This window comes from Anopheles marshallii, chromosome 3 (assembly GCF_943734725.1).
Source record: "Anopheles marshallii chromosome 3, idAnoMarsDA_429_01, whole genome shotgun sequence".
NCBI classification, from domain to species: Eukaryota; Metazoa; Arthropoda; class Insecta; order Diptera; family Culicidae; genus Anopheles; species Anopheles marshallii.
In genome coordinates this window covers 29,542,680-29,614,768 of record NC_071327.1, presented here as the reverse complement: position 1 = coordinate 29,614,768, position 72,089 = coordinate 29,542,680, and the positions used below count along the sequence as shown (strand labels likewise).

Sequence of the window (72,089 nt, the reverse complement as noted above, 5' to 3'; positions counted from 1 at the left end):
AAACGAAATTAAAATATTTTTGTGGCTGTTGCCACTGCGCGTACCATTATTTATTGCTTTTGTATAAAGGTTACATTATTGAAATGCGCATTGGAATAGACGATCCCACTCTTCGCGGCCATTCAAACTGTCTAAAAGCTTCTTTGCTTTGGAACGAAATTAGAATCCATATGTGCGTCGCATGAGAACGGTTTCGAGGTGGATTTGGGAAGCGTATCAAACCATTCATGCAGGCACATAAAAACAACAATGAATGTGTGCTGTATTTTTCTACCTTATCACAGAGATGCGTACAATAGAGTGGCAAGGCTAGCTGTACAATAATTTAGTCACTGTATCTGTAAGAACAGACACATTGCGTTCCGACACACAGCGCCGTGCGTATATCCTTGAACTGGGAGGTTTGGGTGGAAAATAGGGGTGTAAGAAAACCGGAACAGGAAATAGGAGAATGATTTATATTTAGGCGTCGTGGGAGACTCCGAGCTCAGCACTAACGATCAGTGTGAATGCGAGACATAATAGCTGCTGGTTCCAAAATGGAGTGCTACGGTGTCCAATATTGTATCGTCTAAGATGGCATACGACCTCCGGGGTTGTTACAATCGCTAGTGTACGAGACAGTCGGATGGGTATAACCCTCTCTCCAGTTACCGGCAGACAAACAGGTTTCTTTTAGATAATGATTTGTGACAGATCATGGCGCACGTCTTGTGCGGTTTACTCGCAAGTGGGCGCAGATGATGAATTGCACGAGGAAATTAGTTGAGCAATGGTTTCACCGGCAAAACGGGAGATATGGCAGATACGTAAGAACGATTCAGAAGATTACGCACATAAATAATGAAATAAATCTTACCACAGACTGAAAATAAAATAAGGTGTAAAAGGCGGAACGGTAGGTGTTTGACATTTGGGGCAAGATGGTAAAGAAGGAAATCATGAGCTCACACCATCAAAAAGTACCTAGATTTTAGAGCAGTGTAGTAAAATGGAGGATATAACATTTAGGGAACCCATCGTTACAAAAAACTGTGCTAGCTAAACATTCACAGTTGCTCATAAAAGTTGTTTACTATCTTAGGAAAGTTCTATGAACATTTCTTACCGCTTTCCAGAGACGTTGAGATGCCTTTTTTTAAATGCCTTTTCTCCACCCAAAAACTGGAAATGGTCTACCAAACCTGGGGTGAAAAAACAACTTTTCAAACTCCCAAAATAACTGTTCTAAATCATTAATGTCCTCGGTCAATTTTGTATGCCACCGGTGTGGGGCAGAATAGAAAACAAAACCGATCCATTAAGCCATTTCGGCGTGCAATGCATCATTCGTTGACTCCTGCTGGAGTGTTGGTTTGGTTTTGTTTCGAGGGGACACTCTTCGCAATTTATCGTTTACGATGTTTTTAGCACCCAAAAACCGTAGCCGGACTCTAAACCACTTTGTGTGCATGAGTGTGTGTTTCACCTCCCGTAAGCAAACCCTCAATAGCATCTAAAGCCAACATTTCAGCTCCAGCTGCATCATTACGGGTGATCAGTTTTCATCTCAATTTCTAACAAAAAAAACGAACCCAAAACACGAAATGACAAAAGTTTACTGTTCGCTTCCATACGGGTGCCTATTTGGGTTTGATAGAACAGCAGGCGAACCTAATCCATTTTTGTCAAGAAGCTTTATTGGACCTGCAAGTGGACAAGCGATGCTCGTTTCGATTTGCGGTTGTGTTCCCTCTTTTACGCTTCATTTGGCCATCAAATTGCATCCTTCGGTGGGAATGGCATCTTTGCTGTTACCCATCCCCGGTTTCTGCTGACGAAGCGATGAAGTTGTGAAATCGATCGTTAAATTTGCCATGAGCATCCGTTCCGTTTGCGATGCATCAGTTTGTTTTCGTTCGTAACGCTCTGGGTGGGCTGGTTTAGATTATCGGGTTCGGTTGAATTCTTGAAAGAATAGCTTACCGTTTAGATAGAAAACCAATTTGGCATACAATCGACAATCGGAAGCACTGCCGCTGGAGATGTTTGCGACTCGCCGGTGGACATTATCGAGATGATTGTGTTAGATTCGCTTTTACGATAATGTTGGTAGACGGTTCTTATTTTATTGGTGGAGTAACAATTCTTTTCAATTTCTCATCTTGATCAATGCTTTATCGTACGATCGTAATAGGAGTCGATCAAATAGTAGATTAAGAGTTAGAGAGACAGTAGAGTCAAGCTAGAAGATAGAAGATTTCAGATATACTTTTTATCCATAGAGTTCATCTTATTATCCAGATACTTTGAGAATATGCATTAGTTTTTCTATTTCCATTCGAGTTTTTTGTGTATACACGGTGTTCTTTCTCTATTTCCCTACCGAACATAAACGTTAAATTATTTATGGCTAAACCCAGAAAAATTAGCAGATGCAAAACGTGTACCTAGCACGCTTCCTTCATCGCGAAACCCAAACAACAAACCATTCTCCCGGTAGACCACCGGGGCAATAAACTTCCAAATCTAAAGTGCAGTAGACAGGTTAACGCGCGCTAAAGGATGCACGGCCGATAGTCCTCCACGGGCGTTGGTTCGGAGTGTTTAACCGTAAACATTCGACGGCCGTACGGTGTTCAAAGTGGGACCCTAAAATGATCTGTTTACTGTATCTCACGATCGCAAATAAAAATCCGAGGCTAAATTTTCCCATTCGATGAATGAAATGCACTGGCGTGGGACGTAAGGCGATATTTTTTATGGATGCAATTATTCGTCCACAGCGTGCCGCTGTTTGTTTGTTTGCGTCTGGTAATCGTTGCGGGAAACTGTGGCTTTTATTGTTGCGTTGGAAGCATCACAGAAGCACACCTAACCGTTCTAAAACCCAACGGTCCGTTGTCTTTATTTACGTAGTGGAAAGCAAAGGGCCAGCTAGAGAGCATCTTTGCTGAAATCTTAAAGAGTTCAAGCTGCCGTTGGGGTTCGCACTGTCAGCTGTTGCGGTTCCGTTCCATCCGTTTTGCGCCACTCACTCGAGGTGTCCGATCTAATTGATAGATGGTTTAGCGCAGTTTCGCTACAGGCAGTGCAATGTGGTGTGGTTTTCAAGCAAAATCCTCCATCATACCGTCACATAAATCATTGAGAAGAATAAAACATTGGTTTGGCGATGAAAAAAAACACACGTTCACGTGGTTAGGGGTTTTTGAGGAATTTAATTGATGGTTTATTCAATTTACTCTACGGGATGCTAAATTAGATTAAGGGTGTAATATACTCTGCAATTTTTCTTTCAAAAAGTGTATCGCTTTTCAGGGTGTCAAAAGAATCAGAAAGACCTACGTATAATGACATAAAATTTACTTGAATTATAAGAAAAGATAACCATATTGCTTTAATTTTGACAATGCTATCTCCATAATGTCCACCAATGAGATAGTTACAGTCAGAAGTGTCACGCTGCATTTGATGTAGCAACTGAAAGATGTCCTATCTAAGCAACCATTTGTTAGCACTGGAAAAAAATGATTTTTTTTTTCAATTCATTCATAGTTATCTTTAAAAAAACATACCAAAAATCATCTTTTTTCTGACTGCCACAGTACACTACCCCCTTAAAATGCACCGAAGATGCTCATCGAACGATCACATACGGCCTTCCCAGATGTGGAAAGTTAAACACGTTTAACAAGTGCGTTGAATCTGTTGGCAGTTGGCCAAATAAAATCATTTCCCAGCTTGTAATACACTTGTCAAGCTAGTTGGTGTTTGCTTCAATGGACCGTCCGCTGTTATTCATCCAATAATTGAAGCATTACAAAACAAGATGTGAAATGCAACATGTTAAATTTAACAAGATACATGACAGAAAATGAAAATAGACATAGAAATACATTGTGTCCAAATGTAAAGCATGTTAGAAGAACTCGAAATTAAAATAAATAGAGTAGGAAATTTTAATACAACTGAAGATTAACCATTAAATCTTTAATAAATCTTAATCTCCATTGAACAGATACGAAATCATGTCTACTCTACACGAGGAACTAGAAACCTTGAAAGTATCAAATGCATCGGCACTGAGCCAATCTATTGCAAACCACTAATGCAACCGAATTCAAGAATGCACTCGAAATATAATGCACTGGCGCTTGGTCCACCCCCACCCCCAAAAACGATTACCATCCGTCCGTGATAAGCTTCCCGATGCTATCTCCGTTCGGAATACCCGAAACCCCGCGGTAATTGAGCGGATGAAAATAGATCCGACTTCACTGCTAGCGCACTTGAAAGTCGCGTACGCAAATCGCTCAAGAAAACCTTCAAACCCTAACCATTAGAAGGCCGCTGCAAGTACGCAAACACGATACAAATTAATCCTCCGCCGAGGGAGATGGGACGGAGCACAATTTCATCCCCGTCGAGAAAGTGATCCCCGGGACAGCAATGGATTCGAGGGGATGGTATAATCGCGTTTAGCCTTTTTTGTGCATCTCTCCCGGGTGGAGTCTGCATTAAAATTGAGAACGAAATGTTAGAAGGCATTAAATTGCATCCTTCTTTGACGTAATTTATGTCCGTCCCGGTTGCATACTGTGAGCGAATTACGACCGATTGTAAATTGCATTATAAACAAGCTGAAGCTCCTCGAGACCATGCATCTAACCACTGTCCGGAAGAAGGAAAAACCACAAAAATAGAGTAAGAGTCCCGCTCACGTCAACTTTATTTATCCACTGAAATGGTTTCATACATTACGTATCCCTTTTTAGCTTTTCGAACTACTTCCAACGACAGACGTGGAGAGAAAAGATATGCCGCCTGTCGTATAGCCGAACACATCGCAGCATCTTTTTGAACTGGGTGTAAAATAGTGATTGATAAGCATCTTTTTTGCTGTCCCATGAGCAATGAGAACAGTCGAAAAGAAATGCCAGTCAGTGCGGCGAATGATTCCAGCTGGATGTGTTTATGCTTTTCGGGCATTTCACTACTTCGCTCCCAGCGAATGTGTGACTGTGATTGGGGTGCAAAAAAAAACGGGCACAAATAAAATGTTCCCCTTCAACTTGAATGGTGCTGATTGACAGATTGTATGACGGTTGCAGACAGGCCGGCCTAAGGGGTTTGAGATTTAGATATTCATTTGGTATTCAGCCGGAACCGTACGGCGCACGGCTTGGGACGGTCAAAGATGAAGAAATCGATGACGGGTCGGCTCCACTATGCCTGTGATGTTACGGAAGCGTGACAGTTTTTTTTTGCATAAAGTGAAATGCTTCCGAAACATTTTCTCTTTTTCCCTCCCGAAGCTCGTGCGTACCACGATCAATAGTCGACATTTGCATGGGAATGAATTTAGGGTTCTTGGAGAACTTGTTGGCATTTGATTAGATAGGGAATATGGAAGACGTTGTGAGAGTTTTTCGTTCGGTTTATGTTAATTTGTTGTTATGACAAGTTATGGCATGTTGAAGCGTTTCCAACGCATGGGTTTAATAAAGATTTTTCGTCTATTGCAAACGGCTATCACGATTGTAGTTCCACCTGCTAGCGGTGCTTTGAATTTAATTAAATTTTAATAACTCCCACAGCCCTGACCTGCCTATCGACTAAGTCATTAGGACACCGTAGGCAACGCCCATAAACACCTAAGATTGTGGTCTGTTCGAACAAATTGCCGGGAATTTATGATGATACTTGCGCCGTGAGGATGTTATGCATTGTATTCTTCACACCATGAACGACACGTTTACGACACCCAACGGGAAGACACCGTTTGCTTGAATAATCCACAATGTGTTCGAACGCTCAAGGCAATTGATTCAGTCCAAGGCTCGTACTGTCGTCAATTTGTGACCGTATTTTAGGAAGGATAAAATTACAGGTTACGGCATGTTAAGAGATATTGCGATACATTTCTACTAACACAAAGGTAGTATTGAATCTCCCACGAAGAAATTTCAAGGCGGAAGATGCCACCCATCGATCGTTCTTGAACGCCATTCGTTCACACGTACTGTCGATCGTGTATGCGCGGTTTTACGATCGGAAACGAGAGCAACTCGTAAATATTGTGTAAATATATTTTATGACCCAGTTTCTGAGCGAGTGAAACATCGTCTGGATGCAATGATAGATGAGTTTCCGACCTTCGGAACGGTTCACCTCATGCTGGGAAAAGTGAATCATAACATGTAGTGTCTATGATCTTTTGCAATCAGTTGTATTTATTCTGAAGCAATATCCGTAAATCACTCGTTAAAATGTAATCTTTCATACAAGTGTACAATGCAAAAGTAAATAAATAAATCATTATTTGCTAGTCATACAGTGAAAACTAAATATCTACAGCGTTTTACGATCAGAGAAGTTTGCTTGTAGTTTGATGTGTGTATTCCCAACACCTTGGACGTTTATATTTTTCTGTTTCAACAATTTTTCAACGCCATAATAAAAAAAACCGAAAGGATAATATCGTAATGGAAAATTCTTACGTCATGAAACACATCAAACGCTTAGACTCATTGCCATCCCCTCGACTACCACGTATGGTTGCTCGTTATATTAAGACTTCCCAAAAAAACGAGCCTCACATGAGAAATAGTACATGTCAAGGACACATCTATTACCTTCTTTCATGAAGGCACTACAAAACTCGAGGGAAATCTGAAGATTATCTTTCAGTCTAGTCTTTTCTTGGTACGAAAACGGTGCACGGATGCCATGGGTATGATGAAGTTAACGTGAAACACAATCACTTAAGATGTTGCCCACGTAAAGGTGAATTATTTGCATAATTTCTTACATGTTCATTGGAAATCACAATGTTATAAATTTGCATAATGTAGGGAGAGGTAAATTGGTCTAAATAAATGGAAAAGAAAGTTAATTATCATAAGATGAAGAAAAAAAATTCTGCATAATTATATTGTTCTACAGATGATTATTACAGAATTCTAGACGAAAACAAGAGCGTAACTCACGAGTACCCTGTAAAATATAATATTCTCCCAAAAACCCACTTATTTCTTACTTTACAACGTAAAATGACAAACATGAAAGTTGTTATAAAATTATAAATTAAGTCTAAATTATGATAAACCAATATTTATTAGCAATAAAGCAATTTATGTTCCCGTAAAATATTTGTAAACAAGCGAGTTAAGTCATTAATTAGAATACGGTTGGTGGATCATTCTTAAAAGCAATAAAGTGCTATTGAAGTCTAGCTATTAGATTAACCCAAATCACCCTTAATTAGAGCTTTCCAATGCTAATCCGATCAATCAAATGCACTGAAGTAATGCTTTTGCAGTACCAAGAAAAAAAACTTTGCATCGATTTGCAAGCCACACACATACAAAACTCCGGTAACTGGATCAACCTCGTCCCGGCCGCCCTTGTGGGTAAATTATTGATGTAAGATTGAATTAATTCATGCTAATGGCTATCATTTGCCACCAGTGTCGATCACTTCATGCAGCTGTAACGAGCATCAATCCCGCACGTTTAGATTGACGCTGAGATGAGATAATTAGATTGCCAACCCAAAACACCAGCCTCCCTAGCGAGGACGGTTCCGGTGAACACCCGTTCGCCCGAGTATGTGTAACTAATCATTCTTGGTGAGCCGGAGCGGTTCTTAGCGGTTCCGGGAACATCGTCACACGTGAGGGACACATCGGTACCGAGCGGCACATCATTACCGGTCTGTGAAATTACACTCATTCGCAAGACCCATCACCAAAGACGGGAGAACAGCCACTAACGATCTATCGGGCCGCGTTAATCGATGATCTTTACTTGCCCTGGTCTGCCCTGTCCCCGCGAAGTACCGCACCGTTGTGGCTTGCTGATAGTGATACGTTGTCATTTGCTACACGCGATGCATCGTATGATGCGAGGTAAGATTACGGTGCTGTGTAGAGTGTGCATATGTTTAAATGACGGTTGAACCACGACGTGGCGAATGAATTTCTCAGCCAGTTCATGGATGGATTCGGTTAATTTACGTCAATCATATGTTTGTGGCGGCCTGGTAGTGGGTCATTCTGTAGGTCTCACGGGAAAGATTTCCGTACATTTCCAATCAGTTCGGAGAAAATGTTCTGCAATGCGTTGAAAGCACGCCACATCGAGAAAATGTAATCGAAAATGCAACCATCCACCATACGATTGCAGTTGTCAGCGATTGGAATTGAATTTCATTCCGATCAAAACACATTTCCAATTGTAAAACGGAACGGTTTGGTTAATTGTTGCTCATGGAAAACTACGCATTGCCCTCGGTTGCACTGATGTTGATTTATTCAATAACGATCGCTTCCGGAAAACTCTCGACCTGGCTACCCGAATGGAGTGAAGACAGTGAGGTTGACAACGTATGATGAATTATTCATTTGTCTGGTGCCCGGACTCGACACTCGGGGGCCGCACAAGAGCAATCTCATCCGCACTTAAACGATCGGCAAACGGAATCAATTGCACGCTCGGCTTGCAGCGCGTCTCGCATCGGATGCAAAGCAAAACACTTTAATTAAAGTTTGCTTGACAGGGCAAATGGAAGATGTATTGCAAAATAATACCGCTCAGTGGAAAGAGCGTCCGATGGTTGATTTAATTACATGAAAAATACGGCCATGAATGCGTTCGTTGGAGGTGCTTTATGGAAAATCTGGAGCAATCAGAAGATTGCGATTTGTACTTGTTTTCAATTGAAAATTTGAACAAATTTTGTCCAATTTTTAATGACTAATATCTTTATTGTTAAAGGGTATTTTCCAGAAATAATTGAAAAATCAATTAGTTTTGCATATATTTTATACGCTACTCATTTATTATTGTACTATTGTAATTAGTCCCCACACAAGTGTTACTTTCTTTGTAGTCATAGAAAGTAATTCTACCACCGAAATGATGGAACAAAACATTCGTTTAAATTTATCTTTGGATTATTTGCTTATGTCATAGCAAATGTAAACCCCATGAATTTGATTCGCTTTGAATGGAAACAGGAAACAGGTAACAACACTCATATTATTCTACAATTTGTCTTCTCAAACCGTATTTTTCCACCAAACTTTGCATAAAATAACCGTTAAAGCAATAATCATCACATACCGGGTTCTGCTGACCTGGGCGTAACTTGTGCTTGCCTTTTGGGTAGAATGTGGTGTGCGCCATTTTGCAACAACCGAAAAGTCTGTTTGTGAGCATAGTACATTAATTTTCACGACCACTTTCTACCAACACCACCACCACCATAACCATTCAACAGCTCTACCGTTGGGAAACCTGTTCAACGACGCGTCACCATGCATGTTGTGTGTTGTGGAAAGGTTTTTATATTTTCTCCACTGTATCCGGAAAGGAAAAAGTTTTTTCCTAGCCCTTTGCCAAACGTGCACCGGTATCGTTTTGGCACCGGTTGCCAGCGCGATGGTCAGCCAACGCGGCTGCAGGCAACTCCGGAGAATCCGGTAGCAAAACTTTCCACCACCAAGCACAGCGAGATAGGAAAATATTTATCGTTATAGTTTACCTTTCATCCGGGAAGCTGTCGGTTTGCAACCCGCACCGAGCCATATGGTGAAACGCTGTCGCCATTCTATTTTATGCCATTTTCTAGTCACGTGTCGCGGGAAAAACGTTTCAAGGGAAATGGCACTGCATCGTTTTGGGTGCAGGATTCAGAGTTTCATGTAAAGTAGCTGAAGCTAAGTAGATAGTTTTTTTTGCAGAGTGAAATAGTCGGTGTAGGTAAGTGGAAGGTTTACAGCACGGTAGCAAAGTAGAGGAGGCTTGAAGTTTGAATAAACAATTGGGTTATTTACATACATATGAAAGCGGGGGGATGATTATTGGGTACAATAGAATGAGAATATTATTGTTCCCAATAAACAGTTCCATAACTAAGATCGTTATATTGCGTTGAAAGTATTCCAGAAATGGAAAGAAAGGTCTTTTACAGTAGCTAATACCAGTTAACCAAAACCGAAATGATCAGAGCAATATCATGCTCGACCTTAATTCAAACTATCACAATTCGACTGACTATTCAGACTATTCAGACTAAGCCAGTAGCAAAGGGAAAGTAACGTTAACAAATAATATTAAAAACGGAAAAAGTTTCGATCAAATTCGGTCTTTAATTAAAAGCCCATATGTTAATATACAGATGACGAAATGGTGGTGTGATTGACGAAGTTGATAAACAAACGTAGTGGATTTAAATTCACTTACATTTACGCATAATCCTTAGCACAGACAAGTGAAAAATAAGAACGTAAGTGAGTAGCTAGTGACAACGAGGTAGAATGGCTTGCATGGCAGTATTCTGATGAATCTCTGGGACACACCACGTACGAGGTGGGCTACAGAGTGTTTTTCAGGGAGATATTCATCCGCAACGAAGTAATGCTATCCATCTTTTGAAGTAACTTTCCGTGAGATATTTGCTAGAGATACTTGACAGCGATGTTGCCAGGAAAAACAAAATAATCATTGTTTCATTGATGGATTACCATCATACCAAAATCTTCGTTAGTTTCGATCCACCTTTAGAGAATGAAGAGCCATATTACTGACTCCGGTTGCCTTCCGCCTGAAAATCATGTGTGATGTTTTGAACATGGATTTGGATTGATGAATTACCTCTCTAAAGAATTAAGCTTTTCTGTTCGGAACGTAGATCAGATGGGGACTGGAAAAAGGAATACGTCAATATTTTTAGTATACATTTACCACAAACGATTATAGGTGTAGGTCCTCTTCGACACTCTAGATATTCCAGAAAGATTTCTGGTGGAGAACGAATAATGGAGAGAACGCTACAACTATCAACTGTACTAAGATCTTATTAATGTATAGCACCCAACCCTTTGCGTCGAGGTCTGCTCACATCGGAGGTCACGTGTGATACCTCCAATTTTTTATAGCTTCTTGTAATCTTGTACACTTTTGGCCCCGTATGTGCGAAAGGACAATGGAGAAGCGGCTATAATGACGAGCTCTATGAGCTGTACGACGAACTTACTGCCGTGCAGTGGATTAGACTCGCCCAGGTAGCGGTGGACTGGTCACGTCATGAGAAAGGCATTGAAAGATCTAATCCATGAAGTCCTTTTAGATTGGTCATTTGAACAGAAGAGGTGTGGTAGGCCCAAATTTAGATGAAGTGATGGAGTTGATGCATCCGCCAAAAAGGCCGTTATAATGTATTTTCAGACGAAGGCGCTCGACCGTGAGCGTTTTAGAGGACTGCTGCGACAGGCTAATACTGCGAAGCGGGTTTAGCGCCAGAGTAAGTTCTTGTAATCTCCTGCTCCATTACAGTTTGTAGGTCTAACAGTTTTGTAGGTTCCTACTATACGCCACCTAAACAATAACATCTAGATGACCCATAAACAATTTGTTTGGTCGAAAGTTAAAGCTAGAACCGTGACAAAACATTCGGAAGCTAATGTACAAAAAAATATACATTTTAAACGTGTGCGAGTATGTTTTCCGCATGATCGAATGCAAAACAAATTATGTTTCCATCGAACGAATAGTAATCACGAGTGGTCTATTATTTCGAACCATTCGAACCGCAAAAGCAAACAAACGGACGAATTTTAAATAGTTTTAATAAAAACAGTGTAAACATCGGTTAACGTTAACCTTTCCCAACGTTTCGTTGGGTCTAAACAACCACGCCACTCCCAGAAACCAATCATAACTGAAAGTGCTCCGAACACCCCATCATTCTTCGTAATCAGCAGCAAATCAATGCTCTCGAGTGCTTATCAGCTTGGTACATATTTTGCAACAGTTTCCAACATTTCTCTTTTCGCCTGCGCAAGCTCTTTCTCTCTTAAAACAACATTACACTTTTACTTCCCGCCCTTCGGTCAATAGCTGGCTCTACCGCTTTCATGTTTTTCCAAAAACGAAAACAGTGTTCATAATACTACCCCACCCGGGTGGTTTGTATCTGTATCGGACGGTAAGAAAAACACACGGCCAAACGTACTACCAAAGCGTTGCAAGAGTAACGCGCACGACGGGACGATGTTTTATCGATAAGGAAGAAAACCGAGGATTTGCAGTGGATGAACGGAATTCAATAAGATCCGTTATCGAAACGAGAGGTGGTAGAGGTGCAAAAATAAGGAAAAGTTGTTGATATTTATGGGCGAAAAGTTTCGGGGGGTTTGCGAGTGAGATTGAAGGCTTTCCGACTGTTTTTGTTTATTGTACCGTAGCTAACCTTCTCCATCCAGGCGGTTGATGTGAATTTTCGAACATTTCAAGCGTGTACTCACCGTAGCTCCCCTAATGGGGTGAGTTATCACTGATGAAATTTATGGTTCTTCTAATTTCGGGACGAAAAACATCGGTTTTGGGTTATCGATAAGCTGTGTCAAATGTTGCCAGCCATCACGCGTAGCATCAGGTGGATGAAATATATTGATCGTTTGCAGCAAATTCGAGGAGTTCATAATGGCACAAAAGTGGCAGCTAGCAGGTTGGAGTGTTTGAAGTTAATTTCTAAGCACGATAAAGAAGCTTTTGATGAACCGAAATTCGTTCCACAACAAATAAACTAACTTGAGTGCTGACGACGACATGTGGCACAAGCTAATATATAGTCGAGAAACTTATAAAAGTTTATGTTTATGCTGTTGGGAAATATTACACATAAGCTCACGCTAGCAATGAAAAATGATGGTTCTGAAGATTTAAGAGTACTCCATCTTGTCATTTTAAGTAACCAGTAATACGGGACGTCAGTCAATGTTAATGTGTAATTACCACGAAAAGAAATCATAAACACTCAACTTTTTATGAAATAGCCTAGATAAACATAAAAACACATAAAACACTCCAAAAGCGTCACCGAAACCATCATAATCTCTTCCGCGGTAAGGACATTTCTGCGTATCAAAATAAAAGCCCGTAATTATACACCCTTTTCAACCGATCATAATCTAAGCGGAATAAAAAGAAAAATTATCTTCACGTCCTATCAATCCCTACACTTCACTTCCTACCCCCGCCGGATGGCAAGTTCATCTTTAGTACATTCGTGCACGGGAAAACTGTCAAGTGAGATTTATTTGAAGCTTAAGTGTTTTTGCCACGCAAGATTGTTTTTTGTTTATGGTTTCATAGGACAAAGCTACCTTCTTAGCTTACACGGGATGTAACTTCAATATTTGGCTTAAAAGCAACCTTTTCTACGGCTGCCCTTGGCTCTGCAAGCCAATGAAAAATTGCCATGCATGAAAGCTTTGATGGTGCTGCTCACGTTAACCGTGCCGTATGTAATGTATGCTCACGTGTGGGGTTGTATGTTTTCCGCACAGATTTTATTTATCTTGTACATTTGATATATTTGGAATCTGATTTTGATCCAATCAAATTAAGACTTTGGAAAGACGCGTACGTTGATGCGTGAGGTGTGATAAAAAGTTTCCAGACGACTGGTAAACCACGAAATGTAATTAAACTTCAGCATAAGACTTCTTATCAGCAACTTTTCGATTATATCAAGCCGAAAAAATAAACGCCAGCAGTGTATTTAATAGATATAACTTTCTTCTATTTACGTTTGAATTTTTGCACCCTTCACGGAAAACTGTCGAAACTCGAATCGAATGTCGAACTGTCCTTCTTTAATGACTTGTGCCTAAAATAAAATTCAATAATTTGGAAAATGTTCAAACATATTTTACACAATACCATTCAAATTCAGTATTTGAATTATACAAATACATGAAGTATCTTTTTGTTTGAAAAATGAATTACAATTCTATTTTTTTCACTCATATGAAAATCATGCGTCATCATACCTTATACCGAGTTATTTCACACACAGCTCGTTTACGATCAATTTGACAGCTCGTACTCCAGATGGAGGATATAAAATCAAATCATCCTCAAAAAAAGTCCAATTCTTTGCAGCAAACATTTCTTCGGTTGCCAGTGACATAGTTCATAAATATACTAAAAAATCAAAGATCCTTCTGGAAACCGCCATTGTTTCTTCTTGCTCTTAGCATCATCCGCTTATAAGACCATGGAAAATCCGTTCTAAAAATAACAAATAATAAGGAAAAAAAATCCATCACCGATTCCGTGTCCTTTCACCCAACCATCAATCGACCGTTCGTTTACAGTAATCAATGAAACGAGGATATCCTGTAAGAAAAACAGATGGAAACAACACAAATGTAAAGCGAGGACAATGCAAGCCAGTGGCGATGGGAAGAAAAAAAATTTAAAAATCTGTCCCTTCCAGCGAGTACCCTTATCAAAGCCGCTTTGAAGCAACATCCTTTTCAAGCTGTTCCCAACTTCCCAAATACGTGCGTTCCAGAATATATTCATTCGACTCCTCGTCGAGAAAACTGAAGAAACAAACCTTTTGGTATATATTAAATATTTAAAAAAAATGTTCCAAGACACACTGATGACGACAAAGACGCGAACGATGACGGAGATGGCGAAGAGTTAAAGCGTAGTGAAGAAAAAAAAATACTGCTTGTCACCGTCAGTACCAGCTTAATCCATCAATCCCGTTGGCTTAAGTGCCGAGTTTCGTCAATGGTCAAATTGATGCGTTTCTTCGGACCGTTTTGAATTGGTTGCTCGAAACAAAATCAAATTTACCCTGTGTGACTTGGTGGTTAGGAGTAAAATACCTCCATGCAGTAGAATAATCCGTTCAATTGGGTCCTACTTCGCAGCCAATTTGACACACCGCAAGTCACAACGACGATGGCACCTAGGGGTGTCGCGAGTGAGATTCGAAATTTGTTGATTTATGAAGTGCTGCTGACTCACTTTTCCGTAACGGTAACGTCTTCTGTTGCAGTTGTACATCCAGTGATGATGTTCAAATATATTGAATCCACGATTGCAGTGATGTCGATCGTCGTATGTGGTCAATATTTGCAGCCTCGTTTCGGTTTTTATTCACAGCGGCACCACTCTCTTCCAAAAATACAATTTCTTCTCACTTATTTAAAACACTCATCTTTCACACTGCGCTTCACATTTGGATGAGATTCGGACCATCACTTAAGAAGAGCTCCACCAAGCCTTTCCAAATGCATGTAGGATGTAACTTCTGACCACTTTCGTCGCTTTCGACGGCACTTTCAAGTAGAATTTAATGTCAATGGCACACTTCACCGTACGTAATACACTGAACCTTTTCCAAAGAACTTCCCAACCAACAATCTTTGTAACTCACTTTATCACTTTAATTTTAACCATCACTCAACGAACGCTCAATGCGGTGCCCTTTGGGCAGATATTTTTTACACCCACACGCCAAGCGAAAGCACGTAAATAAAGATCACTAAAAATTCAAACCACTCAGATGCATTCGATGCATTTTTGATGCAATTGCCACACATACACAACACTTGCTGATTCCTAGCAGCATCAATGCTAGCAATGCCGATCACGGTATGGGTTTGCGCGCAGAGTCGTAAATAAACCGTTTCCTCTTATCGAACACCGAACGCCGAGCCCGGTTCGCTGCGATGGGAAATACGCCGCGCACTAGGTCCGATGTTGGCCCGTTCACGTTTGGCGGTCGAATTAAACGCCACTGTGCTGCTGCCGGCAATGGAGGCGCCAGTCACAATCATGACGCGATGAACCGATTTCCGCGTTCTGTCGCGATTGGATGTTGCGTGCGGTTGAATGTTGCGCATGAACAGTACAGTGACGTTGGTAGTTATGAGTGAGGCCAATGAAATCGGAGTGATTTTGTCATATTTTACATACAGTTTATGTTGGGGCGTTCAATCATTTTGCTGAATTCAGATAGTTTGAGGTGCACAATATGCGTAAATATTAATATAATTATATTTTGGATTTAAAGCAAAACGAGTGTTTTGTATATAACAATAAATGAGAAATGTGATTTAGGCTCTAATGTCTGAATGTAATGCAACCACAATGCTGTGTCTTTAAAAAATGCTTGAAGCCAGTTGAAGCGAAAACAAATATATTTTCCGAATAAAGCTGAGATTTATTTATCTTTTCATCAACACAAATAAATTATCTGAGAGATTTCTTTTTTTTTAATAATATTTTTTTTTAATTTTGATTGTTAATGCCTTGTGTCTTCAGTTTAGCCACTATATTCGTCTAGTGTAGCAGTTCTTTAAATTGAATTCTTAATCATTAAATATTCAATTTTCTTACAACCCATGCTGCGATAGATCGTGTCTGCCATCCCTAAGCATGGCCATCGACCATGAACGAACGTAAAACCGACCTTGCTTGGTTCATTCACTAACAAAAGTTTAGTTGCGCAACAACTTTCAATTGTATCGTCTGATTCATGCAACACCGAGCACAGATTGCCGCCTAAAGTGCTGGTATTAACAAATGATGAAGCATTATGATAAGAGTTTTTCTCTGGAGAAATATACGTTTGATCAGCGGTTGTAAAATATGCTGGCTAAGAAAACCTGCGTTATCTGTATTAAAATGTATTAAATTTTGTCATGTAAATGCTAAATGAATATGAAACAGTTTTTCAATTGAAAGATCACTACAAAGAAGATCACATCTGTGTCTAAGATATAAATGCAAAGCAGCATCAACGGAACAACTTGAATAAAGAACTTACCAATGCAACCATAATGCAGCTGACAGGAAGGTGTGTGAAGGCGAGTGGTTTTAATTATCTCCGACACCTTTGGCATCGGTTTGGCGATGGAAACGTGCCCAAAAGGCCAACGACCATGTGAAAATGTGACTGTGCCATAGATGAATCTGTCTTCGACTGAATGTACGGGTTGACATCATTATATCGGAAAATAGGGACGGGTTTTTTGGTCTGTGGCTGGCCGTCTGTACAGCAACCTTCAAATGATCCCGGGAACCGACCAAGGAAAGGTTCATCCGACTGTCGTACCCACCCGAGCTTGCGGTTGGACGAAGAACGTACAAAGCAAACGTTATAAACATAGAACACCCAACGAGTCGACGCCTTCGGTTTGCGCCACGAAAATTTTCATGAATGAGAACACGACAGCGTCAGTTGCCCCAGTGACAAACGAATACAATGAATGGGCGACTGAATTGTATGGTCACGGTCAGCACCTTACGACTTACCAACCGCCATTGATGTGGGTTCCGTTTTCGAGGAAAATACGGTAAAATTTTATTGATCGTTGGAAAATATTTCGCTGTAAAAGGTTTTAGCTACCACTATAATAAAATGTACACAAGCGGTTTGTTGCCGGAACAAAATCACAATAAAACCATCACCGGTGAAAAGACAGCAACAAATAAATGAAGTTAATTTTGGTTGATCGATAATTGGAATATAATACTTGCATTGCTCAGCATTATGTTGGATGTCCAGCATGTGACGTTCAATGTGTTTGTATGCGGGGATTTTTATAGTGTTTGCTTTACTTCGTCCTGGATGGCATTGCCGTCATTCATAATTTGTAACGATTTGTGCCTTCCTGATAAAGCTTGTTGTTTCATTTATACCATTAATAACCAGGCGTCACGAATTACATTCACAATGGCGACTGTTGCATGTCAAACATGAGCTGTAAGAGAAGGGATGTGGTTTAGAAGGGCTTTTGTTGATTTTATGTTATGTGTAGGAAAAGGCTGCTGAAATACAAAAAGAACAAAAAAATCATCAATAATTCACACCACGCTACATGACCAACATGGGTAAGAAAAATAGAGTGAAGCTCATAGAAGTACATTAGCCACTCCTAATACTAATAAATCTTGATTGATTGATTGCGATAAGCTCCTTCACATGTTCACATGCTTAAAACTAGTTTTACAAACAACCCTGTGCTTATTGGATCGAAAGAACCAACAAAAGTTGATGCGAAAAATCAGCCACAAAATTCATTCGGCACACATCATGATGAGGGTTGACCACTGCCGAACACGCCCTCGGTAAGGGTTATTTATTAGCAAATTAAGTTCCTGTCAGCTCCTTACACCGTACGGAACGAGGCTATTTGCATAAAATACCATGCAACAAAGGCAAGAAACCCATCCAGAGCTGCCAACGGGGGCGAACTTCGTTCTTCACGAGATTCCATAAGCAACGCTATCGACACTACAGCAAGGCAGACAGACAAGCGAGGCAAAAGACTATCGTTATTGATTATGATAGCCGGTTGTGAGTGAAAGCTTTCCTGCCCTGCGATGAACGTGCAGGCTTCTTGGTGATGGGGTTTTATCCCCTCAAACTAATGGTAACATCACCGTCATATTTACATTCCCAAACACACCTCCGGTACGTACTTTTACACCTCCATTAGCACGCGTGTGTTTGCATTGTCAGCATTCGCTAATAGATTCAAATCCCAGTGCAACAGGAGTCCTTTTGGTGCGATTATGTTTGCTTCTCAGCGCCATGGAAAATATTATACCTCGCCCGTCTATCAACGGAGATTGGCTCGGGCCGGAATGGGAGTTATCGATTTTATGTAAACGATCGCACCAGGATGCCCTGCTTGAGGGAGGAAATTAAATACAAATAAAGCTTGGTCGAAGGTTACCGTAGCACTATGAATTAAAATGTGCTGCTTCTTATTAAAGCCGAACGGTTCGTGATTGCTTAATTCTACTCTTCACGTTTACGGCGTGGCACTGAAACAAACGGCGAGAGAAATGTTGTTATGGGATGGAATATAATTTGGCAAAACGTACCGCTGTTGATGCCAGCAATTTACATGACTAAAGTAGGTTCATGCCGAGCAGGTTGCAAACTTTCTCCATTCGGTTTGTTGGTGATGAGTTGCTTAATGCATGCATGCCTGAAGTGCAGCACCGTCGTTTACTGGGCCCGATTTGTAACAGGCTGCTTGTTATGCTAATGATAACATTGCACGGAACGCTGCCTTACAACTTTTTGTATTAAAGGCTAAGGTTCAGGAAATTTAAACTCTAAGAATGTGCGAGAAACCTTTCAATTTTTAATTGCATTTTCTTGAGGTTCTGTGGAATCAAATCCTTAAATCGATATACCAAAATAAACTAACATCGCATTGAATAAAGTAGTTCACGTGCAATATGCTTATTTTAATTGTTTAAATGAAGGGATTTCTTGAAAAAAAAATTATGAAAACCTATATTCAGAATCTTTCCAGAAGATGAGATCTAAAAGGCCCTGTCTTAAGAGGTTCTTGATGGCTAGGTCCTTTCTTGTCTTTCAAGTGAAGGTTATTAATTTCATAAGTTCAATTAATGTGAAGGATTTTAATGGTTGTTGACAAAACTCTGTTGGAAAGATATTCTGAAATGTCAATTTTGATTTTTTAAAAAAATTTTTTACATATTTTTGAAATTATACCCTTTTAATTCTGCATTGCAATATCTGCTATACAATAACTATCATGATAGTTGTCAAATCAGGACGCCAGGATGCATGATGTTATCTTCTACTGCAAGAGCTATCGAAAGACATAAAAGCATAAAACTAATTAAGCAATCTATGATAAAAAATTTAAATAAATGCCTCACAGGGGAAAAACTGTATGGAGCAGTCTAACCACAACCATGTTTTTTTTTTTAAATCAGCATAATTCACCTTTCGGCATAACTTCGATGATGACGTTGATGGAGTCGAGTTTTTATATCAATCACTGCCCCGTTTAACCCGTGTCAGATTTCCTTCGGTAAGCGGCATCAGGGGATAGCCATTTTTCTGTTACGTTTAAATTGAATTTGTTTCGAGTGGATCCTAGAAAAACATGCTAAAAAAGTGGGCCAAAATTTTACTAGCCCAAAATGATCACGCTAAAAATAAGCTCCTCAACCCAAACGGTTGAGCACCAGCCATTGCCCGCTCGGTGGGTAAAGCATATTACAATATGTACAATATTTCTTGCCCTTTCTGACGCGTCCAAAACTCACCGAAACTGGTGGAATAGAGACGGATCCTTAACCTTGAATTGCTGGCCGCAAAGGTCGGAAAACCCCGGAATGCAGGTGCTGGAGGGAAAATTATCATATAAATTGTTGTACGGTATGGTACGTACTTTTTCATTTCATTTTCGACGGTTACCTTTTGGATGTGAAGGAAAGCTTCGCTTGTTTCCATTTTTATCCACCCGCACCGGATTTTTTTATGTTCATTGCCATCCGTGGCTTTACGGCTCGATTGGATCACCGCCATGGGGCAGAAAACACTCCACTCGATGGCGATGCCTTACATCAATTTGGTAGAAGGATGAAATTTTGGGAGGGAAAAAGAAATCAAGACGAAAGAAAGACACGCCAAAATTATGAACTTCCACAACTATTCGGTCGTTTTGTGTATGTACATGCATAAGAGTGAGGGTGCTTTGAAGCTCCAGTGCCGGATGCGAAGCATACAAGCACTTCGTTGAACAATCGCGAACTTGACATTCATATAACGAGCATTCATACCACATACGATGTGTGGAGAAGGATGCTCTAAGTTGTGTGAAGTAGTGAAACTTTATCTTACCACCAAGAAGGAGAGCTATTTTTCCATGCCACCTTATCGATTCTGGGAGCTTTTCCAAAGACTTTGCTGACACGCATGCAAATGCTACACTCTTACATTGGCTTTATTGAAATGTGAACTTGAATGTGAAGTATTTGATCTTGCCCTGTGCAATAGTTGGCACACATCCTCGGCTCGGCGGTATAGTGAACGGTGCGAAACTTGCCACGAGAAAAATGGAAGAAATCGAACAGTCAAGCATCATCTTAGATAGTGTAAGTGGATTGCAGTTCCACCAAAAGTTGAAACCATTTGCATTGATACGATCGGCAAAATGTGCTCCATGCAGTCAGGCGGATTCTTTTGCCACATTGGCTTCCGTTCCGTTTAGTCGATTGTGCATTGGAACGCGTTGCCACGTGTTCGAAGGCATCGGTAGAGAACACATTTCGAGAATGTTACCGGCAAGAACGGGCTTAACAAGCTCATCCGAGAGCATTACAACACCACGGATGGTTGTAATTTTGAAGCTAAGAATAAATTCACACCGTACATGCCCAACGCCGATCGGAGTGTGCTCCCGTTACACGACATGGAACGCCAACCGGCAAAATGCCTCGGGTAGCGTTGGATCACGTTACGCGAAAAATGCGTCATTCTTGTGCAGCAGACGTGCTGTACGTAAAGATGTCTAGGACCATGGGTGTTAAATTATGAACATGCGTTTAGCTAGAAAGATTATTCGAACGGTGTTATGAAGCGTTAATAAGGCGGAGTAGATTATAATTTTGCGAATGCATAAAAACATTATACCCATTGTTCGAGTAAGCGTTACAGATAACTTTGTCAAATGAATTTCGTTTCTTCCTAAGTCTGTGTATCAAGCCCAATTACCAACCCAATTATAGCTTAGATAAATGAGACGACTTCAAAGCTAATATAAACAAAAGTACAAATTCAAATTCGGAAGTTTCCATTATCAAGATCATGATTACTTAGCTTTTTAACTTTTTTTAAGCTTTTTTCCTGTTATCTTTGTATTTTTACCTTTTTTCCTATTTTTATCTTACGCTTTTATTGTTTTTATTAAATTTCTTATAATTTCGTTCTGTATTGCTCTATCTTTTAACTTTTATTAGTTGTTTAGTATACTTTTGATTATATTTTTAGTTCAATTGCAATATATTTATTTGTTAAAACTAATTTTGAATAAAATAAATGTAAAGGAGGAGTTTTCGGATCTGGATGATGAAATAACGACAACTGGACAACGAACGTCTTGCTGCCGCTACGTGATCGCAACTTCTCCTTTTATTACCCAAATTCCACGTTTTATAATCCATCGTCACATCGTTGCTTCTCTTTCTCCTACTCTCGCTCACTTTTGTACAGCGGTTCCAATGCAGCGGTACACCTGTCAAAAATTTCGCCTTACATTCGGCCTTTCCTGACGCCTTGTGTATAGTCCCCTACAAGGCCATATTTTCCGCAAAGAGTAATGAAGTGAAAGCTGTCCCTCTATCACTAACTATTCGCTCTGGATTTCCGAATATGGTGGACCAACATTCTAATTTCTTAACTGTTTCCTCAGCACTTGTTGTTTTTGTGGGATACAACCACACAAATTTCGAAAATGCGTCGACTATGGTTAGAACATATTTGTATCTTTTGTTAGACGGATCCATTGGCCCTACATGATCTACGTGCAACGTCTGCAACGGTCTATCTCCCTTTTCGATAGGGTGTAAATATCCTTCTTTGAGCCCTACTTTTTTGTTGTAAATAATGCATCTCACGTAGTTATCAATAATTCGTCTGGTTTTCTGTTCTACATGAGGTATCCAGTATTTTTGTTTTAGGCTGTGTATAGTTTTCTGTACACCAAAATGCCCATTGTTATGCTCATTCACAATTAGTTCTCTTTCCATTCCTTTTGGAATTACTATCAAATCAATTCCTTCAGCTGTATGATACAATAGACCTCCTTTGAGCTTATATGATCCATATGGTTGCTTAGCAAGTATTTCGCATACCGCTTTTATCATCTCATCTTTTCTTTGCCCATCTCGTATTTGCGCTGTTACTTCGCTCCCTACGATCATTACACGCAGCGGATAACGACTTAAACTGTCAACATGTTTGAGCCTGGTCCCAGATCTGTGTTCTGTCTCAAAAGAAAAATCTTGCAAGTAAACTACCCACGGTAACACTTCTCGTGGAACTTCCAGTTTCTGAAGCGTTTGCTTAAACGCACTACAATCCGTTACCAGCTTAAACTGAACACCTAGTAAGTAATGATGAAACTTCTTGATCGCAAGATACACCGCCTTAGCTTCCAAAACATAACTGTGTTTTCGTGCCTCTGCATCCGTTGTCTTGCATCCGTTGCTCCAGAAGAATACAGGGTGAAACTTACCATCGTAGCGTTGAAGCAAAACCGCACCATATCCTTCTTTCGATGCGTCAGTGTGGAGCTCTGTTTCCGCTTCTCTCTGGTACAGCCGCAACACCGGTTCACTTGCCAGTACCTGCTTTAGTTGCTCGAACGCATCCAACTCTTGTTTCTCCAATTTAAACTCCACGCCGTTACGCAACAGATTGGTGAGTGCTTGGGACGCGCAATCTGTGCGTAGTTATTCACAAACTTCCGAAAAATAAAGTTCACAAAACGCATAAACACTTGAAGTTTTTGCAAAACATCGTCGATTATTGGAATCGGGAATCCATCCTTTAGAATCATACTGTTCAGTTTCCCAAAATCTACACACACACAATTGCTACCATCCTTTTTCTTCACTACGACCACACGACTAGCAAAGTCCGAGGATGAATTTCGTACAATTCCTTTCACTCTCCATTCTTCCTCCTGTTCGTCCACCGCTTTTTCTTCTGGGTATGTCAATCGGCTTGGTGAGTGTCGAAAAGGAATCATACGCTCGTTGGGCACTATTGTTAATTTCACCGGACTCTCTGGACAATTGTCTTCACACCGAGTTTCCTCGTATTGGTTCACCACACTAGCGATTTCTTCACGACATTTAGGTGGAACCGTTATTTGGTCCGTTTCACACACAAACACGTCACTATCACGCTCCTCTTCCTTATTCTTTTTGGGGCGTATTTCTATCCCGTGTTGTGTTACGGTAGCGTCCATCACTTTCAACGCCTCTCTCCCAAGCACTGCATTATAGCTCATGCTGCAAGTGGGAACAATGTAAAATTCAATTTCCGGATAATCGCCGTTATTGATTGTCACTTTCGATTTCACTGTGCCCAAAGCTGCGGTTCGGTTCCCTCCGAATCCGTTAAACCACATTTCGGTGGGTGTGACGCTCAAACAACCGATAGCCTTTTGAGCACCTTCTGACAAGAGGTTATACTGGCTTCCGGTATCAAAAAGAGTGATCAACTCTTTTTCTACGATCTTCATGGTGACCGTTCCTCCTTTATCACCACTGATTAGGTTCGCGTTCCCCGAAGCACTAGATTTTTCACTGCACTCCCTAGCACGGTGGCCTGGCTTGCCGCACCCAAAACACACAGGTCCATCTGCTTTGTTCGGACAATCTTTTGCGAAATGCCCCGTTTTCCCGCATTTACGGCATTTCACACTAACAGTTGGCGTCTGTTGTTTGTTTCCTTCTGGGTTCTTAGCAGTACCCGGTCGTTTCGATTGCTGTTCTCGGATCAGCGCGGTCAATTTTTCATACGTTTTTATTTGACTTTTCAGCTCTTTTACAGTTTTCGTACCAATCAAACACGCTTTGTTTGAAGGTTTATCGTCAATTCCCTGCACTACATACTCACATAGGGATTCTTCGTCAACATGTCCCTTTTTGCCTAATTCACACATAGCGTAAATATACTCGGCGTATGTTTCTTCCGCATTTTTCTTTCGTTTACGCAACGATTCGTGAACACTTGCGCTGGACACCTTTTCTTCAAATTCGTCTACGAGCGCACACTTCAGTTCATCCCACGAACAAACTTCTGGGATGCTTTTCACAAAAGCCTTGGCTGCGCCTACCAGGACGCGCTTGGCGTAGACCAGCTTGTGCAGGTCGCGCCATTTGAACAGTTTGCTACTCGTTTCAAACTCAACAACCCACGCGCTCACGTCTTCCGTTCCGGAAAAAGTAGGCAAATAGTCCTGCACATCTTTGAAGGAGATGGACACGCCCCGGGCCTCACGATCTACGTTCTCATGCGCCGTCATGCTGGACCCTGCTATCGCATCCAAATAATCACACATCCCAGTGGTGTCTTGACCTGCCCCTTCACTATGCTCTATTATCCTGCCTGCTAGCTCTTCCTTCGTGCCGCTTGTGCCTAGTCCCAAGGACTCACACCTTTTTACCAAGCCGGTACGAGTAAACTGCTCCACTAATTCTTCTACACTTGATGGGATATCCATCGTATCCAATACGCACTATTGTCTGATAACCACCGATACGCACCACTGTTCGATAACTCCCGATATGCACCACTATCTGATAAGCACCGCTACGCGCAACTATCCGATAGGCACTACTATCCTATTGTTATCCACAAGGCACCGCTATTCTTCTGCTATCCAATAGGAATCGATACGATCTTCTGTCCTATAGGACTCTTATCCCACTTCTGACACCAAATGTAAAGGAGGAGTTTTCGGATCTGGATGATGAAATAACGACAACTGGACAACGAACGTCTTGCTGCCGCTACGTGATCGCAACTTCTCCTTTTATTACCCAAATTCCACGTTTTATAATCCATCGTCACATCGTTGCTTCTCTTTCTCCTACTCTCGCTCACTTTTGTACAGCGGTTCCAATGCAGCGGTACACCTGTCAAAAATTTCGCCTTACATAAATTTTTATATTATTTTCCATTATTACGTAAAAACTAGATCGTAAATATAAAAAGTTTTTGAAATTATTAAATCACAGTAAAATACCAAACAAAACATTGAACCATATAGCACAATAAATTATCAAAAAACATTAATAGTTATTAATAGTTGCTGATTTATAGAAATACGTTCTAAGAAAAACGTTTTGCAAGTGTGTGTGTATGCTAGTGATGTGTCTAACTAATATCGATGCGGTTTGCCGGGTAGAGCCGAAGATACGCAGTTCATCTATGTCACACTGAATAATGGTCTCATCGATCAAGCAACGGCTCACCAATATGGTGGTTCCTTACCCGAGAACGAGAATCCTTAACCGATTAATCGAGACGCTCGGGTAGGCAATTGAAGACGGTAGGCCTTTGGCCGCGATCTGGACCGTCGGTAATAAATGATGAGTTCATTCGGGCGAGAAATTAAGATCACATTTTGCCAGCGGTGTGCAGTAGTTACGCTGAGCCGGTCCCTGTGGTGCGGCTAGACGGTCGCTTAACCCTCGGTTTGATTGAAATTATGGAAGTTATTTTGTTTCCCGTCGGAGTTAGCTCTGCTCCGCACGGTTGATGTTTTGGCATAAAAACGTCGTTACAAAAAAAAATCTCTTTGATGTTAATTTAATTAGAAATTAGCAACATTCAAATATTAATTAACACTATTCAAATACTGTTTGTTACTTAGCTAGGCAACAAAGGCAATGAAATAGAGTGCATTCATCTGATTAAAATATTTGAAATGTGTAATTAAATTATCCTTCTATTATATGTTGCTCTAACAATATACAATTTATTACACTTTAATTTATACTTGGAAATGATCCGTTATGCAACAACAACAAAGGAAATGTTAAAGTCGAGCCTAACTTTGATTAAAGCAAAGCAACGGCTAATTGGCATTCCTACTACGCGGTTTACTGTACACCACCAAATCCATCCTATCCGCTTCTTATCTCTGCAAATCAAGCATAAGAAAAACGATGAGCCAAGCCCAAAATTACACACCCCAAAACTTCAGCAAAACAACCCAACCGAACTGTACTCGATTACGCCTCGGTGTGTTCGCCATTTTCACGAACTTACCGCGCGTTGCAATTTATCAAATTTTCCTTCATTTTTTTTTCCGCTACCACACCACTTCGCTATTGATGAATATGAGGTGCTTTTCTACTTCTGTTTAGGCATTTCGCAGGACAAACGTAAGTGGGAAAGAAAATCTCGACAGCGCTCAGTTATTTCTGTATCTCGAGTTCCCGATTGTGGGAAACGGAACTTGATCAAAGTTAAAAGATGCTTTTTCCCGCCACAAAGTTCTGCTGTACTCGGAGGTTTTCTTTTCTAATTTTCTTCAAGCGAATGTGCGTGCAAAAAAGCACCAAAAACACCTGCCGCCGGAAAGATACCGAAAAAGGATGAAAAAGTATGTTTTCCTTTCCACGTCGCTCCAAGCTCTAGCACTAACCAATTTATGCCGGTGCTGCCGGTGTGCTAAAAATAATCAAACTTCTACTCAATTTAGCGAGCGAACAGATGAATCAGTGACGCTTGATTGCGTGTGGTACCGGTTAATGTGGCACGTACCGGTGCCCGTGTGTACCGTTTCGGCTGCGGTTTTTGCGTGTCGCGAACGGCACGGGCATAGGATGAAGTGATTTGCAGGTTGTCACTTTGTCTGTGTAATTTTGTCAAACTGTTTTCTTTGGGCGCGTTTGAGCGAGTGTGACAGTTTTGATGGGTATTGGGCGGTTATGTGGTGGGCAGAAAGCATCTTTCTTTGTGAGTGGAGTTACGCCCGTACTCGATTCGTACCTGTGCGGAAGTTGATGATGGAATGTGCAGATAGGGTGCTGTATGATAGATATGTTTTCCGAAAGCACTGAACTTTAATGTAATAACATGGCAGCGTATTCCAGGAAGATAAATTAGGTATTATTTATAGAAAAGATAGCAATACTGTGCATTTTATCGCTTTTGCTTGCGTAGACAATCCTTTTCCCTTATAGAGCGCTTGTAATGAAGCTTGAACTTCATAAACGCCTCAAAGTATGCAAATCGCATTACACAATGAAAAGCTCTATCGTTCGTCTCCGAGCAAGACATTTTCCATGCATTGCGTTTTTTTCCGCTGAACTGATTAATTAGAGAATTCTAATCATTGTCCTGTAGTCCATCCATGTGGTCGTGATTTACATATCAAATACGTTGGGAAAACATTGCTTCAGATGATTGAACATTGATGAAGTGAAGCTTTATTTGATGAAATTAAGAAAACGTTTCTTTAAGAAAAGTTCCCTTTTTGACGAAGTGTTTTTGATTTTACAAAGCCACTTGTTGAAATGAAGTTGTGGCACGATGTTTTCCTTGTTGATTGATGATTACAGCCAACGAATGACTGATTGGTTTGAAACAGTCAACGGCAGGATGGTCAAAACATTAATTCGACCAAACACCTTTCTCGATGTGCATAATCTTCACAGCAGCAGAAAACGATTGACCAAGATTTCCCAAACGGTTCATGCATGAGCAAATATATAATTCATGCAATCACTTCAACCATCAACCCTCATCAATGTGTTACCGACAAGCTTTTTTTTTAATGCAGGAATGGGCAATACAATCTAGCCTTGCTTTAAAGGTTTTTATACCGAAGAAAAGGAACAGATTGAAAATTCATGCTATGATGGACTTTTTACTACCCTTCATACCCTTTAAAGCATATTCAACACATAGGCTGGAGGAGATTTTTTTTGTACAGAAGGGTATTTTTCGGGTTTTGTGGCTTCAGGGTGGAATGTTCGCTACTGTATAATAATCTAACTCGTGTGTCCGTTTTCCACAACACTTGACAGGAAGCGATTGCTGATGGGTCTATTTCTAATCCAAGTTCCCGAATTTCTTTGCTCGGATGACTTTGTTTTGGATTGACCACCATTAGTCCTCAAGGAAACCCAACACTTACCTTACTGGAAGATGTTGGATGACAATGCTGGCAGTGATATTATAAACAAAGAAATGTACTGCCCATGATCTCCGACGACGCCGTTTCCTGACAGCACAGAACGCTTTAAAGCGGCTTCTAAAGCAGATCAAACTATCATGTGCTGTAGGGGTTCATTCTTTTTTTTTTATTATTGTGAATTAAAAAAACACATTTTTTCCTTCGCAACAGAGCCGAAGAAGATCAAAAAAGTGACTAGAAAAGCGGAGTTTTGTTCCGAAAAGCATAAAACACATGACAGCGTAGCAGCACACAGGAAGTGAACCTTAAACGACAGTACCGCTCGTACCACACTGACATCTGAGCACGTGCTCCGAACGAAGAATGGTGCGGGAGGGACCAAGGAACTTGGGAAAGGAGAAAAAAAAAGGATTGAAGAATAATACGCATGCAGTGGATAGAGGATGAACAAAACAACTCATCTCACGCACTGAACTGCATCGCATTACGGAATCTGTTCCCGGAATCCGTTCAAGTGAGTAGGGATAACCTTGTTTTTGTACGCTTTCCCTCCTTCAAAGGCACAAGGTGAAAGAAAACCCGGCCCGAGCCACGGCACTTAATCGACGATTATGGAAACTATGAAGCCGGTCAGGAACGACAGTGAACGCAAACACAACCATCTCGACTTAATCTGCATATTTGTGCTGTTGCATCCTTTTTTTCGAATGAATCCTCCTGCTCAAGGGATGGGTGGAAAATGTGAATGAAAAGGCGGACAGCACGGGAAGCAACAAGAAAATACTCTTACAAAAACATGACACGCCTCATGGCACCACGGACAACGAAACGGCGAGGAGAAGGGCATGGATTTAGAAAAAAGAAGTAAAACATTGTCTGAATGAAAACGGTAAAAGTAAAACGTGTTGGAAGGAAAGGCAATACGACGCAAACGAAGCTACCGGGAAGCTCATTCTTCATGCGGAACAACAAATCACTGCACAGTGTCTGCCAAGAGGTTGTTTTGTCTGCAAAGTAGTTCATTTACTTCTTAGCAAACACTTTTTCCAAGCGATCTGCTGTAACTGGGGTGTTAGTTACACGCAATATACTAACGCTGCTCATGCAGAAGAAGTTTTTGCAGCAAACTTTCTAGAAATTGGCAACGATCCCTTTAACGTGTGGCACCGAGTTGCTGCTTAATCGTTCGTGAAGTTCGTTTGCCACCAAACTCTTCTTACTGCTTGAGACACACTTGGATATCGGATATCGGGTTGAGGCATCTCATCTTTTTTAAAGCGTTTAAAGCCTTTGTACTCTTGCGTCGGCTATGCTAATGGAATGCTATCCAGCAGAGATAGTTTCTCTTTAAGGATATCGAGTTGGCCGGGGTGAGCTATTCCGAGTTCATAAAGTGTAGGATTTCTAATTAAAGATATTATCAGTTGGAATGTTCGTTATTTGAATTTATTTGAAGATTGCTCAGAAATTCTTGGCAAAGTTCGTAGTCACTCTGGTTTAATTTATGCGTTTTGGCAGTTGTTCTAAGATATGGATTAAAATCGTCTAAATGCGTCATATATTTTTTCTAATTTAAAGAACTACAACCAGGTGGGAGAAGATCTTGAATGGACCATCTCATGGTCGCAATCCTCGGAGTTCAAACTAATGGATCGGAGGTTGTTAATCAAATCTTAGCCTATTATATCAAATAGTCAGCCTATTTATGTTATAGATCATTGAATAAAATAAAAAAATATCTCGTCTATTGACTTCATTTACTTGCACCTCTCTTATGTTATGTCTATTACGGCACATTTCTAATAGTTGGTCGTCTTCATTGTATGTGATATTGTACACAGATGGTAGGTGCATATGTTACGTCCCAATCGTCATGCGTTGTTATGGTCGACATATTCATATCAGTCATGTTTGAATTCCACTACGTGCTGCCGAATATCGCCAAAGATACCATCCAGCGAACGTTCTTTCCAGTCACCATGAGACTACCACACACAACACCGATCATTCAAACGAGAGGTATCTTATCTGACTTTATATTTACGAACGTACAATCAAACGGACCCCTCACTTCAGGTATGTCTAAACGTACGTGTCTTTCGTGCAGGACTTGTTCATTGACCCTCTGAGCAACGATTTCACGTCACCTTGCACATTTTGGTGCCTAACGATGGTCCCGCGCATCACATCGGATCGGTAACCACAGCTCCGACCACAGCGCTCCCGATGCGTTCCATTACATCGGAATATGGCTAACGAACTCGCAACGCGATCGCGGGATATGCAGGCAACTAGCTCCCGAGTAAATCGCGGTACGGCTTCATAAGCCTCAGCAGTGTGGTCAGCGGGAACTGACGCGACGCATCCCCACCGAGTTTGGTGAGAAAGTCTGCCAACGAGGCGTGGTAATGATGCAGCAAACTATCCATATGGTCCCGCCGGAACTGTTCACCTGCTGAGATGAAGAAGAAGTAGCACAGATCCAGGATGGGTGAAGCGTACCGGGATGATTGCCAGTCAGTCAATATAACCCCCGTTGCCACGTTGTTCTGTAAACGATACGCGTTATCATACGTTTTTGGGTGAAACGATGCAAGTGCTCAAACGGCTTATCGTTTGCTTACCTCATTATGCGAGTAGATTAGATTATTGATCCAGCAATCTCCGTGCGTGACAACACAGTACGGTTCAGCAGTGGCCGGATCGCAACACTTCTTGAGACTTTCGAACACAGCATCCTTCACAGCGGTGATACGCTCCTGTTCCGACTCGAACCGGGTTTTCATGGTGGTGAGTGCGCGATCGAACGACTCCTTCATAAGGGTGGTCAAACCACTATCCTGCTCTCCGGCGACCACACCGGCCTGCTTGTACTGATCAAACGCTTCCGGGCGCTGTTCCTTCATCGCGAACGATAGCGCATGCAATCGACCGAGCTGCTGCATCACCAGACGCGTATGTTCCAGATTGATCGGTTCCAGCTTGTCCCAGCCCCACGTCTCGAACGCTTCATTGTACTCCAGCATGATCAACGCCTCCGGTTCCGGTTTGTCCGTGTTGCAGTGTGCCAGATAACATTTCGGTGTCGCGTAAAATCCTTCACCAGACTCCTCCGGCACACCTTTCTCCGCCTGGAACTCGTAGAACCCGTGCAACGTTTCGCGGTAGAAGAAACACTCACGCTTGAACAGCTCCAGCGAACGTTTGTCATCGTTCGGGGGCACCTTGCACCACAACGTAAACTCCCGGTCGTCGCCATTAATGATGGCCTTGAACACGAAGCTCACGTACCCGTCACACTCGAGCCGTGTCTCCTCGTCAAAGTCCACCGAAAACAGATCCGGCGTAAAGCCCTGCTCGACCGCGATCCGTCGGATCGCTTCGTACACGTAATCGTTAAACATGGGTGTTATCTTCCGGCTGGCCATGATTAGGGGCGCTTGGTTGGAGTATCACTGTAGCTGAACCTATCACTGTTCACTATCACTGTCTACGGTGAAGAGATGGCGTTGCCCTTACCGAGCAATCGTTGTTGATTGAATTGACACTACCAGTGGCCCCTGGAGTGGTTTAAATAGGGCCGGCGCGTCATTTTCAAAGTGTTTGTTCCAGTGCGCAGAGTTACACTGCATGGTAGTTGTGCGATGGAATTCGCGCAGAAAGAGAGAGAGAGAGCGAGAGCTCCAACTCCAAGTCTCTGCGTGATGCGTGTGCGTTCGCCGGTTTATCTTATCTCTCGGCTGTGAGTTGTAGTTCGCTCATCAATTGATCGAGCGTTCTTGGGTTGATGCGAAAGTCACAGAGCAATACAAACCATGGCTATTAATGTGTGAAGATGGGACAAAGTATTACTCATTAAAAAAAATTGTATTACAGACACTAAAGACTCTACAATGCAGGTGTCTTATTGGAATCTAAATAAATTAATTGTAAAACTAGACAAGAATTGCACAGTCAAAATGTATGACCATTTCTAAATACCCCAACAACTGCACCTGTAATTGTGACACGCAATGAAATACAATTCAACCAATTCAATTTTTGGGAGAGATGTGTAGAGTAACATTGTGCAATAGAGAGCCGACCTTTTCTAACAAGCTGCAATCGATATTGGGCAAATTGGCGAAATTGACCAAAAAAGGCAACGACTCTCGATCGCTAAATTTAGCTACATCATATCTTATGCTTGCCAATCACAACTCCCTCCGAAAAGAGCAATCTCCTCCACCCACCGCAGTATGTCCCAAAGCAGCTGACTCATCTGCACGCCACGATAAACGTTTCCCTTTAACGGATCTAAAGGGGAAATCGTAAAGGATCGTGAGAATACTAACAGTGCCCGGGGAAAATTAATTGCCAAACAAAGCACCGACTCTTGCCGGTTGTAAATGTGTTTTCCGTCCTATCCGGACAAGCGGACCGAACTCCAATCCAGCACAGACCCGGCGGATTATATTTGTTTTTATGGTACCGATTTACATAATTCTCCATTCCAATGCTTACAAACATGGCGTGAAATGCTGCACTGCTCAGTCAGTGTAACATGCATACCCGGCTGGTACACAATGAAGGTGATACATTTTTAATCCTTATTTCTCATTTCCGGTTCTTACCCGGCATCCATGGCCATGGCACAACTCTGATACCGACGGGTGAGGTTCGCGTCATTTTACTGTCCACCTTCCACTCCGACCACACCTCCCCCCATCGATGAGCAGTCCGATTGTTGGGAGGATTTCCATTTAAATGTTTTGTTATTAAATTATCGTGTTTATAAAGTCCCTGCAGTCAGTGAGGATCAGCCCACGAATGCATCCTTCCACCGTACAAGCACGGTGGTCTACAACAGGACCACGCTGCATGTGTTTATTATTTACACAATGCTGAAGAACGCGGAGGGACCAACGCATTTGTTTGTTTGAAACTAACAACACGTTATGCTTTTGTGCTGCTGCAGTTACAACCGCGCATGTGACGTGAGTGTTAAGCATGATGTGGAATTGAATGTTACACTGGTTATGTTGTATTGTGACTTGCATTTTGCTGTTCACACCAACCAATCGTGGAATTCACATTCTACAGGAAACAATCCGAGATGATTGAAAAGATAATAGGATTATTGTAGCTAGCAAAGGAAAACATGAAATTGAGATTTCTGATAACTAGAACTAAATAATTTATGGAAATAGGAGTATTGCAGAGCTACATTATTGTAAAACTGACTAAGCTCTAATATTATTACAGTGATTGCACTTGCTGACCGTTTGCTCTTGATGTAGGATAATTGTTTGATGAATCCGTCATGTTTTATCTTCTTTCAAACATAGCCCTTTATACCCCTTCAAGACTCTCCATCGCTCCTTTGTTTATATTAATGGAGAAGGGATTATTTATGCGCCCTTGTTATTTCCAAAATCGGAAAATTTAGGAATTTGGTACATGCTTCAGAAATCAATCCTTATCAAAGAATATACGACTACTTCAAGAGTCTTACAGTTGAAAATCCAATTTCTGTATCATTTGCTTGAAATTTATGATTACCAACTCTTTATTACAAATGTCAAAGGCATCATCGTATATCCTGCTATAATTAATTAATTAATATATAATTAATTAAATAAATTTATTTAGATACATAAATTCATTCAACAAACAATTCGATTAAAGTGTAATACCGTGTGTCATATGATTTATGCAATGGCAAATAAAAAATCGAATAAAGTAAAATATGTCGAAATAGACAAGATTTTGATGTTACTGATTCAATACAAGCATAAAAGAGCTATTTAGATGAACAATGAAAAATAAAACAGCAATACAAACTGATAAAACACAATTTATTGCTATATTGACGGTACTAAAATTATCCAAAAGGTCTATGCACTATCAAAACTGCAAAACCAATTCTTGAAAAACATACTCCAATACAACCACGTCAAAAACCTTGTTTGGATTTCGCTCACAACCGAAACACACATAAAATTGTTCCAAAGCCATCACTAAAACTCCCGCCAAGTTTCTTGAGACATTCCGAGCCGAATGTGTCGGAAAATGCATATTATACCAACCTTGTTACATTATTTACCTTAAAACGAGCACCAGTGCTCGATACACTCGAGAAGTTCTTGTGCCGTCGGTGAAAGTTCCATGCAGAGCAATCTGTACCCAAACATCCGGGGCTGTGCTCAAGCACACAGACGACAACAACTTCTGCATTAAACAGCATCCTTCAGCGGGCATAAACCATCGCCGCCACTTTAGTCTGTGGACCGGATGGGAAAAGTTTCGAATGCCTTATTGCACGGCTTTACCGCGGTGGCGGAGGATCTCTCGAAGCAAGCATACAGATCCGCAAGCTGTTGCGAACACAAATGTAAATTCAATGTCCGACCCCGTTTTCGTTGCAAATGATTACTACTTGGCTCGTTTGCTACCTTCCTTAAGATCGTAAGTCGCTGCCGTAAGTTTCGACAATCGGGTCGAGTTTCACAAATTCCTTAGGCAAGAAATTGCATCGGATCGGAAGTGTAAGAGTTCGTGGACGAAATTCTGTTGATAACTTTGGATTCTTCCGATCATCAATCGCGGTAATAGCCCGTGGTGCAGCATGGTGTACCCTTATATGTTTGCAGCAAGTGCACGCTGAAAATCTGGAAATGAAACAATCGGGATACAACCTGCGCGGGAACCGCGGGTTCGCGGTTTTGATGGCGTAAATTTGAATATAATTATTCCCTCCACCAGTCCGTCCTCTTGAGATTCAAATCAGCGACCGTTGTTAGTTTGAAGAGTTAACGACACCGGAATGCAGAACGCTGTACGTCAAGAGACCCATGTCCTACTTAAACACCCGGTAAACTAATTGGCCCGAGGGTAGCTAAGCCACTTGAACGCACCGGTTCGGTGATGGTTCGGTTGCTGGTTTCCATTTTTCATCGACATAAATTGAGACAAGTGTCATCGGGAAAAGCGAAGCGAAGCGAAGGAAAACCCCTTTTTTTGTCTTACGATGGACCACATGTTGCCGTTCAGCTTTGGGTTTATGTTTTGAAAACAACTACCACCACGGCTACCACTTGTGGGAACGAAATGTAGGATGTGCAGCTTGTTTGCTGTCTTTTTTGAGTGATTTATAGACACACATGTTATTAGACAAACTTCAACAGACAACAACAACAGAATGTCTTGTGAAAGTTATATTATACTACAAATATTATAATTCAGTTACAGATTTTCATAAAACTCCAGTCTATTAAAATTAATTAAATAATTATAATAAACTAGACAAGATTGACAGACATAAGAATGACTTGTCGGACGTCCTAAACATTCAGTGGTTTTAAGCTGTCCACATCAATAGAGGCTTAATGAAGATAATCCAAATTGCAATGGAGTTATGGTGCTATAGTGTCTGACATTGAGGTGAAGATGCTGTCCTATCATCTGTGGAGAAATAGCATCCCTCAACTTGTTAGAAGAGAGGAGAAATACCAAATACCCTCAAAGTTGTAAAAATACAACCTAATAAAAGATGACTATCAAGAATTTGGAATCGTACTGTGGAACGCCGAGCAGTAGGGCCAGAAGAACCAAGGACGCGAAGGCTTCAAATCTATCAGCTCCATGATTTATGAATCTAGGGTCTTTATGGCTTATAAAAAGAAACAAGAATAAACGAGAGATATTTATAACTTTTATTTAAGATTTATCTCTCCAATTCATTTTCTCTATACTATGAGTTCTATATTTATGAACTTATTGATGGAGTTTGTAGTAACATTCATATCAAAGGTAGAAATAAAACTCAATTCCATTGATTGCCAATCAATTTTATGTATATAATGTTTCAATTCTTTCTTTCGTTGGTGTTGGTCAATTAAAGTAAAAATATTTCTGAGATTTCTGGTTTTAAAATAGCTCTACTTTATATTTCCGTTGATAACTTACTTACGAGTTAATAAAAATACATCTGATAGACACTTATAAAGAGTTGGGGAAGATAAAATATATCGATAGCGTAAGAGAGTAAGGGATTCATACAGATGTAGCTGCTGTTTACAGAGATATAGTTCCGATACAGTGTATACAAGTTAATATTGCTTTGTTCGCTAAACGTCAAGCACTATCTAAATGTACTGTAGTGTAGAAAGAAGGAGAAAATAGTAATAATTCCAGCAAACGGACAAAGGCAACTCGCGCTATCATAAACACTCATCCACCATTAACCGTCTATTTCAGTTAGTAAGGGGGCTTTTTATTTGGTATTTCTATAGTTTCGACGGTACGATCGAACGGACTACAGTCGCGAGTCGCCGTACGCGCTTCTTAAGGCTTTGGCTAAGTGCATATGATTTGTAAACTGCGCGTATGTTCATGGGTTCGTGTCTTAAAACAATTTCTTACGTTAGCTAGCTGATTAAAAACTCTTTGGCATGCAGCACAACATCGATGTTCGCTTCCACCCATTCGAAACCCGGATGGGGCAATCGTTTCCAGTTTCTCCATGAACCAGTGTGTTGCCTTCTGGCTCCTATTTGGCTTCCTACAGGCTCGCTTCCCAACCCAATCTACCTGGTAATCTGTACAGTGTTTGGATTCTGTTTCGGTGCCCACTCAAACTACGGATAGGATCCATTCCGATTGTCTCTACACGATGCCGGGTACGGCACTTGTAACGCTTCCGCTCGCTCGCGGAAGCCTCAAAATTCTTTCCGCTTTTCCGTGTGGATGATTCTGCTTTGTTTACGATTACAGCTAAGACTAGGATGATAGCAGCATTACAAACACTCGCCAACATGATTCTGTGCCCGAAAGGCGAGCTCTTTGTCCCCGTTTTGTAGGCCCTCCACCGGCGTCTAAATGTAGACAAAGTTACCGACACCCTTTGCCGGGTCCGTGTTAACCATCTCCTTCAACAGGGCGCTACTCCGCGCGGTGCCGCTCTCGGTGGTGCCCGACTTCACGCTGCTCCGAATGTCTGCCAGCTTTTTGTCAATTCCGAGTGCCGAAAACGACTGACTGACGGTACGAATTTCGCGTATGTTGTACACGGGATTGTACGATGGGGCGGCCAGCGTGGAGGCTGGCAACAGCGCCGGTCGGCTAAGTGCCGCCAGCATGGTGGAAGATTTGGCCGGCCGGGGTGGTGGTTGCTGATGCTGAGCGCTATTTTTACTCTTCACCTCTGGCGGTGCTTGGTGGCAGGAACTCGTGTTCGTTACATTGCTAGTGTTATCGATGGTCTGCTTTTCCGGCTCCTCGAAGGATGAGTCGGACGAAAGGGAGGAAAAGGACGAACAGGACGATGAGGACGATTCGGTGGAGTCGGCCGAATCGGTCGAGGTGGCCGAATCGTCGAGCGACGCAGGACAGAAGGAACTTTCCTTAAGCCGCAGGCTCTTCACTTCAGCCGGCAGATCGTTCAGCGAGCTCAACCCATCCACGATGTCCGAGATGAAGGTGTTGGTGGGTGTACCGGTGGGCCCGAGCGAAAAACTGCCCGAATGAAGCGACAATCGATGATGGTGATGATGGTGGTGCTGTGGCTGCTGATGATGTAGATGATGATGGTGTATGCCGGCTGCCGGTAGCTGTACGTTCGCGGAGTCCAGGGACGAATTGAGGATGAAGTGTTTCGATTCGGCAATGGTGGCGAGCAGCTGACGGCGACGTGGATAGTTTGGATTACGGCGAACGAGAAAATGCATAATCTCGCCCTTCTGTTGGCGCTGCAGCTGTGTCTTTAGGGGCAGATCGTCCGGATGCAGTTTGCGCTGATACTCCTGGCCGGGGCACACTTCGTACAGGGAAAATTGTTCCACCGGTTCGATCGAGTTGTAGCAGGAGAGTAGCAGCGACAGCAGCTCGTCTGAGGTTGTCTCCTCCGAGATGAGTAGCGACTTGTACTGGGAGTTGGGCTGTAGCGCTGAGGTGTGCACCCGTATTAGACCGCCTGGTTTTTGCTGAAGACAAAACCTGCCGAGAAAGATGAAGATGGAAATGTTTAATCACGTGAGCTCGTTGCAATATTGGCGTGCAATATTCGTGTGTGGTTTTTCATTCGTACCTGGAGTCACCTTTGGGATGGCAGGCCTGTAATAGCGCTGGTCGTGCTTCGTCGTCTAGCTCGAGCACTGATTTCACACCCGGCCGACGAACTGTTACTTCCATCGTGAGGTAAAACAAGCGCGGATCTCGATGACGCATTTTGCATCTGAAATAATGAAACCAGCAACCAATATTAGCTAACTTCAAACCCAAAGCTAAGCGCCGATGTGAAGGAATTCAAAGAGGATATTGAGCCTACCTTCGCAGAACCTGCTGCACGACACTCTTGCTGGTGGCATCATACGAGATGCCGAGTGTTTTGTACTCGATGTCCTGCCGCAAACAAGCCGTGTAGATTTTGATGGTCGTCTGTGGATGAAAACAGCGAGAGGAAAACAACCGATTAAAGCGTGTCGCTCGATAACGTAACTGAAGCGTGTCTAACACAGAAACAGATGTAAAAATTGTATAACCATCGTAAGTTGTAAACCCCGAACCCGGTAGTAATGTTTTTGCGGGTTTTCGCTTTATCTTAACCATCGACCCTTTCAACGATCCGCCCCCGTTCGGACCTGATGGGCTTGTGAACTTTATGGCTAGCTGGTTCAATATTTATCCCCAAATGTGACCACCAAAAGGGCATTAATCTCGATTTGCAGGTAACAACTGGCAGCAAACAATCCGCCGAAGAAACTAGCCCCTTTACACAAGAAACGAGTCCTAATCCCTTTTTTGGCCGCACGTACCTCGTTTTGCGAAAAGGGCAAAGGGCGACATCAAAGGTACGGGACGCTTAACGCGTTGGAGCGCCTTCATTAGGATTTTTTGTGGCTTTTCCATTGCGATCGGAGAGTTCCGATCGGGAAGGTTCGAGAAGGATTTAATTTGCCGCCGAGACAACCTTTTTGGATTTTTACCGTAGGAGTTCCCCGCTTGAGGGAGCGAAAGTCGTAATAAATCGTAAAAAAAGGTGGTATTGAAAGGGTACTGACGGGATGATAAAATTTAAGGCGCATTTAATGCTATAAAAGAGCCAAACTCTTTGTCAGAAACGTATTGTTTAAATTCCGGTCTGCTGGATAATTCAGTTGTACTCATAATTCGATATCAGCGTGTGTCTGCTGGCATCAGCAAAAGGATTTATGGCAGCTGTAGTAACACCTTTTGGGATGATTCATAAAGGTTTAATGAACCGGAACGATGGAAACATCGAATTAAATTGTGATTCCTTTTCCAATATTTGATGAAAGGTAAAGTACCCTTTTAACATGAAGCTTTCGATATTTTTTAATCAAATCATTGCTTAAAGCTTTAGATAGTATTAAACCGAGCCATGAAATTACTTAATTAATCCATCCTGTATAAAAATATACTTTTTATAACAATAGTATCAGCAATTAAATCATCCTCCCATCATTCTCTTTTGCTACTCACTAACCTTTTTCGTTTGTTCGATGCCTTTTTTCACATCGTTTGGCCGATTGTTTGTAAACTTGTAAGCAAAGCTTTCCGAAATCATTTCCCTAAGGTTTTTCTTCACCACATATTCAAATGATATCCTGGTCCGAGGAAAGCAGTTCCCACGATACATCCACTTCTTCAGTGTCTTATCACACAATAACAAAAAGAAACTCCTCTAAACAAACAAAGCAACGATACAAAAAGAGACATTGTTTCTCAAACATTGTTCAAGCTCTGTTCGGTGCCAGCATCGCACTTTCCAGACACTCTGACACCCAGCAGTGAATTAAGCGCCTGATAAGCTCAGCGTGTACGGTGGGCGCGCGCTCACACTGCGCGTAAATCTTCACACATTTACCGCGCTCGCGTGAAGATCAAGCATGATCATGATCATCCGAAGCGAAAAATGCGAGTGCACCAGTTTTCCGAAACCCCCTCGAGTTGGGAGAAAGCGCGGGAAATGCCACCCTCTCGGTACGTACGATCATCGAACTCAAGAGGCGCAGGAATCGCGTGCCGCCGGTGTGCGTGATTGGTGGTGCGATTGTGATGCGCACCGTGAAGCAAAAATCAGCTTGGGAAGGAAAAGAAAAACAGCGTTTGAAGTGAGTGCTGGTGTGCTTTTCTTTCATTCTCTCATTCCCCAAGGGTTTAAGCCACAGCACCGTGCGTAAGGTTTTACGTCAAGACACCGTTTGTGCACGAACTGCGGCGGTTTCTTCCCATGTACGGGGTGCGGGTGCCTTGCCAAGCAGTGGCAACTCGGTGCAATTCCGTAATTTATTGTCACAATAATCGCGCACCCATCACATTCCGGAGGTTCCGGCTGTATTGTATGTGTGCGTGTGAGTGTCTGTGTATGTGTGCATCACCCAAGAAAAACAATAGACTAACCGATTCACAGAAAATAAGCTCACCGTACGGTAGCAAATGGGAATAGGAAGGTTGACTAAAGCCCGCAGGGAAAAGCTCGATTTTAATTAGACAAATTTCCCCGGTGGCTAATCGGATGGGCAAAGGGCAGAGTAAAAGAGAAGCAGCGCAGGGTGAAAGAGACCGAAAGAGAGAAATAATTGTTTCCAACACTCGTCGTCAAATCATGAGCACTTATTGAGGGGCCTTTAGACCTTCGGTGTCATACCAAAACCCCACGGACACTTTCACCCGTCAAGGCCAACGGGATGAAAATTGACATCATTCTCTGTCTCTCTCTCGCTCTCTATCTTCACATCTGTGTGGATCATCATTCACATTAAATTTTCGCACCATTTCGACGTATCCAGGAAGCGATGGGAATGCGTCCCAGATGCGCTCGAGTAGAAGACACTCCGGACCGCTTCATCTGGAAGAACGCGTGCCATTTTCCGCTAGAGGCAGAGCGTACGGCAAAACAATGCTGCACCCGTTGACGATGGGTTTGGTTTTCCAAGAACCTTGAAGTCGGCTACCATGTTAAGCTCCCCAACTGCCACGAAGAAAAGGGCTCGTCAATTAGAATAGTAAACAATGAGAAAAAACAAACAAACACGCATCTTTAGTTGGTGCGTGTGGGTTTTCACCTTTCTTTTTAAGTGTATGCCTGGCCGCACGGCTTCGTTGGTTGAAATGCTTTCAGTTAGACGAAAGCTTGGCTTGGTATGGTAAAAGGTTCTCGCTGTTGACGTTTTTTTTTGTATTTTGATAACGAACGAATTCGCGATGTTGTCGAGTCGAGTTAGCATTGGTGGAAACAGTCTGGTACTTTTGTGTCGCGAAGGCACAAAGCGTTTCGACGGATTTTGTAAGAAATAAGCTCTCAACGACTCATCACCATCAGCATACGAGCATGGCATCACAATTCCCTTTACACGAAGTTACACAAATGAGCATCCAGCAACAGGGCGTCAGCCGGGAACATTCCCGCACTGGCTCTTCTTCCAAGCACCACGCGACCAAAAACCACAACAAAGCCCATCGCTTTGTACAGACACCATCGATGCGAACCGAACACGGTTCACGCATCCTTTTCGATTTAATTTCCATTTTCCAAGCGAATGCGTCACATTCTGGCTGTCTAACGGATGTCGTGGGAGGGTAAAAAATAATATTTTACTTCTCGTTTTTTTTCGCCATCGTTCCGCTGTGGGTTGAGGCACATAAAGAGCTTTAACTTCACCGCGGTGCGACGCGCGAACGAAGCGCTTCGTGGCGTGATTGAATCACGCAAACAGCAACATGCAAGGTGGGTTATGGGAAGGGCCGCAACCGTGCCACGGCCTTCCCATTGGGGGGTTCTTTTGCCTTTCCGCTGGCGAAAAAGTGATAACCCGAATAGATAGAGCTGGGTAAAGCATATTTGTGTTTCTTCAGATTTTTTATAAAGAAAGAATTGTAAGAAACATCTTGCACAGCATCGCATGCCACCTTCGGATGCCAAGCATGGAGGAATTCGATCGCTTAAAAGCATCCAATGTACAGAAACAATAAAAAGAAATACTTTGTGGGTAGCTGGGTTTGAAACTAGGCTTCAAATTTTGAACCAAACTGGAATTTGTAAAATACCGTAATAGACATTTTCAAAGATATGCTCAACTTGCTGATAACTGAATGTAACATTTTATTGCCTTTTTATAGTTACATATATCGAGTCTATTCAACCGGAGTTGATCTCTCATGAAAACTTTAAGTTTGAAGTTCAAGCTCTTCAACAAACTAAAAGTAAGCTGTAAGGCGAGGCAGTAAAATGTAATGCGTATCAAAGTAACGAGTTTTTCTTCCCTCCCATTGCCGTTGCAGCGAGACTTTGGGGAGCCATAGGGCACATAAAACCCTTATCGAAACCACCACGACCGCTCCACAACTGAACGTGCCCGGTGACAGGAAAATCCGGAATATGAAAACAAATGTATCTGATGGTTGCTCTTTCGCGAGTGCGGCGACAAAAAAAAGGCTCCATACAATCACATATTTATTCCAGCTAATGTTTAAACCTCAACGGTTTGCCCATGGTTTCATTCGCGTGAAAAAAAAACCTTTAACCATGTTCAGGAACTCTGCAGTCAAGAGCTTCTTGATTGATTTTACACTTTCGGCTACGTTTCCTCGGGGGTGTTCGAAGTGGTCGTAAGCGGAGCAAAATAAATCTCTCACCAGCGCTGGTTTAGGATTTATTTCATTTGTTTTCTGTTAGACGGATCACACGCAAACGATAGTCGTAAATTTTACACCCACCGTAAACGATGTCTCGGTGCGATGTTCATGTCCATGGAAAATGTCACCGAAACGGCACAGGGATTTATTGATGTGCAGCGCAACACGATCGAACCGATCGATCTTTCGCGGGCGTATTGTTTTGGATGCTAAAGAACAACGGGGAATGGAGTCCGAATTAATGTAAGTAAGCATGAACTTTTGCAGGCAAGTAGTGAGTCTCAGCCGAATAAAATATAAGTTCATGATGCCTAACAAACGGACTTCCAAAGCATTACGAACTTTACCTTAAGCAAGGAGAAAAGAAACATAAAAACAATTTTTTTTTTTTTTAAACTCCCAAAGGATCTTTAGAATGGACGATGGATACAAAGGAAACACATTGAGGAAAAAAGCAATCTGTAACGCGCCTGTTTTTCATCTATTGCAGTGATTTCTGTGTGGTGTGAGAGTTCAGTTCAGGAAGAGAAATGAAACACTTTTGTATTCGTTTACCTTCTCTATGTTGTTGTTTTTATCTAAGTGTTTGCTACTTCCAAGCACCAACGACAGAGAAAAGGAGAGTGAAATTAAACGTGAAACAACGGTTGTTATCAAACAGCAATTTATTTGAATTGCAGTGAGTTTTGTTTTACTTTCGGAAGCGCCACCATCGCAGTGCTCTTTTTTTACAACTGTTTTTTTGTGTGTGTTTTATTTGACAACGAGTGAAGTTGAGCAGTGGAGTTCATTTTCAACTGTTGTGCAGCCTATCTATGTTTATCTTTTCCGCCTGTTACCATATATTCCTACCAGTGACACTGCTGCAAGCACACGAATTGACAGCGCCCGGATGGACATTCGCCATAGTTAGTTTGTCTGCTTCACACCGAACGAAATGAAAGGAAAACATACGTGAATGGGGTGGCGTTTGAATCGCAAGCTTTTCTCACTTGTCCCATCCACACGGACACGTCTATTTATCAGCTGCCCCTAAAATGGATACGCTCATTTTCCACTGGCACAACATTTGTCACCACGTGATCAATGATTAGGGAATCGAAAATACTTGGAATATTTTTAGAAAAAGTCACATACAACTATACAATCACTAGCGGCATGATGTCTGTTTTCCGCTCCAAGCTTTGTTTCTTAAAGCTATCGTCGAAGACACGGTACGATGGAGAGAATGGCTTTCGGGGTGGCGTATGGCCGCCGGCAATAATAAATGAATTTCTGAAGCGATTCGAGTGATAGTGAGAGTGCGGCTTGATGGGGCGGATGCGAGAAGAGAAAACAGTCCGATTTCCGCTGCTAATCGCATGTTGAGTGTGGAAGAGAGGGGGTGGGGAAGAGTGAATGGGCAGAAGCGGCACGATACCACGGTCAAAAGGAAGCCCCTCGAAATTAATGAGCTCCGGTGGCCATATTTTTCGGCTAAATTTCTTACCGAAAGTCGATCGAACGTTTGAATTGAATCTGAAGAAATGCCCTGCCCAAGAAAACGAAATTAACCAACAAACGTGGTACGGGCAGGCCGGCTCCAAACCGGTACAGTTTCGGTGCGGAGAAATGCGAAAAAAGCACATTTCCGAACTAATTTAAATACTGTGGAGTTTGGTGTGGTTACCGGGCGATACCTTTCGAAATTTGGTTCGATCACCAATCGCCATGGGTTGATGTTGAGTTTGACCCGACAAGCCGGGTACTTTAGATGGCCGAAAATTGTGAAGTTTGCTGCGTACATTACACATCGGCTTAGCACAGCTTAGAATTGGTCATTATGAAGGACCAAAACCGCAGACGTTTGCTCTTTCGTAGTTGAGTGCGGTTCAGAGAACTTTTTAACTGTTGATTGTCTGGTTCGGGGCAGAAGTACCATATTAATCAACTTGCAGCAAAACTCCAAACCCCTTTTGCTCGACAAATTACTTACTGACAATTGTTTCAACAAAAAAAAAGATATAAGCAAGAGCGTAATGGCTACCAAAGAAGAGAACAGGCTTTAGACGACACCAAACATCAACAACAACTCTACCGACCCTATTGGGTCGAAAGTGCTTACACGTCGTTTTTGCAGACAAATTAGAGTAATTCGAACCTTTTGTTAGTTGGGGCTTTGCAAATTAATAACAAAAAAGCATTTAAGCTTCCAGTGGTGTAACCAACTATCCATTCTTACCGCCTTGGCGACTATCCTCTAGTAATTTGCAACAAAAGAGATCTACTCGAGCAAATTGTTGATTAAAATAGTTGCCTAATGAAGTTAAGCTTACAAAAACACCTCCAGCAGAGGGAAGCTTCCTGGGTAATATTAAAGCTGGAATTAAATGCAATTCTCCATTGCTCCACGTGTCGTAAAATTAAGCCCTTAAAATGAGCAACCCAGCTGGGAATATTTACTTCCACAAGAACAGAACGCTCAAGCGTCTTCCGGGGCCCTAGAAGGAAAACAACTGAGCAAATAATGAACCGCAAGTAATGTTTATCCCGCTGGCAGTCGTAGAACTCGTAAGATATCCTTTCCAGTTCAGACGCTAACACTCTGGCCGATGGAGAAGGATGACGATACACCTCCACTGTGTTTTTTTTTTTCGCACTTCCGACTCCTTAATGGGAGAGTAAAAACGGACCGTCTGTTTTGGGTTCTTGGTTCAATAGTAAGCAAAGCAACATTTGGGAAGAAGACTATCTGTTGAGTAAAGGCAACAGAAAAACGAACGGTGTATTGTGCTGTAGAAGGGTTGATAAGAACGGGATGAAACGAAAGCATCTTAATCGAAGTACGGTTTACTGCCTACGCGAGAATCCTATTCGCGGCCTTTACTTGCCATTATCTTTTGCGTGGGTTGTGAGGATCCTAAGCATATTCAATGTTTTCCTTCGTAGAAACACCATTCAACGAAAGGAGACTGTTCATTGAGAGCAATTTCCGAGCAAGAGCATATAAGGCAATAAACCACTTGCAAGGCTTCCGTTTACGAAGACATAAGGAGTTTTTTTTCTAGCTTAAAGTACTTCCGGAGCAACGCGAGTCATGTGGTACTGAGGTCGGGTTTCCATCACCGTCACAGAACGGAAGTAATTCTGGTCGATGTCAGTTTCAGTAAAGCGAACTCGTATGATTAACTCTTTACATTGAAGTGCCTTTGAGAAGTGTAACTAAGTCTTTAATGCTATGAAGACAAACATTTACTTGCTTGCTTACAATTATTGAACAGAGTTAACATTTAATGACCTGCTAGCTCTGGGGACCACAAAGAAAAGAGATTAAACTCTTCAATTGAAATTCTAACTCCGAGCATCGAGAAGCTTTAGAAACGATGACACATATTCGTGGGGAAATCACACAAACCTCACGGTGGAGCTACCGATCTTTACCACCCCATTCCGAAAGGTCGGCACTTTGTGGCCATCTCGTTATTGTAATGAATTCCATCATCATCTCCACGCCGCATGTGTGCGGGAAGGTCTTGCATAGGTGTATGCGATTGGTGCGAATGCAGTGTTGCGATTGAATATTGCACAACGACTTGCGAAGCAACTGCACCGGCAACACAGCGAGGGTGTGTGATTCTCACCCAGAACAACGGTTTGGTTTTCCCTACCCATGAGAATCCACCACACACATGCACCGTTGGCAGAGCGTTACAGAATTTAATTAAACTGTGCAGCTCTCGCCAGCCAGACAGTAAACGCTACCAGTAACGTTCATCGCACAGTTAGAGCGGTACAATAATACCCAAAGATAAGTAAAACCACGATCAAACCCGCCAACGTTTGTTACTACAGCGGTGCGTCTGGTTGTAACGCTTGCATTAAATTCTCACATCGGTGAAAATCCTTCCCGTTTGCTGGTGTTTGAAGAAAACTTCAACGCCAATGCTTATGCACTTTCGGTTACGCGTTGCTGTTTCGCGGAAAATCGGGCGCACTCCATGTGCAACCATTACGAACCACCGGATCGGTATGGTAGCAAATGGATAAGCAGTAGCAGCAATCTCCAAACCCGTCTCGGTGGGTTTTTTGTTTGGAAGTACGAACACAGGGAAAAAAATAGGAAAAATGTTGGCCCCAACAGCACAGAAAGGGGGCGAAAAATATCTCGCATTTTGCTAGTTTCACGCTATGCCCGCCAGCAAACCAACACAATACTTCATTAAAATGAAGATGATTTGCTAACCACACCGCTCACAGCTGGTCGACAAATTGCGTGTGTACGGGTTTGTTTGTGGCTCAGAATTTTTCCAACCCCCTCTTCCCCCTTCCCCTCTTCCGCCATCAGTGTCGCGTGTGTAACAACCGGCCGAGTAATGACAATAATTATAGTCCTCTTGCTAAACCAAAGTGCCGGCGTGGTGCAGGGTGTGGGACGGCGGTACGCTTTTCCAGCAAGTGCACGGAAACGGCAGCTTTGCACCGTCAAAGCTGGCACCGAAAAATTGGGTGTCGAACCACTTCATCTTAATGAGCACCTCATCATCATCAGCAGCAGCAGTAGCTAAAACTTATTGGAAGATTGGCAAGGACAACCTCCCGTAGGTGGAGGCGGGCCCGAGAGCTAGGAGCAAATAATGAAGTTTATGGTAGCTCCCCGAAAGCGGGTCTGCCGAAAGTAGTGCCCAACAACAACAGCAAAAAAGCGCGACCATTCCGTTCAGTGCGGGCGGTCCATTGCCACAAATCAAGCGAACCATTGTTGAAGAATTTGCAACATTTCCGTGGCAAACGATTTTTTACGACGGCAATGTCGCAATTAGACCAGCTTTTTTTTTGTGCTGGCCACCGAAAACCCGAAGAAAAGACTGAAGATTGGGTTTAATTGAAATTTGCATTATTCGGTTGTGCTTACCTGCGGTATGGTTTCGTTGAGGCTGGAATAGCTGGAGGCTCTCGAGTGACTTCGGAGCTGATCGCCCGGTGGCTCCGGACTGCCGCACAGGGACGACGCGCAGGATGTGGACGAACGCATCGACAACGAATCTGCCCGGCTGCGCATCGGCGAGATCTGCACGTGCTTCAGCATCTGCGGAATAAAAAAAACGAATGGAATCGGTTCCGATTAGACCAGGCGCGTATGGTTGGAACTGGGACGGCTGTGTAATGATGGATAATGTTTAGCTTAGGTGCGATGGATGCGTGCACGGTTGTGGTAGCGGTTGTGCGCCAGGTGTCCAGCCAACCTCACTACGAACCGGACACAGCTGTCTTGGGCGAGTTGAGACGATCTCGGGAGTCGGAAGCTAATTGATCAATTATTGGACGTCACCACAGCACATGGGTGATCAAGTTTCCGATCACCGTTCATTCACCGTTTGGCCCGGTTTTTTTGTGCTTTTCTTCGTTCAGTTATCGCTTATTCTCTTTCCTAGTGCAAATATATACTTGCGGCAAGATGGCAGCACTGGCCTGATAAGTCCGATATCCCGTTGCCATTCTTTGCCGTTAGAGGAAAACCACTGATCGTATTGAAGTTATGCAAGCTCATCGGTGGTTGTACGTGTGTGAGAGTGTGACGAAGATGGGAATCTTGACGAGATTGATCGAGTTGATCAGTTGATAGGCTGGCACGGAAGTTGCTGACATTAAAATCGATCCCAAGACGAATCGTACAAGAATTTCACTTCATCTCTCACAAAACATTGGTGACGACTTTGTTTGCCACCGTTAGTACCCACGCCTGTGGATGTCATCATCGTCATGAACATCAACACTGCCAGCGCACCGTGGTGGGTCTTCAAACATCGAAACAAGCAAGCCCGTACAACACTTCCTATTCCCGACCAGTTGCGTAACTTGCCCCGGCACCCATTACGTGACGATTTACGTTAATTAAAATGCTTCCATTTTTTTCCTCTCTTATTTTGGTGACGATCGGAGCAGCAGCAACCAAATTAGACAAGCTCCAACATACGAGCCAAGGCTCAGCCGCACAACAAAAACTGATCTCTACCCACCGACGACAAAACGCCCGAAAATGATGAAGAAAATAGGAAATAGATACCCAAGATAGACACTCCCCGGACGCCAATGTCGAGTGATCCCCCGAGAAGGAAAAGAAAATAATAGAGTCAAACGATAGTATAACATGATCTTTGAAGATCGTCGACTCGATCCACTCGAGAGGATGATCCTCACACACGATTGTGTTTTGGTGATTTTGTTTCCCTAGTTGTTTCTTTTTTTTTCACTCTTTCAAATTTCGTCCATCTCCGGATGGCGTCTTCGAAAACGACCTTAGAAAGAATGCCGATCTTAGGCCGGGGCCGGCTGGAATCCTCATTAAGCGAATCGGGACGGGAGTTCAGCAGGCGGGGAGCAACAGACGGGAAAGGTTGTTAGAAAATGCTCGCAGCACGGGAAGCGATCCCGTTGCAATCCATCCGTGTGGTATCTATCGTTCGCTGCTCTACATGATTACGACATTCTTGTGGAGGGCATCTCCACCACACGGCATCCATCTACACGCATTCCTTGGAATTTGCTGACCCTTCCTCGTTTCGTTGGGAAGATTTTGTTACGTTGTTTTGTTTTAATTTCTCATCTCATCCCGATTGTAGATCGCACCCAGGACCCATGCGTATCTTGTCATCACAATGCCACGACCAAAGGGCCCGACACCGGCCGGGCTAGAGTTTGCGTGATACCACAACTTTGTTCGGATGGGCAATATTTCCGGCTTAAATTTCGACAGATTTGCGAACGGATGTTGGGCAGCTTTCTCGTCCGTGTTTGTGCATAGTCAGGTGGATTTGTTTATCAGTTCGGGTGGATGGAAGACATAGCCGGAAGGCATGGTTTAGAAGCTAATTCTAGTTGACCCAGTTATGGTACATAAGGCTGAGTCTTGTGTGACCTTCAACAGAACTCCACGCGTAGGGTTGTAGTGTTTTTAACCTTTCAGAACCCGAATTGGTCCGAATTTGGTGCAAGTTTCAATTACTTTAATGTGTGTTCTCCCCAGGTTCTCAACTACACCGGAAAGCCACCAAACAACCTCCTGCGGTTGATAGGTCGGTTTCGAGCTGCAGGTCTAAACAGTAAACTTAGTTTCCGGTTGACTGAATTCGCCTCATCGTCACCACACTGACCACTTCCAGTCGGTGCCATTCAGCAAAACTTCTGCCGCACTCGGGAACGGTAGGGGCGTTTGGTTCCCAAATTTCCAAATATGTAAATATGCGCCTGATTCGCCTGAATTCCCGATCCCCCGGGAGTTTTCCCGGGCGGATGGGGACAGGCAGCAAAAAACAACAACCACAACGACGGTTGCGGTTTTTCGATAAAGGGTATACAATTTTGCCTTTAGGCTTCAGGTTGGGGATTGGCGAGATTTAATTCCCGGCAGCCGAAAAAAAAACTCCCGATCTGCTTACGATCTTCTCTTTCTCTCGTACAGCATGTAACCATGCAGAGCAACCAAGTATGGGGCGGAAAATCGTGAAATTAAACCTTTTCCAATAGAACACCGGATGCGTTATCGGTTGATTAACAGCGAACCTCGGACCGAAAACCGGACCGGAGAATGGCAAACGTTAGAACGCTCCGGTACGAAATCATTTTGGGCACGGTTCGAAGGTTTTTTTTTTTTTTTGGGTATTCTGGCTATGTTTTCGGGTAATGTCAGGAATCCGGAACGAAAGGAAACCGGAAGCCCTTTGCGGTGAGATCGCGCACCAATGTTCATGGGAAAACACTGGGAGTTGTTTCCTGCTCCCGGGTTCAGCAGCAATCGAACGTGCCGGTGATGGGAAGCGATAGTTTCGGCGGCATTCCAACCGTTCTGGCAGAAAAATCATCTCCATTTCCCTCGCTTCATGGAACTGGCTTTCGGAACCCCCTCAATGGCGACGGTGGGGCCGAAAAGACAAACCACGACAGCAAAGGGGGGGGTTAGCCATCTCACTTAATTAAATTAATTTACGGTCATTCCACGAAACCCTTGAACGATGCGCTACACACACAGAACGAACCAACATGGCGCATGTTTCTCCGGGCGTGTGCATGTTTGCCGAACAGAACAGTTTGAAGATGTAGATTCTTGCTCGTTTTCACTTGTTCTACAGCAACAGCCGCAACCACCAGCCAGCAACACCTTCACCAATGTCCGGCTGGCGGTGGAACTTGTTAAGCAGGCAATAATTATTCATTCAACGTTCAACGTCCTCCAAAAACCCCCTGCCCGTCACTGTGTGTAGAGCCCAATCGTGTGAAGAACTCAGGCAGTGTTTCCCCTTTTTGATGTGCTTAAGAACGCGTGCTCGAGAGCCACTGTAGAGAGCCCTGCTTCGAGCTTCTTGATCTCCCTAAAAGAGCCACACTAAAGCTAACGACCATTGCAGAGTGGCGTTAAGATGCCTTCATAAAGGCAGATAATCATTGTGAACCACGTCAAAAATTAGAATTGTCTGATAGTGGAGATTCGTGATGGGAAAAAACCCCCAATCCACAGCGGAGAAAATGCAATGATTTTAAAACGCATACAACCGTTGCTTTATTCTTTCTGACACCGATTAAATACGTGATATCAAAGAGCATATTTTTGCGCGTTCTCGCGTTGTACAAATAGCCGTCAGTGTAACGTCAGTGAGAACGTGCTATTAAATACAACTGTCAGTAGCACTTACACTCCCACTCTGTATACTACCATTTAGCTGTGCGTGAAATCGAAACTGACACTTTCGCTGATATTGCTATTCGTTTGAGCTGGATAACACAAGGCGTTGAAATGATGTGATATAAAAAACGTCCTTTCCAAAACAGAGCAGGTGAGCACAAAACTGCATTTTATCAGAAAAACGGACAGCGCTCGGCTGTCACTCTACAATTCACTGTTATAAACTGAATGTTAGCAGTAAAAACCCCAACCTACTGTTCAGAACAATTCCACACACACACACATACACACAATGGTCATTTTCACAACAGAAATTGCTTTATAGTAAACCTTCTCGTCCATCCAGCGATCTGCGGCGAGCTCCCAGGTCCCAAGCTTTTCAATGGCGCCAAATAAACAAAGCCCATCGCCCGTTCGCTTCTGGCTCACATAAAACCACGGCACGAAATCTGCACGGGTTTCTCGGCACGGTCTGGGAAAATAAAGCGGCATCTTAGCTTTCGGATCGGGCGCCCGCGTTCATTGCTTATTGTGTCTTTAAACTTATTTCTCATTTATTAATATCCAGTGCCAGTGTTCCAAGCCGTACGCTGCCGTGTATGACCTCCTCCAGCTGGAAGCCCCGAAAATGAAACCTGCACGTAAAAGAAGGCCACCCGCGAACCCACGGAGGGGATGCGCTTTCGGAAGCGCTGGGAAATCTAGAGGCACTTGCCTTTTTTGCCATTGCTTTGTCCGGTTTCCGACGCAACAATCGCTACCGAGCGCGCGTGCACACACCACAATGGCCACCCTCGATTGCCCAAAACGATGGGAGACTTGGCGTGGCCGTGTGCAAGATAAAACACATTGCTGGGCGAACAATCGTGAGCATCGTTGTAGCGGTGCGTTCTCTGCTGCGTCCAGCATGCGCCTCTTGGCCGGGCAAAGTGTCACCAACGTCCACGACGACGTCCGGAGTTGGCTTCAAACCTTGGCGCGTCACGCAAGGTGCTCATCGAGGAAGTGGACGACGTTGTTCTGCTATTGTTTCACCGTCACCAAAGCCACCGGTGGCACGGCATGGATGGCGTGCGGCGGGAGTTTCACCGGAGCTTTGACAGCTCCCTGGGAAGCCAACGGCCGGAGACGGTAGCAGACGGCGATGATGATGATGCAAAACGGTCTGGTAAGTCACATTGTCTTCCACATTGCACAAAAAGATTTAAACCTAAGACACCACCGGGGTCGGAGTTCGGCATTGAGTCGAGCTCGTTTTCCCACTCACCGTTGGAGGGTGGAGGTGTGGGAGGACACCGTTTCCTCACACTCCCACCAAGCGAGAGGGAGAGGAAAATAAGCAACCTGCCGCTTGATAACTTCATCCCAAAATCGAGCCCCCCCAAAAAGTATGGGCCCAGGGGTGCATTATTGTGTGCGGTGGTTGATGAATTGAAATTAGTGTCCAATTTCCTGGGCAACCCCCCGCTAGAGCAGTACCATATATCCAGAGCTAACCACACGAAACCGTACCGTGTACCAATGGGCCAATGGGTGTTCTCATTAGAGTTTCGGAAGCGAGCAGCGGAAAGCAAAAATATGTAGTTTGCACAGACATCAATTTCAGCATCAGGCACATACTTAGCACACACGACGCAACACACACTCTGGAGCTGATGGTTTACGAAGGTGGAAGATGTGCGATGGCCCGGGTGAAAGTGAAAACAGAATAATTTCACTTCAATCGCCGCTTTTCCGCCGGCCGAAGCTCGATTTTCTTTCTTCCTGATTCGAGCGATGAACGATATGGTACGCATTTATGCAACTCCAACTCCGATCTCATCTCCGGTGCATGCAGGAAATGATGCATTTTTGATTACATCGTAAATCTGTAGCAATGCTTCCAATTAAACCTGCATCATGTTGGCTGCGAGCGGGCACCACCGCTGATGTGTTTCAGATCGTTAGTGATTCTGACCACCTGGCAGTAGTATTTCTGTGAAATTTTAATCAATTTCTATTTGTATTTCTTCGAGAAGCTATTCCTGAAAAATGGAATCGTTCCTACTGAATGCTGCTCAAAATAGAAAAAAAACTCCCAACGGAATATCATCGATTATAAAAGGATTGGCCTTGTCGTAGTTGGAAATCCTTATCAGTCTTGAAATTAAAAATAAGTTTGTAATATTTTAACTATTTGTAACATTTGGCATTCCGCTAACTGATATTAGGGAATAGAATATCTCGTTTTCGAATCGATACAATAGTTTCATTTTTATTCATCCACTCAATCAAGCATCACCAGCTAGAGTACAATGCTAGCTTTCCCACGCCAAACCGAAAGCAAAAATGCACACAGTTGAACATACCACTTTTACTGTTACCTCCCGCGGGCCCATCTATCTCATCTGTGAGGCTAATTAAACAATGCAACAAAACAAAAGGCTTCGCGGCCGGCGATGTACCGCCCGGGAATGGAAAGGAAAAGTGACCACACCGCCCACTTTTTCCCAAACCGAGCACTGAACAAAGACCATCCCGGAGGAGGCTCCTGCACCGGGTTGTGGCTAATGATGGTCCGTCCAATATAGATGTGCGAATGCGCACCCCTCATAATAATGGCATCTTCAACCTTCCAATCACATCCAATTCCGGACGCTACAAATCTTTACCTCACGCCGCGTAGCTCACGCTTCTCCTACTACCCCGGCCGACCGATTGGCGATCGAAAAGCGGGGCTTTTGCAAATGCAACGCTCATCGCCAAACTTACGCGAGCAAATGACAAAAGGAAAGCTGCTGACAGCGGCATGGCATATTATTGGTTTCGATTTTCTACTCCTCTGTTTGTTCGCGCTCATTCTCCTGGGATATATCGTGCACTGGGAAATGTTTGCTATCGATTTTCCGATTGCGCTCAAGATGCTGCCGCACCGAAGACCCCAAGAGGACGGCAGATGGAATGGCCGGTGCGCTCGGGATGTATATTATATCCAAACACACCAAACTCAAAAGCGGAGTATAAAAGCTTTTGCTTGAGTGCCCTAAAATACCACCCGAAACGTACGTTCAGTCGGTCGTGTCCAGTCCACGGTGGACTTTGTTCGTTTGCCCGGGGTTTTTGCTGTTCCTGGCCCGGGAAGACTTCCTTTTTGTGTACGGTCACGACACCGTCCCGTACGGTCATTTGTGTCGAATGCAATCGGGTTGCATCCGTGCTTCCGGTGAATGTGTCCTTTACCGAGTTTATATGCTTCCCCATTATGGGTGCATGCAGCACTTCTGTTCTCCATCCGTGTCTTACCTTCTTACCTTCCAAAAAAAAAAAGGAAGCAAGACAAGAAAGGACAAATGTGAAGCTACAATAATAAAAAAAGGATGTCTCAGCATGGAGAAGAGAATCATCGACCAAACCAAAAAAAAGGAAGATGAAATCCCTCGTAGGGCACACAATTGAATGCAGGTTACATTCAAATTTTTGCTGCTTTCAAATCAATTTGTTTGCGCCGGACGTGCCCCAAATGGGAAAAAGCGGGCGGAAATCGAGGTCACGGACGACGAATAATTGTCATTGTATATTTGGGCATAGTAAAAAAGGACGATTTGTCCCATGATGAAAAATGGGTGGATAAATAATTGCCACCGGGTAAATGGTGTATCCGGGGGCCTGTTAGTCGGGTGGAAGAATGGGAAGGAGATTGAGGGTTGAGATTTTTTTTCGTAAGATCATTACAATTGGCAGATGTACCTTGACTGCAAAAGACATTCCAATGACAAGATAGAGCAACAAGGTTAATATAAAACTTTTTTGTATTTGGGAAACCTTTTTACAAATAATGATAAATAACTACCTAATGAGCTGAACCGTCAGTTCCAAGGGGTTCACGCTCCCGAGCTTTATGTACTGCCAAGGGGTTGGATATCAAACACCCAAGGCAGGAGGATGCATAACTCATGCGAACGCTAATCACACTCACTAGCTCCTCGGGAACGGAAGCCGTTTAACCCACTTTCCAGCCGGGTCGAATGAAGATATCTCAGGCGCGACGATCAGTGCGTGCTAACTGTCCCTTCGCATTATGCACATTCTCCTTCCAAAACCGGGCAGTAGGCAGAACGCAATCTGGAGACACCCCAGTGTGCATCTTCCTGCACTGGTGGATGTATAAATTTATAAACCCGTTTTTACGCCGAGCCTCAAGATCATTGGATCGAGATCGAGCGGGGTAGATAGAATTCCAGCGCTAAGCGAACGGATGTAAATGTGTTATTATGTTTTTCTTTTTTTGCGATGTAACACAGAAGATCCCGGTTCATGGTGTGAACATTCCAACCGTTGGGGTTCGACCTTGCAGTGGATGATCTCTTCAGGGTAGAATGTGCCCCCTGCGAGGGACTTGGATGACGACGGCGATGATGATGATGAGGCTGCAGAGGAGTTCACTATCGCAAGATGAAGCTGCGAAGTACTCAAAATCCAACCCGGATTGGATTGTCGAGCGGATGAAACTGATCGTTTGCATCCGTCCCGGAGGCTCCTGTGCTACTCCACGGTGAACGTGACTTGGCGCTGTTTCGTCGAAGCAGATTTTGTTTGTTTCGCAATAATGCGAAAAGCGAAACAAAACATCAAAGATGCAACAGAAGAAAACCACCACATTGGTGAAGGTTGTTTGTGGGCAGAGCGCACACACTTACCTCATCCTGTACTGCGGATCTGGTCCGCAAACTCCGAAAACGTCACAACCGAAGACATTCAATGGCCGCTCAATCGAGTGTCACTTCCAGTGAACGCACAGTCGGCACACAGCCCCGGCGTAACAGAGAACAGAGTACGCGCCACATATCAAAGCGAGTCGCCCATAAAACCGGAAGGATGCCATCAGAGAAAGATGACGACTTTGGTACTTTGCCGATTGGCGCACTGTCGGTATGATTAGTTCTTTTCGTTTTTGTTTCTCATTTAATTAGCTCATATGCAGAGAGAACAGAGCAACCATGAAAAAATGAAATGAAAACTCCTAGCACTTCCGGAGCGCTGTCGAGAACGTACACGGTGAATGGGGTGCAAACTGCTTTTTTCCCAACGAGCTCCAGTACCATCAGGTTGGACGTTGAAGACCTACGTTCGCTGATGACATGAAAATAGAGTGGTCTCAGCAAAATGTGCACACGTTGAATGAGCTTACCGTGTTGATAGTGTTTCCCAGTGGGTTGTGTTTGAAGGCACTAGCGACAACATTACAGCTTCCGGCAATGCTGAGCTTCATTGATCCTCAGTTTCTGTCGGAACCGGATTGTTTGGAATTGCTCGAGTTGGCAGCTCGTATATTCGAAATGCCGAACGAGCACTCTCCCAGTAAAATTATGATTTCCTCGCGCATAATTCTGATTCTTCCTGTTTTGGTTCCCCACTTCCATTGGACATCTCGTTTGTCCATAAAAGTGCCATTCCAACCCCACCCCATTCCGGAGCTTCCGGGAGAAAAAATATGAGTAAAAAAAATCTGATTTAAAGAGAACCAGAACCCAAAAGAAAGGAAAGCGTCCCCTATCCGTTCTGGCGGAACCGGGCAACTGATGGAACGCGATTGTTTACAATTAAATTAACATAAAAATGTACCGCTTCCCATTTTCCGTGTTCACCGGCGCTCCCAGAATGCTGCGGCATGCAATAAACCGGAAACATTACATCGCCCGTTAACCCGCTTAGTACATGCGACTGCCTACGTCATGCGGTTCTTTTCGGCAAAGTTCGCCCATTTTGCCGTTGACGGCTCCGGATACGGCAATAGAACTTTCATCATCATCATCAGTCGCACGTTCGGAACGGAACTCTTTTGTGTGAAGTTCCATGGGTGCCTCGGGGGGGTGTGTGAGTGAGCGCACCGTACGCACCATGTAGGGATCTATTGAATATTATGAAAATGCACAACCCAAACATCACCCAAACATGGAACCAAAAACCGAACCCAAAACCAGGCGTCTGCGTCGAGAACCTGATGGAACGGAAGAGGGAGCCCGGTTTTTGATGAGACTATTGTTTATGTTTACATCCCGTTGCGGACACTGAGAAATTGACGCATGTAAAGCATGGATAACCTCCGCAGACCATAGCGTTCTCCGCACGGTAAGCATAAGAACCTACCCGGCGTTTTGGAGAGGAAGTTGCTCACACACACACACACACACGCCCGAGATGGTTCAAAAAACGAAAAGCCGGAAGTATCGTATTTTAAATCTCCTCCATTGTGTGCTGTATGCTGGCGCCCTATCATTGCGAGATTTGATGCGACTTCAACCGCGTACAATACTGGAGTGGAGTCTTTCGTGCGGAGGATTTGCGCTTGACGAAGTTTGAACAACAACATGTGTGCTGAGTTTGCATAGATGCGAGGGGAAGGAAATACCCTCCAAGGCATGTGGCAATCGACCGGATCATGGATTTTGGCTTTGGCGCATGGGAATTCTGATCAAATTAACATGCAATCGATATTTGGGATTTGGTAGACAATGGTGATTGGATGCAATTCCAAGCTGTCAGCATTCAAAACAGTCCCGTCCCCGGTGCTCCATATATTTCAGAGCTCTTGAAAGGGACTTCTTCATAGGACAATTCTAATATCTCCCACCCCTAGGATTCGGAAAGAAAACGAACAGTGAAACAAACAATCGGGAAAGCTATTTTAAATTACATTCCAGAACATTTGCAGAATTCCTTTTGGAACTCTCCAATTCTTATACCCCCTCAGTTCCTTGTGTCCATTGGTTCCGTTTCGAAACATGCGAATTCAAGAGTTCCTTTTCGACTCGATTCCATCTCCGGTTGGTGTCAGCTGGTGCTGACATTCACATACACGCAAGGTGCAACCTCGTCAGGTCATCGGGTCGGTTTAACACCCTTTGCAAAACAAAAATATTCCCATGCTTTCGGCAACACTTGTTGGGCAAGAGTTGGGTTGGTACTGGCGCATGTTCATGGTTTACGTCCACACTGTCACGGTGTCTCCACGGGGTTTGGAATGTAAGTTTGAGTTCGAGAGCCGTTTCGGTTCGCTGGACACAGGTGTGTTCGTGTATGTGTGCGAGGTGGAAGGTGAAAATTGCATCACCACCAGCAGTTGGGGGCAGAGACCCTATGCGTCTGGTAAGAATTTAAATTAATGCAGGTGGTGAAGTCATTGTTAAGGGCCATTTTCGCACAAAAACGAACCAATGTTTGCTGAAGGGTGTAGCCTTTGTTTGGAATCGGTGTAAACGAATAACTTCCAACCCCTCAAGATGTTCGATTGAGTGTTTTTGTGAGCATCAAACGAGTGATAAGAAACGAATTGATCCAATAATCCCGCTCACTTTCTCCACTTTGTCGCTAAACCTCATTGACCTTTTGTGAAGCAGCTCTTCCTGTCAAGTTTGTCATTCAAAATTTATAAGTTCGTTCACTGGCTCATCCGATCCCAACATAACGAAAGGATATGAACCAATTTACGCTACGCTGAGTTCCCCAAAACGATTAACTGCGCTTAAAGTCTTCGGTTTTCGTTTAGAAGGAATATGGTTTCCCTCTAAAATACTGCTTCTATCTGCTAAGTTGTCGTAGACAAGATAAGCAATACCGAACTTAAAGGATGCCAATGTAGCAGTTCCGTTCGATACCTGCTGCTTCAGTGAATCTGTAAGGATGGTTTATTGGTTGCAACCCGTTTTCAGCAGCTCCCGAACCGTTCAAATTTCATTTGACGCTGACTATTTTGCTCTGTGTGTGCAAGTGTGCTTTTTGTGGCGATTGCCCAACACAAGACGAACATGAATGGGTAAAGTACCAACGTTGGTCAGACGAGTATCCTGTGGGCAGCGACCGCGGTTCGGTTTCATATCGAAGGTCACGCCAAACGAAACCGATTGATGGTGGTATGATCGATGTGTATTTTTTTTTGTTGCCATGAATTTTGCAAGAATGTTTCTTCCAGCTCGTTTGGAATCCCCCATTCAAACTACATTCGGCGCATTATTCTACTTCCTTTTCCCGCACCACCGAAACCATGAAAAATGATACTTTTCCACAAAAAGCGCCCCTCGGTGGAAGCGTCGTCACCCGATAGTCCCGCGTTGCAGTGCCATCGGGAAGGGTTTAGGGATGGTTGGGCAAACATACAAACAACTCTGCGAACCGACCCACAAAAAAGTGCACGCAAAAGAAAACCATAACTCCTTCCTGACCGGTGAGAAGCCTTCCCGGAATGCAACCGCGAGGCGGCATTTTTTTTTAAGCAAACAAAGTTTGCTTGGGAATGCAAACATCGTAGGCAAAAACCGCAAACGCAAACTCTTCTGGCTGGGCTGGACCCAGTCGCGTGCTTCTACACACACACGCTGAAGATGGCCGGCTTCGTGGCTTAGCAGGGGTAGCCATCATTGTGCAAACACGTCCATCCGTACACGGGGGAGCCGTTATGGCGATTGATTTGATTTATGACCCTATCCGACCCCGTCCGTTCCGGAGATGAGGATTTGTATGTGTTTGCTGTTTATGCTTGGTCCTCTTTTCGCCAGATCGTACCTTCCCTGAACGGGGGGTGCTACCGAAAGGGCTCCGTTCTGATGGTGATGATCGCCAATCCTACAACCCCAAATGCCCAACCCTCGGTTGCAGAATATGCTATGCAAATTCATGCTAAACATATGCGCACGTTGCCGTCGCTGCCGTTTTAGCTGCTTATTGTTTTCTTAAGTGATTTCTACGCTTGGATGCGTCGGATCGGGCACCACGGTCGGATCGGGACTCCCGGGGTAGTCGGATGATCGAAGTCGAAATGCATAAAATGGGTGAAACAACTCACCTACACGCATCTGCTGTCTAACGTCAAAGCAGGAGTGGCCATCCAGCGGGTGGCAAAGCAAAATAAATACGAAAATAGGGGAGTAAGGCTTGATTGGAATGACATGGACATGTACATCTCCATTTTCAGCGACGATTAAGATGTGTGTGGATGGAAGGTGAGGTATAGAAACAATCAAGATGCTCACCTTAAGTCAACATGGAGCTAACGAGGGAGGTGCATATGTTCAAAGAAAGTAGTTGAATAAACTACGGAATTGCGAAACATGACTTGCCGTGCTTGAGTATAGTGAGGTTAAAACAGCACGTAACAATCAATTAAAATAGTCTAAAGATGAATTGATTACAATCAAAATAATCACGACCGTACTCTTGAAGCATTTATGTTGAGACATCGAGAAAAGCCTCTTTGTTATATGTTTCAAATTTCATACCAAACACTACTCCACAGTGAAAGTAAACTCCATTTTGTTCACCATTTTCTGCCCAATCATCTCCAACGAAAGACTAAAATGCCACAACAGAATGTCTCCGTGTGTGTTTTCTTTCAAGGTGAAGTAGCCAACCGCTGAGATCGATGCTCAAATTTTCACTCTCTGGCGTTTGGTAACCCATTTTCCTTGCAGCCAAAATCATCGATAAACACACCGTTGGCAAGCGACCAGCCGTTACAAATGCCATTCAAATTACTTCTCCCAGTACGTGCCTCAAATGCTGACTTTGTCGCCGGCCGGGCCAGTATGTTTGTTATTTGCCCTTTTTTGGTCGCTATTTTTACGCGCAGGCACAGCGTGAGCCTTTTCTTTCGCTTCTTTCCTGTTCCATCCGATTGCGTGCTGATAGCGGAAAATGTGCGGAAAATGACATCGATCAACACGAGGCCGGGTAATGGTTATCTTGTTTTTTTGTCCTCTTTGGTGCCTGTAAGGCTTTTTTCCGAAACTTCCTTTCTGAACGAATGCAGTGTACATTCCTCCGCACCATACGATCGATTCCCGATAGGGGAATTACCCACTATCAAACATTTTGGGATGTAAAAATAGCGTGGCCGGTGAAAGGAATGAATGGGACACATGAAAAAGAGGCAAATTAGCTACGTATGCTTTTATCTTTCACTGTTTTCGAATCACCTTATCGATTACGTTATCGCCCCTTCGGCGCTGGTCGAGGAACGAAAGTGACAGACAAGTGCCAAGCGTAAAATGCAAAACCCAATCAACAGCCAACCGGAATAGGCGAGAATACTTTGGGGACTTCCCTTGTCTAATGTAATCGGGTGGATATGGGTACCGTGTTGTAAGATAAAAGAAGAATTTAAGCTTAAAGTGGAATTAAATTGATCACACTTCCTGTCTTTAACATCCGGACACGCATATAGGGGTACGCTTAGCACACGAAACAGCTACTTATTTAAGCTTCATTCACCAAAACACATTATTCCACCAAGTCTTGTACGAGAATACGAAAGAGTACAGCGCTACCATCTGTGTTATTTTGTTTGTTTCATGAAAAGGATTAAATTTAGAACCAGGAACAATGTGGCAGTAGAATAAACGATCGCCCATACCTCCGGAGGTGCGTCACTGAACGAAAGTAACCTGCGGGTGGTTTCTACTTGCCTACCAGTTAATTATCGGGATCCTGAGGATGGGTCGTCCAAAGGTTTCGTGTTACGGTGGTCGGGGGTGTGAACAGAATGAAGACGTACCGAGCTTCCTTTGCCCAGCACCCGGGAGGTCCCGGATGCTGCGAAACAGGGCGTCAAAGACGGTGAAGAAGATCACCATAATGATGATGATGATCCGAGGGCAACCGGTGCAGAGTGTCACATTTGGTTGCGGAGATAATGGTCTCGGAAATGGCCACACACACACAAACTCAGGCAGAACGGAAGTCACTCGTACGGGAATCTTGAGCATTCAAGCACCAGCTCAGCCCACGACAAATGTGTCCGGGATTAAACCATTTGGGGTTCCGGTGTGCGATACCTGGCCGCTACTCCCAAAACATAGCTCTTTCTCCACCCGGTTCATCTACATAAATTCCATCTCCTTTCTCTTTATTCCGTCCATTTCCGGCACATTACCGTCGCAACGAATGTGTGACAGCGAAATTGGGAATGTACCTTCATCATCTCATTTGTAACGTTGCTCTCGTTTTTTTTTTCTGCGCTATCCATAATGCTCACTGATTATCTTTTATGTTAGTTTTTCTGTGTGTGTGTGATTCTTTTCTATTTGTTGCTGTTTGAAACTGCAACCGCAAAGCATGTATGGGAATGTGATCATGCGAGTGGAAGCTGGTGGATGTATGGCCAGCATAATATAAATCACACCCTAAGCGAAACATTGGGAGAAAAGTGGCAGCAAGAAGTAAAAAAAACGAGACCCACCACCGCCAAAAAACGCCATCCACCTTGCGAATATGGTGCAAATAGTGAGCCCGCGGCTTAACTGCATGTACGTAGCCGGCGAGTGTCGGTGGCACTTGAAATTCGCACCCCGCGCCTGTGATTAATGGCAACCTTAATGAGACACACATTCATCCGGCAGCGAGATGCCGGCTGCAAGCTGTGCGTTACTATTTCGTGGTAGGAAAAGGTTTTTCCACCCTGGGTTTTTTTTTATTCTCCCGGTAAACCATCGTTTAGTGGTGGTGGAAAGTTCGAAAGCCACTGCAAAAAAAGCACACACCAATGCATCAACCTTGATGGAAAATAGTAGTGCAAAAATGTATCTCTTGTGGTGTGCGATTTGTTGGTTTTCTCTCTTTTCCCGGCCTTTTGTTCGTTCCTAATGATCGTCTGCGAGAAGGAAATGTGAGGTTTCATAAATCATCATCATGTCGAGAGGTATGTCGCGAAGCATGGTAAGATCACAAAACTCCAAAGCTTCCCGACATATTTTTCGGTGACCAGCGCCCGACGAACTCAAACCGAACGAAAGCAATTTTCCTTTTTTCCCGGGCTTGATTGGTGTTGCCAAATTTGCTTCCCCCCCAAAAGGAACGGGACTTTTTTTTCTTAGACCTGGAAGACTCTTGGGACTTGGGAAGGAATAAAGGAACACCGTTCGGGCGTTCTTTGACCTCTGGTGATGGGGCGTACTGCGTCTTACAGGGTGGAATATGGACGAACTTCACGCACAAATCGGGACGATCATTAGAATAATTCCCTACGCTCCGATTTGGTGTCGGATGGATGATCGTTTTGTAGCAAAATGCTACTCTAATAATCCATCTCCACCCAAGCGCCTGCCTATACGGTGCGTGGAGAGCAAGAACGGGCCGCTGGGAAATGGAAATGTGCCGCGTGTACCAACCGTACGTAGTACGGTCAGATCGTAAACGCGAGGGGCAATCATTATTATCGTCATCTTCATCGGCTTTCTACCGTGCTTCGCGATCATAATCAAGTGGAATTGTCCGCTTCCTCTCGCAGCTGATTCTTAGCAGTGTGCTGTGGCAGCATAACCGAAACGTTCTACGTAGCATTCCAGACGGGGCGCGTATGTGTTGAATACCATTCTGGCTGTGTGCGTACTACAGTGACTTCCGCTAGCTCCCGACAACACGAAACGAAATGCCCGAAAAGTGGTGAGAAATTGAAAAATGCTATGATCGTAAAGATGTTTAATATCAAAATTCCTCTCCCGGTCCATCTCGTGCTCGGGACGCCGATGCTTTGCCTGGTCGGTTGAGTGGGGTTGATCTTGCTTTCCCAATGTTCCGATCGGGGACGGAAACGAAATCGATAAATTTCCAACAATCGTTCGATTCCACGGTTCCACGGATTCCCTGGAGGGCAACGTTTTACGGGTTGGTTACGGAATTGCTAGAAATTCCAGTCCTCCGTTTTCTTATTTCTACTACCTAGAGGGCATAAACACACGCACACAATCGGGCCGTTGTCACCTCTGGCCATGTGTCTAGACCAGAGTGGGAAAATACCGCCGCAGCCCTTGACAGTAACCTCCAAACTTTGTCTAGATCGTCACCAAAATGTGCCCGGATGGGCACATCGCACCGACCAAAAACGGTCCTCGAGCCGCTTCGACCGAAGCCATCCATATTCCTCACTAACTCAACCACACGGACCCTCTCCCTCTCTGCTTTCGTTTCAATTTCACCCACTGAATCGAACCGGGTGACATGAAAATCCGTATAATAAAAACAAACTCCACCCAGCGAACGTGGCGAGAACGGTTGACAGGAAGTTCCAATTTATAATTTACATTTCTACACTTCTCCCAGTCCCGGCACGAGGCTCGAACGTTGGCCAACTTTGCGTTCCGATGGTGCATTTCTTTCTGTTTCCTTTCTGCTTCCCCTGCGCTTGCTGTTCACCGATGAGGGTCTTCGGTGTCAGTGCCTGCTGGAATTGGAAGTTTTATTCTTTCTGTGTGTGTTTTTATTACTACTATTGTCACCCTGGTGCTGGTGTACCCAGCTGAAGTTAGTGCTCGCGCTAGTCGCCAACGAGTATCGAGTAACGACGAGGAAGTAAATGGCACAATCGATGAGCTGGAAAGTGACGCTACTCGACACTCGACTGCTGAAAAGTGCTGTTTTCCGGCTTAGGCGAAATTGGACTTTTCCGGAGGAGTGCCTTTAATGTACGGTGGTAGATCGGAAAGTTTGCATGAAAGTCATTTGCAATGGTGACGTTTCTTGGGTCATTAAGATTTAATCGCTTTTAGACAACAACAAAAAACGGCCACAGTTCATGCGCATAGATCACCCATGCAGACAGAGGATGATACACAAAACAGGAGAAAGAGATTTGAGCAGAATAGAACTATTTAAGATAATTACTTTTGTTTCAGGATGACTCAATGAGGCAAAACCGATTCGCTTTGCCAAGAACGGACGATCACTGTCTGGCATTAAAAGTTGCTCTTTTATCCTCCGAAAAAATATGCACACGTGCACCCGGAAGACGGATTAGAAATCTGCTGGCATAAGAACGAAACCGATTCATGGCCACCCGGAGCCAACTTTCCCGTATGCAACTTTTCCATCGAGCTCAATCAAGTGGTCGCGCCGACCCAAACTATGTTAGAAGTGGCTGAGCTCGGGTAGTGAATGGAAAAGTCATGCCACTTAGAGGAAAGGAATTTTTTAATAATTACCTTCGATTTTCTCCCAAGCAAGCGAAGGTACCGAGCGAAAAGAAGGCACACACACAACAACAACATAAAAAAAAACCTCAAGAGTTCTCGACGCCACGGACCCGGAATCGGAATCGATAATTGAAGCGAGAACCCTTGGGTTTTGGGTTTCGTAAAGAATCCAATATATCAAATCGCCTGCACTGTTTTGCCGCCTCTCGGCCTCCGAACCGAACACATTCCAATGTCCATTTTGACCCATCATCATCATCATCGCCACCACCATCATCATCAGCAACAAGTTACATGAAGGCAACCTCATCAAACCCCCGGGTCCGAGTAGCGCCAGGTCAGGAGTTGAAACAAATGACCGGAAAGGAGGTCCGGACCGAGCGGATCATTCTGGCAAGCGCCTGCACAAAACTCCACACATCTTTAAGATGTGTTCCCAGTGTGTGCAGGCCACGAAAAAAGCGAAGAAAGAGATGTAAATTAGAAATCCGAACCGATGGAATCGTTTAGCCGCACCATTAACGCACTAGAGTGCGGAAGAGATTTTGAGAATCTTCTTCATTTGCCCTCCAATCATTGGCCGATCATCTACCGATCCAGCCGGTAATTACTGCGTGGAGTTTAAGGGGGTCCAATTTCGACATTCCAACGTCCGAATTGTCCATTTGCGGCGATCACCCCCCGGTATGGTGCGGCGCATTTAATGCTCGTTGCAAGGCCACCGAACTCCGCGGTACCGAATTTGCGTTTCGTTCGCCATCTAAGGGCGATCGGATGGTGCTCGTGTGTGTGTGTGTGTGTGTGTTTTTTTTTTTTGGAGCGATCTTCGAACAAACAAAGGTTGAAGGTTAAATGCGTCGATTGCACCGATTACGCTGCTTGCGTAACTCCGAACGCATTGCGACTCGTCATGGTTCGATGCAGCGAGAACTTTGTGCTCTCGGACATGACGTTCAATTGAACATTCGACCAAGTCCACCGGCAGCGGATGTGTAACACCTGGTTGGCACGGTGCAAGTATCGTGCGATCAAAGGGTTTTTTTAAAGGCACATATCTGAACGATCGTTCCGAACGATACGAAGATGTTACCACTCAACACTCCCAAAACTCAAGCGGATCCCAATTAAAGAGGCCACGGCTTTATTTACACCCGAAAAAAAAAGAACAGCCTCGCTGCGGGCGTCCATTTTCCACGCTACCGATCCCGGAGTGATGGATTGATGGATCTTCTTTCTTTCCCGAAAGAACACACGCATACGGTGCCGGCTTTGAAATACGACGCTGACAAAGGGCTCTCGGGCGCGCTGTAGCTGATGGGATTTACAAACACTGGGTCTCCCCGAAAAGGACAGTTTGTTTACCAACAGTTTACCGAAACTTTTGTTTTTAATTATTTTTTCTTCCAGTTTTAAAGAAAAACTTTGTAAGGCATTGCTCTTTACACAAGACCCATTTGCAAGGCTATCAAGTCACCAAGACACCGAGCTATCAAGAAACTTTGGTCGGTAATTTTGCTGGCAGTCTCGTCCGAAAGTGGAGCATAATGCTCGGTAATTTATTCAATCAACACAGTGTCCAGCACCGTTTCCGACATGCTCCAGTAATAACACTTCGGCCAGTGACCACCCCAACCAGGTATGCACAGTGGAAAATCATCTAGACAACATTCAGATGGAGCGAGATTCGTGTGTTTTATAGCGCTCCGTGTGGCTTCTATGGCAGTGGCAAGAGCGAAAGAGCTAGCGAGCTACATCCGGTGAGGGAGTTCGTCTAATGAAATGCCAGAATCATCAAAACTCCTCGTAACTTCATTCCTCGGCTGGACTGCGGGTTGGTCTAAAGGCCCAGCGCAGGTGAGTCCATGGTTCGCTGTGTTCTAACCTCGGCGTTCGATCGTTCCTCGGGTGGAATTCTGGCCCCGCATAAATTACCCATAAATTACGCACCATGCACGAACACATTCCTTCCACCTTTCGATGAAGAACCACATCGTTCACCAGTTTCTTTACCACACCATTCCTTGTGTATCATTGTTTTAAGTTCTCAGATTTCTTAGGCTTTTTTATCCCTCCTTGACCGTATCATTCATTTCGGCCAACGTCAATGGTCTCTGTGTCTGCTTAAAATATAGCTCAGTGTTGACCACTGACCGCGAGTATTTCATTAGAGGCGTCAACAAGAAAAGCAACAACCTGACCCAACGGACACATCCCACCACAAAACCACAGCTGGCACGATGTCATAACACCGCGGCTCGAACCGTGAACCTGCGGATCGCGTATCCGCACCTCCCTTTTACATTTCCACAACCGTTTCAAATCGCCGTACAGTCAGGTGTCGTTCACACTCGCGAATGGCACGCGCTACACCGTGCCTGCATTAGTCAGTTTACGATAAATAGCGAAATGATTCAGCTTCCGCGCATCGGTGGTGCGAATAACCTCCGGATGACTCTTCATGCGGTGTAAATCAGGGAGTGAAACGAACGAGAAATAACAAACACTTAAAATGACTCACCTTAGATGGTTCTGATCGAACAGCCTTCTCCCGATGATAGTAACAGCTCAATTAGCGGTCTCGTCAAAGTCACACCGTGTCCGGTTTGGAGCGAATACGTAGAAGATCACTGCCGAGTGACGACTTTTTGATTAGTACTACCTCCCTCAGAGTTTTGGTACTTCCACCGTAATATTTCAACAATTTGTTCTCGTTTCAATCACAACGATTAGCAACGATTTGATTGTACACTTGAATGATTTTTTTTTGTTGCACACTCGTTGAGCTTAATTCTTTCGTTATCAGCACAAATTTAAGATGCTTTTACTTTGTTGTATTCACCGCACTAAAACCGCACATCAAATCGTATTTTTATTCTTTTTTGTTGTACTTCCGTTTTGATAACCTTCATTTGGAGTATTCTATTATTGTGCTTTGCAACTGTTTCGCTTGCTTTTTTCTCGCACACATTTATTTCCAATGCTCGATTAATGTTGATAGCACCGATTGCCGTTTTAAACTCATATGTTATGCCTACTTTTTACTTTTCGTTTCAATCTTTTATTTATTCTCCAACTGTTTCCATCACTTTCATTTGATTGTTATGTTTCACTGCGACTTATTTTTTCATTTACGCAAAAAAAAACACAACAGCCCGCGGGAGTTTTAAGCAAACAGAAGCAAACTCTCCTTTCCAAATATGTTATTATTTTTACGCCAAAAAGGTTGATTTTCTGATTACGATTTTGCACCATCACATCTGTTGTACAAACAATGCGACTCACTCCTTTTAGCTCTGTTTCGTTACACTTCTCGATGTCACTTTAACCTTTTTTTGTTGTGCGAGTGTGTTTTGCCTGTTTGCTTTCAAAACCAGTGCAACCGGACAGTACGGAGGCCTGGCTGCTGCTGTTTGGTTTGGCTTTTTAATTTCACTCACTTTGTTTCCGTTTTTTCGCCTCTCGGTCTGTACGTGGTTGCGGTTGTTTTTTGGTACGATCCACAGTGCAAACAGCGAACAACGGCAATCATCGCAAAAGCACAACGTATCGAACGTACAGGGCACCGTCGCGTCCGACCGGCGGTCCCTTATCTGGGGTGGCTTCGGTTTTTATTTTCGTTTTCAATAACTGCACCCCGGCAAGCACCAGCACTAGCACACAATTTCCAGAAACCTTCCCAGGACATTTGCTGTCCCAGGGTGTAGATTGTGGAGTAAGCGAGAGGTCACAGCAAAAATAAACTGCACTGATAAAGTGCAGTGCCAGGGCGACGATATACTGAATGCACTTGGTGGCGCCTCTGCTCCACTATCGGACGCGTTACACGTCGGCCTCACTACTGATAGCTTCAGCTTTTATTTCTTCTCTCCAATTATAGAACCATCGCAACAAAACTTCCACTAGCCCGAAAACACAGACACTCACACTTGTGGATGGGAATAAAAATAATAAACAATTCCTATTTGTTCGCTCGTTGAAATCGTTCGTTGGTAGAGCGCGCGCACAGATTCCACCTACGTTCATGCGCTTCGATCGACTTAAGAGGAATGAAGATGGCTTAGCTGGAAAATCATACTTAACCCGGCCTGTTGCTCTTTCGTACGCGTACCGCACTCTCTCCGCATTTACTCTCGCTCTCTCTCGTATTCAGTTTTATAGAAGGGAGATCAAAACCCTCGGTTTAAAACGCAGCGTCTGCGTGAGGAATTTCTATTGAGAGAAGGAGAGTTTCGTCGATTTTCTCATGTCCCGCTCGTTCGGGAATGGAACGCAGCTTAAACATAAAAACATGCTGCCGAGCAGAGATCGCTACGCATCGTAGTAGGCGCATAAGGGAAGCGTGCCTGCTGAGTGTGAGAGAATAAGACAGCTAAACTCTTCATCGATTTATGTTTAAATTGTTTCTCCCTTCTATCTCACGAATTTTTGTGCGCTATCCAAATATGCGTATGGTTTCATCGATTTCATCGGTACTGCAGGCTCGCACTATGGTTTGCAAGAAGGACAAAATACCAGAAGAGTATAATTTTGTTATGGGAGAACCAGTATGAAGAACGGAATTGTTCTCTTTAGCTGTCCTTTTAGTCTTGTAACATATTTGTATTGCTAGACATTTGAAATGAGTGATATTATGTAGAATGCCACATTATTAAATCACTCAGAATGGAACGGTTTTCACGATAATTTCATAATCGAGTCTGTCGCGGTCCTATCGTGCCTTACCGCCTTTCAACAAACGCATCCAACCGGTGATGCTTCCGGCTCTCCATGTCTGCCAACATCAGACGCTGACATCGGGGACAGAAATAAAAACTGCCCTTAGCTCGCTCCCTCAGACGAGCATTAATATGTAAACGGCACGGGCTCTGCACTCGAACCTGCTCTACCATTGATGTCACAGTCTGGTGTGCGTGTGTGTTGAGCTTGCACATCATTCTTGAAGTTGTTCTACACGCGTCCCATACGTGACGGAGAAGAAAAACAACGTACAAACACAAACACACTCGCACCACGTCCACGTCTCGTTGGGAGTATTATAAAACTCCCTCATAACTGAGACCATTCTCGCGCGGCTGGCATGCAACTTCACCCCAGGAGGATGCACTTGGCCGCTTGAAACCCACGCCAACCTCTGCTATGATCTTTTTAATGTGAAGAAACGGAGGATAAAAATCCCCATCGAGCACGATGAAACGATGTCACTGTCACACTCACTGCCCATCGCTCATCGCGAATGTGACCGAACCAAAATGGCAAACAAAACAAAGCAAAAGCGGTTCGCATGCCTTTGACATAATGTTCCAATTTAGATTGACGCTGGATTAATGGCGCATGACAACCGCAAAACAATTTTGCCCAAGCCCCGGCCCCGTCACCACACACCTCTCACTGCTAAAGTCGGCTGATGATTGGCAATCATCTTTTATTTCTCTCGGTGCGTTTCGGTGCTAGTATTTTTAATGGACCACCCCACGGGTTTTCCTCCCATCCAGGTTGTACCGGGGCAGGGAATTGTGGTCCGAAATTGTTTCCCCCAATTGCACAATCAGAGAAATGAGCCAATTTTCGTGCTTTATAGACCGGCCATAGTAAGCGCTTTCAATGCATTTGTGCGTGCGGTCCGTTTTTTTCGAATTATTACTACGAAAATTGTGTTTAAATTAAGACGAGAAGCAGGTAGAGAAAGTGAAATGTCTGTTTTTGGCAAAATGGCAAAAAACAAGGGCATTAAAAAGAGTTATAGTCTTTTGCAGTATTGATAATTAATTAATTTATTTGCTAAGCGATACTCGATTGCTCATGTCGGTGTACTAAACACCAGGAAGTATCAAAAACAAATATTTCGTTATCATTCCATCCACTCTGGCTTAAGCCTCACTTTTAACAAACGTACCTAATAGCCGTTCTTATCGGTTTATAAATCCGAACAACACTCGTAACATCACGGAAAGCTCATAAAGCTTCACCTTTTCAGCTAAGGTGACCATTGCTCACGGAGGAAATTTGGTTATCAAACATCTGAACATTGGGCGCAACCATTTGAATGTTTAATAACCTGCCTTGTCCAAAAAGTAGCTAATAGTAATCAAAATCGGATTATCTTCTGCTGGAAAAGACACCAATAAAACAACATCCTTACAGCACACCCTTGCTGTTGCTTATTGGGGGTTTGCTTTTCAAGAAGCTTCAATCGTTCGAATGCACGTGGAAGAGGAATGTCAAACGGTTTTGGGGCTATAAAGATGAGATTTATCAAGAAGCGTCTGCCCAAAAATTTAATTTAATGTTCATATTGCTTTTTTGTTACGAAACTCCCCCTTAGCATTTTCTGACTTCTCTCCTTAATGCGATTTAGCCAAGCAATTAACTAAATTAATTTTAGCGCCATACTCCCCTGTGTATATTAAAGTCATATCTCATCCCTGTTTGTTCGTAAGACAATTATTATTTCACCCCGCGCTCCCCTTTTTTCATACGTGAACTGGCCCATGCCTTTGTTTATCTACCGTTTACATTCGCAATACCGGGTAGGAGGCATATTCCACCCCACTCTGGACTACCAAG

At 43.5% G+C, this 72,089-nt stretch overlaps 2 protein-coding genes across 2 annotated transcripts; both read right to left on the bottom strand.

The window, feature by feature from the left end:
• Positions 1–30,586: 30,586 nt before the first annotated feature.
• LOC128712221 (uncharacterized) lies at positions 30,587–31,732 on the bottom strand. The gene is made up of 2 exons (XM_053807116.1): positions 30,920–31,732; positions 30,587–30,844 (listed from the first exon to the last, which is right to left on the bottom strand). The coding sequence occupies exons 1-2, from the start codon at positions 31,721–31,723 to the stop codon at positions 30,587–30,589; spliced, it is 1,062 nt and encodes a 353-aa protein (XP_053663091.1). The 5' UTR covers positions 31,724–31,732.
• A 5,418-nt stretch (positions 31,733–37,150) lies between these two features.
• LOC128714206 (uncharacterized) lies at positions 37,151–47,997 on the bottom strand. The gene is made up of 4 exons (XM_053809082.1): positions 47,824–47,997; positions 38,602–38,711; positions 38,362–38,508; positions 37,151–38,270 (listed from the first exon to the last, which is right to left on the bottom strand). The coding sequence occupies exons 1-4, from the start codon at positions 47,995–47,997 to the stop codon at positions 37,151–37,153; spliced, it is 1,551 nt and encodes a 516-aa protein (XP_053665057.1).
• Positions 47,998–72,089: the final 24,092 nt, after the last annotated feature.

What these genes read in the sequence shown, in the direction of transcription:
- LOC128714206 (XM_053809082.1), bottom strand. Translation starts at nt 47,997, where the DNA reads ATGCTGAAGCACGTGCAGATCTCGCCGATGCGCAGCCGGGCAGATTCG. An exon ending in TCAACGAAACCATACCGCAG is followed by an intron (nt 38,712 to 47,823) that starts GTAAGCACAACC and finishes TTTCATCCACAG; the next exon opens with ACGACCATCAAAATCTACAC. An exon ending in CATCCCAAAGGTGACTCCAG is followed by an intron (nt 38,271 to 38,361) that starts GTACGAATGAAA and finishes CTTTCTCGGCAG; the next exon opens with GTTTTGTCTTCAGCAAAAAC.
- LOC128712221 (XM_053807116.1), bottom strand. Translation starts at nt 31,723, where the DNA reads ATGGCCAGCCGGAAGATAACACCCATGTTTAACGATTACGTGTACGAA. An exon ending in TAATCTACTCGCATAATGAG is followed by an intron (nt 30,845 to 30,919) that starts GTAAGCAAACGA and finishes TATCGTTTACAG; the next exon opens with AACAACGTGGCAACGGGGGT.